General features: G+C 35.4%; 2 protein-coding genes, 1 long non-coding RNA gene and 1 other non-coding gene across 4 annotated transcripts; 2 read left to right on the forward strand and 2 right to left on the reverse strand.

The window, feature by feature from the left end:
- The first annotated feature begins 16,678 nt into the window (after nt 1-16,678).
- On the forward strand, nt 16,679-18,587 carry LOC133824198 (tyrosine decarboxylase-like). Its single transcript, XM_062257069.1, has one exon. It carries the CDS (start codon nt 16,840-16,842, stop codon nt 18,457-18,459), a length of 1,620 nt encoding a protein of 539 aa, XP_062113053.1. The 5' UTR covers nt 16,679-16,839; the 3' UTR covers nt 18,460-18,587.
- A 9,285-nt stretch (nt 18,588-27,872) lies between these two features.
- LOC133824199 (tyrosine decarboxylase-like) lies at nt 27,873-29,782 on the reverse strand. Its single transcript, XM_062257070.1, has one exon. The coding sequence runs from the start codon at nt 29,618-29,620 to the stop codon at nt 28,001-28,003; it is 1,620 nt and encodes a 539-aa protein (XP_062113054.1). The 5' UTR covers nt 29,621-29,782; the 3' UTR covers nt 27,873-28,000.
- Nucleotides 29,783-34,803: 5,021 nt separating this feature from the next.
- Nucleotides 34,804-34,910, reverse strand: LOC133827871 (small nucleolar RNA R71). Its single transcript, XR_009890519.1, has one exon. It is a non-coding gene; the product is annotated as a small nucleolar RNA R71 (small nucleolar RNA).
- A 16,242-nt stretch (nt 34,911-51,152) lies between these two features.
- LOC133821647 (uncharacterized) lies at nt 51,153-51,542 on the forward strand. Its single transcript, XR_009887725.1, has 3 exons — nt 51,153-51,279; nt 51,378-51,437; nt 51,521-51,542. It is a non-coding gene; the product is annotated as an uncharacterized LOC133821647 (long non-coding RNA).
- Nucleotides 51,543-72,089: the final 20,547 nt, after the last annotated feature.

Genomic DNA, 72,089 nt, shown 5'->3' on the forward strand with positions numbered 1-72,089 from the left:
ACCATCTTTTCATGATGACGTATCGGTGATAACACACACACCTTTGCGATGTTCACTTGAGATCTCTATGTCTCGCTTTGCACCGTTAATGGCCATGTGCACTTTCCATTCAAGGACGTTCTTGAGAATACTCCCAATTCTCATGAGAGGCGGCACCACCCCTAGGTCCATATAGGTAGAATTCTTACAGTATTTTGTTACCAAAAATACTTGTCTTTACAAGACCGAATTCTATTAAAAAAACCTTTCGATTTTAACCCTCCACTTGGTAACACACAAGTACTCAATATCTCAGATGGGACTTGTTTTGAGTACAACTAAGATTCACTTGATTGACTTGTTATTACCTATTGAACCTAACACTAGTTGAATAACTAGTGTTAAGATAGGTTACCATCAATCGTGAATCTCTTTAGGGAGTTTAAGTCCCATCCCTCGAGATGATGCAGCCACTAAATCCCTTGTTAGTGGCTTAGTGAAAGGATCCGCCAGATTTTCACTTGTTCTCACATAGGATATTGAGATGACTCCTCTTGAATCAATTCTCTTACATATCCATGTCTTAGACTAATGTGTCTAGACTTCCCATTATACACTCCGCTGTATGCTCTAGCCAATGTCGCTTGGCTACCATAATGTATCGATATAGTATATACATTATCTTTGATTAGGGGAATCTCTATCAATAGATCCCTGAACCATTCGGCCTCTTTGCCGGTAGCAGCTAGAGCTATGAACTCTACTTCCATAGTGGAATGAGATATACAGGTTTGTTTCTTGGAACCCCAAGAAATTGCACCTCCACCAAGTGTAAATACCCAACCAGTTGTGGACAAGTTGTCCCCAAGATTGGATATCCAACTTGCATCTGTATATCCTTCTAATATCGAAGGAAATTTGGAGTAGTGAAGGCTTAGTCCTTTGGTTTTCTTGAGATAACCTAGGACTCTTCCAATTGCCTTCCAGTGATCCACACTTGAATTACTTGTAAACATACTAAGTTTACTTACCGCAAATGCTATATCAGGTCTAGTACACTGGGCAGCGTACATTAGACTCCCTATAGCACTAGCGTACTCCAATTGAGCCACCGCTCTTCCTTCATTCTTCTCTAGTTTTACACTATGATCGAATGGAGTATTGACATCTTTAACCTTGAGATGGTTAAATTTGTTCAATACTTTCTCAACATAGTGGGCTTGCCCTAACGCAAAACCCCCACTATGTTTCTTTACTTTGATACCGAGTATGGTATCAACTTCTCCAAGATCTTTCATCATGAAGGTTGATGATAGAAACCTCTTCGTTTCTTCTATCCCTTTCATGCTATTACTTAGAATAAGCATGTCATCCACATATAAGAAAACAATGATCACATATCCCTTACAAGTTTTGGAATACAAACACTTGTCTCCATTGTTATGTCTAAACCCATTAGACATGATGGCTTGATCAAATTTCTCATGCCATTGCTTAGGAGCTTGTTTCAATCCATATAAGGATTTTACAAGTCTACACATTTTATGTTCATATTTTTGTAGGACAAACCCTTCGGGTTGTTCCATATAGACCTCCTCATTGAGGTCACCATTAAGGAATGTCGTTTTGACATCCATTTGATGAACATACAAGTTGTGTATAGAAGCTAGAGCGAACAAAATTCTTATAGAAGTTGTTCTTGCAACAGGCGCATAGGTATCGAAATAATCGATACCCTCTTTTTGCCTAAACCCTTTAGCTACTAATCTAGCTTTAAAGGTTTGGGTAGTGCCGTCAGTGTGGTATTTTCTCCTAAATACCCACTTACACCCAATTGGCTTAGATCCCGGTGGGAGGTCTACCAATTCCCAAGTGTTATTGGAAAGAATGGAATCCATCTCATCATTGATAGCTTCTTTCCAAAATGCACTATCTCTCGATTGCATAGCTTCTCTATAAGTCTTACGATCATCCTCAACGAGAAGTACAATAGGAATTTTCCTAATGACTTCCTCTCTATTACCTTCTACCATGTGGAATGAAATTCATTGAGAATCTATCTCATCCACAACTAGACTTTTATGATTTTTAAGCATTTGACTCCTTCTAGGTTCAAAGGGTTGCTTTACATCTTTTTGAGAATTCTCCTCTTGAGAATCAACTTTGGATGTAGAAGCTTGAGAATTGTTCTCATATAACAAATTCTCCTTTAGAGATGTTGAAGCTTGAGAATTGTTGTCACAGAACATATTCTCAAAGAATTCAACTTCTCTAGATTCAATCATAATATTAGACTCTAAGTCTAATAGCCTATAAGCTTTGCTATTGTTGGCATAACCAACAAAAGCACACTTTATGGCTCTTGAACCTAACTTTGTTCTATTAGGTTCGTTTTTCTTGCACTATGCAAGACACCCCCACACTTTGAAGTACCCTATGTTGGGTTTTCTTCCTTTCCATAACTCATATGGAGATATCTCATTTTTCTTCATTGGTATTCGATTAAGAATGTGACAAGCGGTTAAAAGCGCTTCACCCCATAAGTTGAAGTTCAACTTAGAAAACACCAACATAGAATTTATCATCTCTAGATAAGTCCTATTTTTCCTTTCGGCAACACCATTGTGTTGTGGTGTATCAGGTGCAGTGCACTCATGAATCATACTATTTTCTTCACAAAATGTATTGAATTCATTAAATAAGTACTCTCCTCCTCTATCACTTCTTAGCACCTTAATCTTTTTATTTAGTTGATTTTCAACTTCTAATTTATACAATTTAAAAGCATCAAAAGTCTCATCTTTAGGCTTTAAAAGAAACACATAGGTATATCTACTAAAATCATCTATAAAAGTAAGAAAATACCTTTTACCACCTCTAGTTAAAACACCATTTAATTCACAAAGATCACTATGGATTAAATCTAGTAAATTAGATGATCTTTCTACACTAGGAAATGGTTTCTTAATCATTTTCGCCTTAACACATGTTTCACATTTACCATAGTTTTTAATATTGCATGCAATCATACCATATTTTACTACTCTTTTTATGGTAGAAAAACCTATATGCAATAGTCTAAGATGCCACAAAAATAATGAATCATGCTCAACAATATAGGCGGAATTAGCAATTTTATTGATAACATTGTAAGTTACATCATTGGTGCAAAACTTAACCATACCCTCACAAGAGTACCCCTTTCCCAAAAATACATTTGATTTGGTAAGTATAAGTTTACCGGACTCAAAAATGGATTTGCCCTCATTGCCCATTTGTATCTCATGGTTGCCCTTTGACTCTTCAAATATCTTGAACAATGATTTCTCATAGGTGACATGGACGGTGGCACATGTATCATACCACCACCCTTTCACCTTTCCTTGGACCGCATTCACCTCACTAATGGTAGCAACTATGTTTTCCTCTTGAGTTGCGTTTACCTTAGGTCCTTGTTGGTCTTTTCTATGTCTACACTCTCTAGCATAGTGACCCTTTTTCCCACACACGAAGCAAGGACCTTTCTCGCCCTTAAACTTGTTTGGGTTGGTTTTTGGACCCAAAGGTTTCTCATTACCCTTTTTCCCTTTGTTTTTGGGATGATTTGGTTGTGACACTGCATTTGCTTTGGAAGTCTCTCCATTAGACCCCTCCACAAGTTTATCTCTACATATCGATTCCTCTTTGATTCGAATATGTTTTTGGATTTCCTCCAAAGAATAATCCTCATTTTTATGAAGGATTCTTTTCCTATAGCTCTTCCAAGTTGGTGGTAATTTAGCCACAATAACACCAACTTGAAAGGCCTCGGGAAGCTCTATCTTTAACACTTTCAATTTATTAACAATAATTTTCAATTCATGTATTTGAGGAAGAATAGGTTTATCACCAAGAAATTTGAAATCAAAGTATTGAGATATCAAAAACTTTTTGGTACCTTCCTCTTCCGCCTTGAACTTTTTCTCAAGTGCATCCCAAATCTCCTTGGCCGATTTGGTCTCGGTGTAGAGGTCATAGAGCCTATCGGATAAGGCGATGAGGATATGACCCCTGCAAATAAGGTTGTCCTCCTCCCTCTTCCTTCTCTTCTCCACCTCCTTGGGAGTGTCTTTGTTGGATGGCTTGGCTAGAGGATCCAAGGAAGACTCAAGGATGTAGGCGATTTTGAGAGTGGTTAAAAGAAACCTCACCTTGTCTTGCCACCTAGTAAAATTGGATCCATCAAACCTATCAAATCTCACTAGGTCTTGGTTCATGATCTTGATTGTTTCCCCTTCCATTGAAACAAAAAAGGGTTAAGCTTTTGAATGTTAGGAAAATATTGTTTTGCCTCAATGGAAATGATTATAATATTACAACTCTATGCAATAATATTACAAGTAAATATAGATTGATTAAATAAGGTTACAACTCTATAACTGAAAATACAAATAAACTAAAGAAAGAAAGAAGATGATGATGAAGAAGAGAATAGTGAGAATACAACTCTAAGCAAAAGATTACAAGTAAAATAAAGTGTTTAGACCAAAATGAAAAGATTACAACCCTTAAACAAAATATACAAGTAAATAGAACAAGAGAATACGAAGAAAAGCAATAGAATAAAAAGAAGAACAGAAACACAATCAAACTCTCACTTACACAACCTAAGTGAAGAGGATTGGGGATCACCAACTTGAACAAGGTTTAAAACCTTTGTCCAAAAGCTTATTTCCCCCTAACTCAAGCACTAAGGGATCTCTCTCAGATATTGGAAAAGCTTTCTGGAATTATCAAGCCTCAAGGTGTTTCTAGCTAAGTGCTCTAGTGGATAGAAAATGTTGTGTCTTACAAGTGAGCTATAGGCTCCTATTTATAGAGTTTAGAGACACCCTTTGAATTTCAAATTCCACCAACCCCCATGGCTGTTACCAATGTTTAATTGGATTAATATGGAATTAAAAAAGAGATTTGGGAGTTATTTGGGTTTTTTGAGCAATTCAACTAATATTGAAAAAACTAAAAATTGGTCAGTTTTTTGGCCTGTGGCCGTGGCCACTGGTCTCTGTCCCACAGGCCGTGGTCCCTAAATGTTGGTGGCCGTGACCACTGACCAATTTCAGCACAAAAAATTGTGCTATTTTTCCAAACGGTTCCAAACCTTCCCAAATGATTTTGTAACTCCCAAAACACATTATTGTGGTTAAAATCATATCTCTAACAGCCATATCACATATGGCTTTATGAAATTCATCTCAATATTGTGTAACAATAATTTTACACAATAAAGGGTAATATTTGGAAGTTACAAATTTGTAACACCAAATATGTTACATTATTTGGATCTATCTCATATATTTAAATATTGTAACTCTCTATTATATGTTACAATATGTGACACACTTTGTCATATTTATTTAATCTAAAACATTATATTATAATATAATATAATTTTACATTATATTATAAAATAATATAACACTAATTAGTACTGAGATTGCTGGAACATACTTATTAGTATGGTTGATTGTGAATTATTATGTGATACATGCTAAATGCTATAAACATGTATCTGTCTGTATAATTGTATGACTGTGGAATATGATAATTGTCTACTTGTTCTTGGACTGTAAGGCGGCAAGAGGTTTAGTTATTACTACCTGACTGGCCGTATTGATCATTATTTCAGCAAGGTATCAGAAATAGGAATGAATCCTGGGCAGATAGATACTTCAGCTGGCCAGAGTGATCAGGGCCAGAATAATAATAGTAAGGGTCAGAAAAATGACCAGTCACAGATTCCATGACCAGCTTCTGTAAACTGGCAGCAGTTAGTGATTTGCAAGCAACAGTGTTGAGACAGGGAGAAGAGCTTCGTCTCCTGAGACAACAACAAGTGCCTGCAGTGCCCAGTGTATCAGAGGCACCTCTTGTGTCGGTGCCAGCAACAGAGCAGATGCCTGAGGTTGGAAATAATTGGGAGCCTCTTTATGAAAGGTTCAAGAAGCAACAACCTCTAGTATTTGAGGGCAGTGCAGATCCTGCCAAGGCAGAGCAGTGGATGAGTATGATTACCACTATCCTTGATTTCATGAGGATATCTGGTAATGAGAGGGTGGTCTGTGCCACTTATATGTTTCGGGAGGATTCCCGGATTTGGTGGGACGTTATTACTCAGACCAAGAATGTAAATGCCCTGAGTTGTGAGGAGTTTCAAACTCTGTTTAATGAAAAATATTATAATGATGCCATCAGGGTGGCGAAGGCCGAGGAGTTCATTAGGCTACTTCAGGGGAATTTATTAGTCACTGAGTATGCCTTAAAGTTTGATCGTTTGGCAAAGTTTTCCATGGAGCTGGTGCCCACTGATGGGACCAGGAGAGAGATTTTTGTAGGGGCTATAGAATGTCGTCATTCGAATAAGAGGCTTTTGATTTATTTTTGGTTGAGGTAGGTGTTGGAGTATTCCAGCATACTGAGCGGGACACACTGTGTCCTCCAGCCCTAACACGTCCTCGAGGCTCAGGAGTGCCCAACGCCCTCGTCAGCACATCATCAGGGCCATCGGGTGCCCATTTACCCTCAGCTTGGAGTTGCCAGTAATGATCCTGTGAAACAATATTCACAGAATGTTATATATGTATGCTAATAATTTGATATATCAACATTATTAAATATGAGCACTTACAATATTTTTTTGAATCTCAGAGGCCTCTCCAATGAGCTCTCCTTTTGCATTCCGACGACCCATGCTCCATAAGTCTGCCCTATCAAGTTCAGTCAGACTTTTCCCACTTTGTTCCATTAACATCTCTTCAATACGCACATAGCCTCCTCTAGAGAGGTTGTGATTGTATTTATTCAGTGCTCGATAATTTTGCATCTCCTCTCTCTTTCTTTGCCACTCGGGAGTTAATCTTGAGTTCACAAACTTTAACCATTCATCCGGAGTTATGACATTCTCAAATCCAAATGGCAAAGCTGGCGGGAACTCATTTGGGTATTTTTTCAAAGCGTCGTAAATGTGTGCCCTTGTAAGATTAGTCTTCCAATTTCGGAAGTACTTTCCCGCATCCTTCAACATCTGTTGCTTTTGTTTGGGGTCCAAATCATAAGTTTTCTGCAAGTTTGAAAGTAATAAGAAGCATATTATCAAAACAATATATATTTTAAAAACATTAAATGAAATATAATTAATAAAAATATACCTTCATTGTGTCCCATATTTTATTTGTATCCACCACACTAACATCTTTCCAACTGTTAATGTTGATGGACACAGTTGCTCAAACAACTGATCCAAGCTGTGATGAAACATTACTTCTAGATTCACCCACTAGTTGACCATACTCATTGTATTCAACAGGAGTAAGATGTCCTTCACTCCTTTTTTTGGTGTTTCTAGACATCCATGTACGTCCTCTCACAGATTTATTTTCTTGTTCCACTGACTGAGAATGAGGGCGTTGCTCCCCCTCATCAGAACTACCACCAAAAGGATCAGCCTCTATCTGTGAAACATAAATATCATTATTATAACAATTTTGGACACTCATAATCAAAAGATGAAACAAATTGATGAAACCAAAAGATGAAACTAAGAATTTCACATATCATAAACATATGAAACCTATTAAATGGTACCTCAAGACCCATTATCATCAACCCATAATCCTTCACCATTTTCACGGAAACAAATACAATCATCATCAACTTCGTCATTATCTTCTATTGCGGTGAATGTGACAAGTTCTTCTTCGAGAGGTATATCATGTAAATCACCATCTTTAAAGTTCCATTATCTTGTTTGCGTTGGAAGAACAATTGACCATTGGTAATCTGAAGGATTATTCACATAAAATACTTGTTTCGCTTGTGAAGCTAATATAAATCGATCAGATTTGTGCCCAATTCGATTTAGATTAACTAATGTGAAACCAAAATCTTCATATATTATGCCGCTGTCACTTTTCACCCAATCACAAAAGAAAACAGGTACTCGAGTTGTGATATAATCTAACTCCCAAATTTCATTAACTACTCCATAAAAAGTCATATCACATTCAACTGGATTTTTATCTTTTGCACTAGAGACTTGCACAGTTTTAGCAACAAGGCTAACACCACTGTTTTGTGTGTTTCTGTTGTTATCGCGCTCCCTAGTGTTAAATAGAGTACCGTTAATCATGTATGATGAAAACTTGATGACATTAACCGAAGGTCCTCGAGAAATCCACTTAACAATGTCTGAAATCTTATTTGATGTGTTTTGTAATTCTGACACAACCTATCAAATCAACATACCAAAAACAACCAAAAATGTCATCTTGTAATTAAGCACTAATTAATGACAACTTTCAATAACCAACACAATTTACCTTTTGTTCTATCCAACTACTAAAAGTTCGATAATGTTCGTCTTGTAACCATTTTGAGTTCCTTGACTTGGATGGAAATTTGGTCTTTATCCAATTAAAATGTTCCCTTCAATTATAAATATGCTGTTAAACAATTGAATATACAAAATTACACAACTTAAACTTAATGTATTATATGAATATAACTCACTCGATATAAGGTTGAATTTCATTTATATTCTGCAACACAAGACGATGCGCTTCATCTAGAAGATCTCGACTTACTGTGCATACAACGCTACCACGAAGACTCTGAATCTCAACATTTTCAACATCATTTAACCCAATTTTCTGTACACCAGTCATGTATTCAGAACAAAATTCAACTGCCTCTTCTGCAATATAGCATTTGACGATGCATCCTTCCGGCCGACTTCTATTCCTAACATACCCCTTAAGAATCTTCATATATCGCTCAAATGGATACATCCATCTTAAATAAACTGGACCACAATATCTTAGTTCTCTAACCAAGTGAACTGTCAAATGGATCATTATATCAAAAAATGCCGGCGGGAAATATTTCTCCAACTCACACAATACCTCAACAATTTCATCTCTTAACTTAGGTAACTTTAGCGGATCAATCACCTTACAACACAGTGACTTGAAAAACAAGCATAACCTTGTGATTACATCTCGAACTCTCCTAGGAAACATAGATCGAATGGCCACTGGTAGCAAATGTTGCATTAGAATATGACAATCGTGAGATTTCATGCCAGTCAGAATACAACTTTTCATGTTTACCAATGACCTTATATTTGAGGAATATCCGTCTCGAACTTTTATATTAAACAAACATCTGCAAATTTCCATTCTTTCCTCTTTAGTAAGAGTGTAAGCTGCATGAGGTAAATATGTTCGTCTCTTATCTGGTTTTGGAGTTAATTCATCCCTTATACCCATTGCAATCAAGTCTTGTCTAGCCTTAATTCCATCCTTAGTTTTCCCAGGAATATTCAACAAAGTTCCAATCAAACTATCACATACATTTTTCTCTATGTGCATAACATCTAAATTATGACGTATAAGTAAGAAAGGCCAATATTCAAGTTCGAAGAAAACAGATTTCTTTTTATAACACCCATTTGGCTCCTCCACAACCTTGGCCTTGCGACTACGTTTCATCTTTGTAGGTGTACGAACTTTGGGCTTCCCTAACTTGAACACAATTTTAGACATCTTCTCAAGTACTTGGATCCCATTCAATGGCTCAGGAGCCTCCTCAAACTCTTGTTTACCATTGAATGCCTTCTTCCAAGTCCGAAGTTTATGCGTATTAGGCAAGAACTTCCTATGTCCCATATAACATATTTTCCGAGAGTGTTTCAAGTATTCAGAACATGTTTTTTCTTGACAAACGGGGCAAGCTTTATATCCTTTCACACTAAACCCAGATAAATTTCCATAAGCAGAAAAGTCATTAATTGTCCACAATATGACCGCTCTAAGATTAAATTCTTCCTGCCTATACGCATCATAAACCTTAACCCCATCATCCCACAAAGTTTTCAAGTCATCTATAAGAGGAGCTAGATAGACGTCAATATCATTACCAGGTTGTGTTAGGTCCTGATATCAACAAGGTCAAAATCGGAAACTTTCTCTTCATACACAACCATGGGGGTAGATTGTAAATAACAAGCATAACAGGCCAACAACTATACTTACTGCTAAGGGATGCGTGTGGATTAAACCCGTCAGTCGAAAGACCTAAACAAATATTACGAGATTCATTTCCAAAATAAGGCCACTTCAAATCAACTCTCTTCCAAGCAAGGGTGTCAGCTGGATGTCTTAATTTACCATCCTTTATTCTTTCATTAGCATGCCACGACAAACTTTTAGCATGTTCGACATTTCTAAACAATCGGATGAAACGAGGAATTGGCGGAAGGTACCACAAAACTTTGTCAGGTACTCCTTCCTTGACATCGTCACCATTTCTTTTCTTTTGCCATCGTGACTCACCACAGGTAGGACACGATTTTGCGTCTGCAAAACTATTTCGATATAATATGCAATCATTAGAACATGCATGAATTTTTTCGTACTGCATGCCTAATGAGCATAACGTCTTCTTTGCCTCATAAAATGAAATTGGAATTTCATTATCTTCAGGCAATAACTCCTTCAAGAAACCAAATAAATCAGTAATGCTTTTATCACTCCAGCCATGTTTAGCTTTTAGATTGTACAACCTAAGAAGCGCAGGTAATTTTGTAAATCTTGTACAACCAGGGTAAATTGGTTTCTCGGCATCATTAAGGAGTGTCTCAAACTTATTTGGGTCTACTCCTAATCCATAATGTGCATCGTCAATCATTTCATCTAATGGATCCCAGTTCTCCTCCACTATATTCCTCCTCACTCCTTTTGGTCTACTTGGCAGAGTTGGAGCAATCGGAGCTATCTCCCCATGGTAATACCAAATTGTGTAACTCTTGTCGATCCCATTGAAATATAAGTGTTCTTTAATCTTTTTAAGATCCATCTTTTTAACATTTCCACACTTAAGACATGGACAATAAGTAAAATTTGGGTCTTTCACATTTTCCGAACAAAACCTTAAGAACAAATCGACCCCGTTCCTATATTCCGCAGATAACCTATTCGCTGACATCCACTGTTTATCCATATATTCTCCTATGTCTATGGAAAAGAAAAGAAACAACACTAAATAAGCACGTGATAAAGTTGTATGTCTATATAAAACTAATTTTTTTTATTATCCTAGATAAAATCGGGCAGCATTTCCCCTATAATAGTGACCTAACCATCTGCATGTGAATAGCAAAACAAACAATTCAAACAACATACAATAAGTTTCTTCCTTATAAAATGTCTATATAAAACTAATTGTTTATTATCCTAGATAAAATCGGACAGCATTTCCCCTATAATAGTGACCTAACCATCTACATGTGAATAGCAAAACAAACAATTCAAACAGCATACAATAAGTTTCTTCCTTATAGCTCCGCAGCACACAACCAAATTTCTCAGAACCTACTTCACTAAAACACACAAGTTCTCAACCTTCCGTTATTATCGCAGCACACAATTTTAATCTCAGAACCTACTTCACTATGGATGAATATTTAAGATATTCAAACTCCTCTAACATTTGTTTAATAATATTAAAAGTAGAAGTAAGAGAATATATATGTACCTCTTGCAATCAATAATCCAAAAGCTAACAAAATTACTTCACTTAGTAATCAAATTCGCTATTAAATCCACAAACCAATAAAATTAAATTAATCAATAATAAATAAAACATCACTAAATATCTAGCAATATATAACGTATTATTGTAATTTTAGAAACTTACACTACAACAAATTTTATATACAATGACTCCCTACAATGTCTTACACCATTGGTGTAAGACATTAAAACTTATCAGGGGTTTTAAATGTCTAATGGTGTAAGACATTGAAATTTTTTATTAATGACTACAATTGGAAGACATTAAAAATGGTGGAAGACGTTGGAAATAGGATGAGAAGTGGCCAGGGGGACATCCAATGTCTCCCACTGGGAGACGTGGGACACGTGGCACGTCTCCCAGTGGGAGACGTTGGATGTACCCGGACATACATACAACGTCTCCCACTGGGAGACATGCCACGTGTCCCATGTCTCCCAGTGGGAGACGTTGGATGTACCCGGGCATACATCCAACGTCTCCCATTGGGAGACGTGGGACACGTGGCATGTCTCCCAGTGGGAGACGTTGTATGTATGTCTGGGTACATCCAACGTCTCCCACTGGGAGACATGCCACGTGTCCCACGTCTCCCAGTGGGAGACGTTGGATGTCCCCCTGGCCATTTAATGAATTTTGGGTCTTCTTCTTCCTCATAACACCAAACAGAGAGCACAGAGAGCACGAAAGGGGCTGCGATTTTAGGGTTTTCAAGGTTAGTTTTTTGTAATTTTTATGAATTTTAGTTAATTATTTTGATAAAAAAATCATAGGTTTAGCATTAGGATGAGTAATATACATGATTTTGTGTTAGTTTTACATTTTTATGCATTTTTTTCTATACATTGTTAGATTTATTTGTTTTTCCATGGAGGTTTTTTATAGATTTAAGATTTCATAGTTTTTTTTTTAATTTAACCTATCACATTGTATATATTTTATTATAATATATATGTTCATGATTTTTTTTTAATTTTTATCATTATTTATTTCGAAATTTAGATATATTTTTGTATGTATATTTAAATTTTTTTTTTTAAATTCTAACTATTTTGTTATATATATAGTTATTATGTTAAAATAATTTTAAAAATATAAATATATGAAAAAATTTATGTTTTTTTTTATTATTGAGATTTTAGGTTATGAAATTTTTTATTGATTTTTTGTTTAGGTTATAATTAGTGGCTCATTGGAGTTTTTTTTTTATTTGTTTACCCATCATTTACTTATTAGGAATTTAGTGATATTTGTTTAGTAATGTTTAACATATTAATTAATTTAATTTCGTAGGTTGTGATTTTGGTGGTGAGATTTTAGAGAGTACTTTGCATCAAAACTTCTATATCTATCAATCACACATTTGAGGTAATTAAGTTTGTAAAATTACAATAATAAGTTATATATTGCTAGATATTTAGTGATATTTTATTTATTATTTATTAATTTATTTATATTGGTTTGTGGATTTAATAGCGAATTCGATTACTACTTGAAGTAATTTTGCTAGCTTTTGGATTATTAATGGCAAGAGGTAAATATATATTCTCTTACTTCTACTTTTAATATTATTAAACAAATGTTAGAGGAGTTTGAATATCTTAAATATTCATCCATAGTGACGTAGGTTCTGAGATTAAAATTGTGTGCTGCGGTGATAACGGAAGGTTGAGAACTTGTGTGTATTAGTGAAGTAGGTTCTGAGAAATTTGACTATGTGCTGCGGAGCTATAAGGAAGAAACTTATTGTATGTTGTTTGAATTGTTTGTTTTGCTATTCACATGTAGATGGTTAGGTCACTATTATAGGGGAAATGCTGTCCGATTTTATCTAGGATAATAAACAATTAGTTTTATATAGACATTTTATAAGGAAGAAACTTATTGTATGTTGTTTGAATTGTTTGTTTTGCTATTCACATGCAGATGGTTAGGTCACTATTATAGGGGAAATGCTGCCCGATTTTATTTAGGATAATAAACGATTAGTTTTATATAGACATCCAACTTTATCACATGCTTATTTAGTGTCGTTTCTTTTCTTTTTGATAGACATAGGAGAATATATGGATAAACAGTGGATGTCAGCGAATAGGTTATCTGCGGAATATAGGAACGGTGTCGATTTGTTCTTAAGGTTTTGTTCGGAAAATGTGAAAGACCCAAATTTTACTTATTGTCCATGTCTTAAGTGTGGAAATGTTAAAAAGATGGAGCTTAAAAAGATTAAAGAACACTTATATTTCAATGGGATCAACAAGAGTTACACAATTTGGTATTACCATGGGGAGATAGCTAACAAATATTGTATTTCTGGTATATGTCTAACAAATATATTTTTTTCTTTCAATTTAATTGATTATTAAATCAATTTAAATTTAGATTAAAATCATTTCAATTTAAATTAAAATAATTTCAATTTAAATTAATATTATTTCAATTTAATTAATTATTAAATCAAATTAAAATAATATTAATTATAAATTTATTTAATTTACTTTTTTTAAATGTGGGAGACTTTTAATGTCTCCCACTGGGAGAGGTGGGAGACTTCCCACGTCTCCCATTGGGAGAGGTTGAAAGTCAAACATTGACTTTCCACCTCTCCTATTGGGAGACGTGGGAAGTGACTCACCTCTCCCAATGGGAGACGTTGGATGTCTCCTAGGGACTTCTCACGTCTCCCATTGGGAGAGGTGAGTCACTTCCCACGTCTCCCAATGAGAGAGGTGGAAAGTCAACGTTTGACTTTCAACCTCTCCCAATGGGAGACGTGGGAAGTGAGGCACGTCTCCCAATGAGAGACATGAGATATATACCTACAATGACCCTAGCAGCAACGTCTCCCCAATTGGGAGACATTGTAGACTTCCAATGTCTCCCAAATAAAGTCATAAAACCTCTATTTTGTTGTAGTGTTAATTACCTCAAATGTGTGATTGATATAGGAATTTTGATGCAAAATACTCTCTAAAATCTCACCACAAAAATCACAACCTATGAAATTAAATTAATTAATATGTTAAGCATTACTAAACAAATATCACTAAATATCTAATAATAGTAAATGATATTGGTAAACAAATAAAAAAAATCCCAATGTGCCACTAATTATAACCTCAACAAAAAATCAATATAAAATTTCATAACCTAAAAACTTAATAATCAACAAAAACATAAAATTTTTCATATATTTATATTTTATAAATTATTTAATAAATTTATTTTAACATAACTATACATATAACAAAATAGTTACAATTTTAAAAAAAATTCAAATATACAAAAATATATCTAAATTTCGAAATAAAAAATGATAAAAATTTAAAAAAATCATGAACATATATACTCTAATGAAATCTATACAATGTGATAGGTTAAATTAAAAAAAAAAACTAAAAAATCATAAATCCCTAAAAAAACTTCCATGAAAAAACCACAAAATCCTACAATGTATATAAAAAAAATGCATAAAAATGTAAAACTAACACAAAATCATGTATATTACTCATCCTAATGCAAAACCGATGATTTATTTGCAAAATAATTAACTAAAAATCAAGAAAATTAAAAAAAAAAAAAACTTACCTTAGAACACTAAAAACGCAGCCCCAATTCGCCCAATTCTCCTCTCTGGTTTGCTCTCCTCGGGTTCGTGTATATGTGAGGAAGAAGGCTGAATGTAGAGGTTTATAAGAGGGAGACATCCAACGTCTCCCACTGGGAGACGTTGGATGTACCCATGAACACTTCCCCAGCCTATTTCCAACGTCTTCCACCATTTTTAATGTCTTCCAATTGTAACCATTGATATAAACTTTCAATGTCTTACACCATTAGACATTTAAAACCCCTGATAAGTTTTAATGTCTTATACCATTGGTGTAAGACATTGTATGAAGTCATTGTATATCAAATTTGTTATAGTGAAGTGTTCAGATTCTCATTCCCATCTCCAGATTCCTGCATACCAAACGACTCCTTAATGATCCTCCAAGATGATGATGATAACCATCATGAGTACGATAATATGTTTAAAGAGATGTCAAGTGAGCTATACCCTGGTTGTAGAAAATATTCGGCATTGAACTTCGTGGTAAAAATGATGCATTTGCAAGTTATTAATAAGTGTAACAACCATTATTTTGATAATGATTAGTTGATGCAATGTCTGAAGGAACCATCTTACCTAAGTCTGACTACGAGGCTAAAACCAAGTTGCGCAATCTTTAATTAGGATAAAAAAATGAGGATTAAGGAATTGGCTACATTTAAAAAAAAAAAAAAAGTAGCATATCTTTTTATTGACTAGCTCGAAAGTAGTATAACAAATCCTACATGAAAATAGTAAACAAGTGTTGTTAAGTTAACGTATTTGTTTTCTAAAAAAGAAAAACAAAATTCCTTAGACAGTTTAGCCGCCGTTGAAGATGGACTCATAACCTAGCCAGATGAATTACTACCATAGAACACATGTTTTAAATAAAACAGTGCTAATATTAATACGAGATTTTTAGTGGGTAGGTATACGTCCAGCACTAGACTTCTTTCTCTCTCTTCTCCATTTATAAAAGAAAAAGAAAAATCTACGCGTGCTTTTTGACTATGAGGTAGCTATATATGATTGGCTCTTTTAAGTCATATTTTAAGTACCAACAAGCCACCAAATACTAATTAATATGATTGTCTTCCACAGTAAGATACCCAACACGCTAGCTACATCTTATAATTAGTTAATACACTTAATAATTATTAAATTCAAATCTGTGACACCAATATTAATTTATACAAATAACAATATCACACTTTTTATTGTGGTATTGGGAACTACTGTTCCCCTTAACAATTATCTGTATAACTGGGGAAAAAAATTTAAATACATCAGTTTGTAGTCGGCTTTTGGACTATATATAAATATATATATATATGACTAAATCTTTTTCAACACTCACCCAACTTGGTCAAATGTCCACTAGTACATAGTTCACCAACTCTAACCCGAGAAGAGAAGAGAAGTGACCGAAACTTCCTACCATATGCCTTCCTAGCCTGCATATATAAATATACTCAGATCACAATCCATTTCTTGCATCGAAAGAGAGTAGAACACAACTAGTAAATCCAATATTGTTCTCTCTCTCACACCTACATATATACATAACTCATCACTTCGATCACTCTAGCCAACTCCAAAGCAAAACAAAGTTACTGACCTATATATAGTGTATATATATATATACATTCATCGAAATGGGCAGCCTCGGCGACTTTGAGTTCCCCCTAAACAACGCTCTGTCAAACATGGCCGGCGAAGCAAGCACAAATCCGTTGGACCCCGAGGAGTTCCGGCGCCAAGGGCACATGGTAATCGATTTCATAGCCGATTACTACAAAAACATCGAGAAGCACCCAGTTTTGAGCCAAGTCGAACCGGGATATCTCAAAAAGCGGCTCCCCACATCAGCGCCCTACTATCCAGAATCCATTGAGACGATTCTAAGCGACGTCCAGGACCACATCGTTCCGGGCATTACCCACTGGCAGAGCCCCAACTACTTCGCATACTTCCCTTCCAGCGGCAGCATTGCGGGCTTCCTCGGAGAAATGCTCGCCACCGGCTTCAATGTCGTTGGATTCAATTGGATGTCGTCTCCGGCTGCCACGGAGCTTGAGAGCATAGTCATGGACTGGCTGGGCGAGATGTTAAGGCTCCCCAAGTCCTTTCTCTTCTCCGGAAACGGAGGCGGTGTCCTACAAGGAACCACCTGCGAGGCCATCTTGTGTACACTCGTAGCTGCCCGAGACCGAACCCTCAAAATCATTGGAAGCGACAATATTGGAAAGCTCGTCGTTTATTGTTCCGACCAAACACATTGCGCCTTCAAGAAAGCTGCCCAGATTGCCGGCATCCACCCCAACAATTTTCGAGTCATCCCCACCACGTTATCGTCTTCGTTTTCCATGTCCCCTGAGGCCTTAAGAAACACCATAACTGCCGATGTTGAGGCCGGACTCGTCCCCACGTTTTTACTCGCAACTGTCGGGACAACATCCACAACCGCTGTTGACCCACTCGGACCTTTATGTGACGTGGCAAAGGATTACGGAATGTGGGTCCACGTCGACGCCGCTTACGCCGGGAGCATCTGTATTTGCCCAGAATTCCGGCACTTCATCGACGGAGTCGAAGGAGCCAACTCTTTCAGCTTCAACGCCCATAAATGGTTCTTCACCACCTTGGATTGCTGCTGCCTTTGGGTCAAAGACCCCGCAGCATTAACGCAATCACTGTCCACTGATCCGGAGTATCTCAAGAACAAGGCCACTGAGTCTAAGCAAGTAGTCGACTATAAAGACTGGCAGCTCGCTCTCAGCCGACGATTCCGCTCCCTCAAACTATGGCTCGTACTCCGAAGCTATGGAGTCGAGAAACTACGTGGCTTTCTCCGAAAACATGTCAAGATGGCAAAGCTTTTCCAAGGATCTGTACTGGCTGACGACAGGTTTGAGGTTGTCGTTCCCAGGAATTTTGCCACTGTTTGTTTCAGAATATCGCCATCAGCAATAACTAGTGCTACTAAATCTAAAGCCGTGTTGTCCGAGATAACTAATAATTGTCCCCGAAGGAGTAGTATTATTAGTACTCCCAAAAAAATGATATCTGTGAATGAGCTCAACAACAAGCTCATGGACTCTATTAACCGCTCCGGTCGAATCTACATGACCCATTCGGTCGTCGGCGGTATCTTTCTGTTGCGTTTCGCAGTTGGTGCGAGTCTCACAGAGGAATCTCATGTTGTTGAGGCTTGGAAGGTGGTCAAGCAACATGCAGACGCCATTCTCAGTTCACACCAGCTCCATCACCAATAGTCTTTTCAATTAATATCTTCAATTCATTTTGAGAGGGTCAACAATGATGGTTGCCTTGTTTCTCTGTACTATTCTTTCCTATAAATATACATGCTATTCTTTTAAGTACAAATTAATTTAATTGTCTATACGAACGCTTCATTCTTTCATTTAGTTTTCTATATTTTATCATATATACATAGGCTACAACTCAGCCAAAAAAATATATCACTTCCTAGCTTAATTATAGAATTCTAAAGTGTTTCTTTTCCACAATTTAATCTTAAATAATCAATTTAATATTTTAATAATTAAAGATTCCTTCAAAGTCCGTAATTATAAAGTTTTATTTAGCTCAAATTTTTTTGTAATAGTAGGCATTGCTCGATATGTCATCAAAGACTAAGATAATAGAATTACTTGTGTTAATGTAATAGTTAATTAAAAGAGAAATTTGAGTATTTACTAAGAGCACTCCCAATGGATGAGCTAAAATGTCTAATTCTTTATAATATAGAGAAAAAAATAGTTAAATAGTCTTCCAATAGGTGATGTAAACTTATATTTTTTTTACCTAAATGAATAGTATTTCTTTTAGTATATTTTGCTATTGTTTTAATGGTATATTTTCTGTATTGTACTACTAGTTTTTTTGGTGTATTTTGTGACAGATTTTTGGTGTATTTTGTTAACTAAGTTGAATGAATTAATATGGTAGATTTATGGTAAATTTTGTTGCTGATTTTGGTGTAGTTTGCTACTGTTTTGAAATACTTCTATGTACTGGATGAATAACATTTTATGAAATAGTACTATCTAACAATAAATTGTTTGCTCCTTGATTATATGAATACCTATTCTGATAGTTTTATTCTCGCATCTATTATATATATAATTGTTGTGTGTGTCTACTTATATTAAGTTTGAATTATTATATATTTATAATTAAAGAACTTTTTTATAATGTGCATGTCTATATTGAGATGCATTTCTTTGGCGCAATACTAGACAACATTGGCAGTTGAAGTTTTTAGAATAAAAAATATATTTCGCTAACATTGTATACATTTCTTGTTTAATATTTGGTGATGATAGAATTTGATTGTAGTATAAACTATCATGTAATATGATTTTGTAAGCCAAGTAGACTAAACATTGAAATTATATTTTTTAGTAACTAATAAAAAATTATTTTGTTGTATTTTCTTTTGAAATTTTAGAAATATAACATATATAATACATTTTGGACACTCAAATGGATATATTTTTTCTAAATCAAAATGAAAAATGTAGCTGCATTTTATATAAAAAAAAATACTTTTAAGGGCATGCAAAGCGAGTTCTAAAAAATTACTTAAAGGCACTCAACCAGATTTTTTAGGACTCGCGTTCTTTTAGGACTCACACAAGTCCTAAAAAACCTCAGTTTTTAAGGCTCTCAGGACTCGCGCCTCGCGAGTCATAAAAACTTTTTTAGGACTCGCAATGCTAGTTCTAAAATACATTTTTTGTAGTAGTGTATGAAACCAAACCACTTTTCACCCACCATTAGAGATCATTGAACAATACTTTAATAGTAACAAACAACTAACAACTGACCAATTATCTTTCTCTAGCAAACATTAAGCACACAAATTGGTAAAAATTGAGGTTTATGCATGTCCTTATAATAACCAATTTTAAAGAAAGAATTGATAAAAATAACAAAATAAACAAGCATTGCATATGTTTGAGCTTTAAGTAAAAAAAATCTTACCCTGGTTTTGATGGCGTGGAAGCCTCATAGCTATCATGAATGATGCTAGTAGTAGTAGTCGTCCAGACGGAACAAATGATGCTAGAGAATTTAGTGATCCACTTTCTTCTTCGACATATTATAGTAAATTCAAAGCTCAGATGTAGAGAAGACATTGAGGATAATAGTCACTATATATCTATGGGTGGCACATCGGGCGGGGAGATTCATTTAGGAAAGTTTTTCAGAGACAAGGAACATTTAAAGAAGATTGCTGGCTTGTTTGCAATGAAGAAGGGATTCGACTTTATAGTTAAGAAGTCTGGTACTGATGTTTGGTACATTACATGCAAGGATCCTGATTGTGGGTGGAGGTTAAGAGGGAAGAAGAAGCAACTTTCTAACATGTTCGAGGTGACAGCATTTGAAAATGTACACACATGTTCCCTCGATGTTCGAAAAAAATAAATAACCGTCAAGCATCACCTTTGGTAGTTGCCGAACTGATCAAGGATAAATTCTCAATTAACGGTTCAGATTATTTAGCCTCCAAAATAAGAGAAGATATGAAGAATTCTTTCGGGATCGAAATGAGTTATGAGAAGGCTTGGAGATGCAGAGAGAAGGCTTGAAGCTTCATATTCGAAGTTGCCTGGGTACTTGCACATGCTGTAGTTGAACAATCCTGATTCCATTACTGATTTCAAGGTAGACGAGGGTCGCTTTAAGTATTGCTTTTTTTCTCTGGGTGCTTGTAGGCGGGGATTCAAGTTTTTTCGACCTGTTATATGTATTGATGGGTCCTTCTTGAAAACTAGGTATGGTGGCCAAATGTTGTGTGTCGTGGCATTGGATTTAGACAGCCACATATTTCCGATTGCTTTCGCAATAGTTGACAGTGAGAACCACGACTCTTGGACCTATTTCATGAGGAAGTTGAAACAAGCGATTGGTGATGTTGAGAACTTAGCATTCGTATCGGATAGGCATCAAAGCATTGTTCATGCTTTGGAACTTGTCTTCCCTGATGCACCCCACGACGCATGCTACCACCACATTATTATGAACGTGGCTAGCAAGTTCAAGACTGATTGCTTCGCGGATCATATTTACAGTTGTGCATACTCGTATAAGAAGACAGATTTTGAAAGAGAATTTGAGAAGATAAAAGCAATGGATGTTCGAGTTGCACTATATCTTGAGGGCATTGGATTTGAAACATGGGTTCGTGCGTACTTTCCAGGGGATCGTTACAATGTAATGACAAGTAATTGGGCTGAAAGTTTCAACAGCAAAACTAAGGACGCAAGAGCCTTCCCGATCACTGCTTTTGTTGAATTTATCAGGTTTACTATTCAAACATGGTTTGCTACTTGAAAGGAAAACGCTGAAAAGTGTAGCACGACTCTATCACCAGTTATGGAGGGGGACTTGTCATGTCAATTTGAGAAATCTCGGTTCTTAAGCGTTGACAGAGCTGGACCTTATACATTTAATGTCCACCCAGGAGGAACAGTTCAGAGCGGTGGTATAGTTGATTTGGAGGCACGAACATGCAGTTACGGACTATTCCAAATCATGAAGATTCCTTGTCCACATGCATGTGCTACTGCTCAAGAACGAAATATTAGCATGTACGCATTGTGCTCTCAATATTACACAAGAGAGTGTTGGAAGAGCACATATGAGGGGACAATTATGCCAGTTGGTGATGAGGATGATTGGGAATTTCCTGAAGACATTAAGAACATCCAAGTTGGAGTACCGATTGAGAAGAAACCTGTAGGCCGACCAAAGAAGCAAAAGGTCGGACGAATTAGGAAAAATCGATATCCTTCTAATGGAGACAAGGTTGTGATACAACGATGTTGTAGCAAGTGTGGTGGTAAAGGGCACAACAAAGCGTCTTGCAAGTACCGAGGTTAAATTGTTTTGTTTGTATTCTAGTTGACCTATTATGTTTTATTTTTGCTTGAACTAGTAATATTTGTTATGTGTTGGATTTTGCAGGTTTTTTTCTGTTTTTTTCTCCATTATGAAACTCTTAAATATGTAATAATCCAGTGTTGGTCCGATAGTGCATGATGCCGGTACGACAATGCACGATATCGTTTGTTGTATGATTATTTAAATGTATCTTACAATATGGTACGACGTTGCTCGATGTAGTACGATAGTTAATGAACGACATTAGGGTACGATAATGTACGATATTGGTCCGATAGTGGTACGATGGTATGATTTCAGTACAGTTTCGTGAAATTTGTGAGACATGTGAGGGTACGATAGAGTACGATAGTGATTGATGATAGTACGATTGCAAAGATTAAACACATTAAAATGTAGTAATTACAAAAAGAGCAATCAAAAAAATTATACAATTCAAAAAAATTAAGACCGTTCAACATAAGTTTTGGTAGAATAAGTCTACACACCACCTTTGCCTAAAAAATTTCATATTATTGTCAGTTACATTATCAAATGGTAGTTGTAAAAGCTTATGTTCAATATGCTCAATCGCCACTGCATTAGAAAATAAACAATAATTTAATAAAGTTTTGTAATTAAGAAATAATAATTAATATGTGATATTTAATAAAGTTCACCTGGATTTTGTTTGCGATGCAAATTCACGTGGAGTGAGTTTCCAATCGAAGGGTCTGACCTGGCTCTCTGATGCTGTCAACTGAGGCGCGAGTATAACATCATGGTTCTTAAATAAACCGGACTGTTGCAAGACCGACGGGAAAATTGTACACCAGTCAACCATCAAACTGATCAAATCGTTTTCGAAAATTGATCCAATACTGGAGTCAAAGATGTTGAACATCCACCCATTCAGGTCTGCCTCTATAGCTACCCAATGCAATTGGTCTTTCAAGAAAGAGGGAAAAATAAATGAACTCCTTGTTCTTCCAACTCGGTAAGAACTGGACTGCATCACCCCTAACCAGGTCCAATATACTGTCATCCCAACTAAAGCTAGAGTAGTCAGAACCTGGAAAAGCGTCTCACCGAGCCTTCAATGATTCGGGAAAAATTGTAGGCATAATAACACAGTTCTGAGGGTACACGTTAGGATAAAATTGTAGACGTCTCCCCATGAGATGGAATGCTGCATCTAAATGCTACATTAAAGGAAAATTAAGTCAGTAACCACATTATCGTACCAAAATAAATAAATAAAAAACTATCAGACATGAATATAGTAACTATCGTACCCCAATCGTACCATAATCGTACCCCAATCGTACATGAATATAGTAACTAAATAACAACAATAAAACCTTCTATCGTACCCATATCGTGCTAATGTCGTACCATCATCGTACCTTTATGGCAAAAACTACAGTATTATACACCATCGTACCCACTAGCGTCCCACTGTCGTACCATCATCGTACCATTGACAAAGTAAGTTAACAATTTGAAACTAACTATTATTGTACTACCATCGTACCTATATCGTCCCACTACAAATTCTAAAATTACGATGTTAATAGTAACTACTTAACAAATTATATCGTACCCCTATCGTGCTAATGTTGTACCACCATCATACCATTGACAATATAAACATTTTATAATTTGACACTTATAATTATAGTACTACCATCGTACAACAATCGTACCTATATCGTACCACTACATATAGAAACATTTAAATAAATTTTCAACATTCTTTAATTATGAAGTTATAGAAAACTTACAGAGTCAGAAAGTCATGTTCTCGAAGTATGCAGTTTCAGGAACCAAGCAGCATCGCGTGTCCCTGAGAAGCATTCCCTCGGATATTTATTCCCAATGGTGCCAAGCAACCACTTGTGAAAGGTCATAAGTAATTTACCATCAACAACCCTCAATGGATCCACATTCACTGCTGTCTTCGATTTCTTATTCCTTTTCTTCATTGCAGTGTACTCATCGAACCACCTAGGCCTCTTTCTTTCTCTCCTCTTCTTCGGTGCTGGTGGAGCTATGTCTAAGAATTGTACTTCAGAATCTTCAATATCTCCGATTACAGTAATTTTCCTATCCTCTGGTGTGCGAAAAATGTGATCATCTACATCATCAGGTCTGTAATCATTAGGCAGAATGTCTTCATCTATAGGAGACTGAGGGCCTTCTTCAGTGGACTGAGGGTGTGGATCTAGAGCTGGCCTACTAAGATCTTCCATCATTGTCATCAGCTTCTGCAATTGATCCAAGATCTCAGACTGACCTTTAATAAGGGCACTTTGTTGCCCTTCAACCTTTTCCAACCTGGCCAAAATCATAGAGTAGCCTGGTTGCTCAGCTTGGGAGGAGGTGCTGGCATGAGGTGCTGATGGGGGAACCTCAGGTGCCTCAGGTGCTGGAGGTGGTGAAACCTCCTTAAAAATATTTGCTGCTTCTGCTTGCTCAGCTAACTTTTCAGCAAGCTTTTCAGCCTGGCTCTGTAAGGCTTCCTGTGTAGGCTGTCCATCGGCACCCACCTCTAGTTCCTCTAACCCCATGTCCACATACAATGGGGCTTCATTGTCTGTAAGGGTCCTCACATACTGTTCTTCACCAGGTTGGGCACACAGGTAGGGGTATACTGTCAATTGCCACAAAAAACAATGAATATTTAGATTGGAAAGTAAAACAATATAAAAAATTAAGTAATTGTCATCGGTGAACAATGGTAACCTATCGTACCCCAATCGTACCACAATCGTACCATATCGTACCCATATCATGCAATTATCGTACCTCAATTGTACCATATTGTACCCATATCATGCAATTATCGTACCCATATCGTACCCATAACATAACAATATCGTACCCGTATGTGAGAATTACTTGCTAACTATCGTACCATCATCGTACAACATCATACCAATATCGTACCTCTATAACTACATTAATAAAGAATACATATCGTACCCCAATCGGACCATCATCGTACCAAATCGTACCCCTTAGCCAGTTTTCAAACAGTTGACAAAAAACCACAAAATAACCCCACAATCGTACTCAAATCGTACCCTATCGTCTTCCTATCGTGCATAACCCATAGAATTTCATATCTAGAAAAAAATATAGAACATTCAAAATATTTAAAAAGTAAAGTAAAAGCTCACCTTTTTGGCAAACAATTTAATAAGTTGCTCTTTGTTTATCTCTACTTTCTCCTTGCTCTGCCAGTTGATCATTCTTGGAATGCCTTGGCCCAATCTCACAGCATAATCCTGACCTAACTCAATGATGGACTCAAAAGCCCAATACTGCAATGCTGCAGCATACCCATAAATAGAGTACTTGGCCTCCTTCTGAGTCTTTCCTTTCTCAATCTTCTTCTGTAAATGCTTCTTCATTTCTACAAAGTCTTTTTGACAAGTTTGTAACAACTTCTGGTATGATATCTTCCCCCACGGGTACTGGAAAAAGAAGTCAATGTCATCTACCATCTTCAGCATGTCAGTCCAAACCATCAACTTCTCCTCACGACCTTTCAAAACACCCTCTACTAATAAACACAAACCCATCTTGTACACATCATCAACTATTTGACAACTCTCAAAAGTTCTGCACAGTTGCCCTATGCTCACTGGGGAATGACCATTGAAGTACTCAAGAATCAACTGATCCGAAGTGGTCTTCTCTTTAATCTCAGCTTCAGACGGTCCGGCCTCAAAATTTAAACCAGTAACTAAAGCGAACTCCAATTGGCTAAATCTACATCGTTTTTTCCCAATATAAAGCTGGACTTCGTCAGTCTTCTCCCCTCTGAATTTGTGCAACAACAGCTGATGGACTAAGGCACCAGAAAAATTTAATGGTTCCGCCATGAAGAACTGTTTGAAAGGGGATTCCTTTACCCTATCCAATAAACCACACTATATAAATTTTGCTTTAATTTTTGGAAAGTACCAACTGCCGCGCCAAGTGATACGTCCTATAAAATGTTCTTCTACTGGAACTATCAGTTGTGGAGGTCTTAAATTCTGCATAAAACAAATAAATACCCAATTAAATAGAATAACACAAAAAAACATCAAATTTTATATTCTGCAATCTACTATCGAGCAACTATCGGACACTATCGCACCATATCGGACACCACTGAAAAAAAAAACAGAAACTATAACATTATCGTGCACCATCGTACCTCACATCGTACACCATCAGAATATAACAACACAACAATTTGTTCCCAATATCGGGCACACATCGTATCCAATATCGTACCCTATCGTACCTTCATCTTCAACCTCAAGTTATCAGAAAACACAAACTATCGTACCAACGTCGAACCCCTATCGTACAGTCATCTTCAACCTGAAGTTATGAGAAAACACAAACACTATCGTACCCCTATCGACCCACTATCGTACCCTATTGTACCTCTCAAAAAACCCAAAAAAAAATTCAAAATTTTACGGTTTATCAGATTTCACACAGTCAAATTCAACAATACATACTATAACATTTTGCAATGGAAAAGAAATTGAAAAAAACACATACCCTAGACATTTTTGCGTAATGGGGTGTTGGTTTTCCTTTGGGGTCTGAGTTTTTCTTCGTCTCCGGTGGTGGTTGGGGTTTGGGTGAGGCTTGGTCTCCGGTGGTCTGGGTTTTCCTTCGTCGAGTGGTGGGGGTTTTCTGACCGTCGGGTGAGGGAGAGAGATGCGTCGGGTGAGGGTGGGTGAGGGAGAGAGATGCGTCGGGTGAGGGTAGTTATGGGTTGCTCGATGGTTTTGTGGGAGTGAAGTAGAGAGAGGGAACGGGAAATGGAAGGGGAAAAGTTACGGTTTTTATTTATGTTTTTTATCACTATCGTGTACCATCGTACTATCGGGCAAGTATCGGGTACCATCGTACTATTAGGTCTGCAGTAACTTAATAACAACAATCGGGCATATATCGGACTATTATCGATCCATTATCGTACTTAAAGGGTGTATAGATTCAAAATAATAATCGAGCAACAATCGGGTAGCCATCGAACCTTTATGACCATCGGGTAACCAAAACTATCGGGCAACCATCGGGTTGCCATCGGACCTTCATCCCTAACCTTGAAACTCAACAACTATCGTGCCCAAATTAGGCCTCTATCGGGCATTTAGAAAAAAACTAAAGGAACAAAAAAAAAACGCAGATTTTCACAGAACACGATTTTCACCCAAAAAACAGCAAAAAATACCAACAAACTACAGATCCAATAACTAAACAGCATTCTAAATCATAAAAACAACCAACAACAACAAGAATCAAAGAAAATCACTTACCCATGTGTATCTTTCTTGCAAGATTTTAGAGATGAAAGGTATGAGATTTTGTTATGAGAGGTGTATTTTTGGTATTAAATGAAAGATGAGCATTTGTATCATATGGTGGTTATATTTGGTTCAAATTTTAATTATTAAGCTAATGTAAGCATGATTTATCAAATTTCCCTTCTATTATCTTAGTCTTTGACGACATATCGAGCAATGCCTACTATTACAAAAAAAATTTGAGCTAAAAAAAACTTTATAATTAGGGACTTTGAAGGAGTCTTTAATTATAAAAAAAAATATTAAATAGATTATTTAAGATTAAATTGTGGAAAGAAACTCTTTAGAATTCTATAATTAAGCTAGGCAGTGATATTTTTTTTTGGCTGAGTTGTAGCCTATGTATATATGATAAAATATAGAAAACTAAATGAAAGAATGAAGCGTTCGTATAGACAATTAAATTAATTTGTACTTAAAAGAATAGCATGTATATTTATAGGAAAGAATAGTACAGAGAAACAAGGCAACCATCATTGTTGACCCTCTCAAAATGAATTGAAGATATTAATTGAAAAGACTATTGGTGATGGAGCTGGTGTGAACTGAGAATGGCGTCTGCATGTTGCTTGACCACCTTCCAAGCCTCAACAACATGAGATTCCTCTGTGAGACTCGCACCAACTGCGAAACGCAACAGAAAGATACCGCCGACGACCGAATGGGTCATGTAGATTCGACCGGAGCGGTTAATAGAGTCCATGAGCTTGTTGTTGAGCTCATTCACAGATATCATTTTTTTGGGAGTACTAATAATACTACTCCTTCGGGGACAATTATTAGTTATCTCGGACAACACGGCTTTAGATTTAGTAGCACTAGTTATTGCTGATGGCGATATTCTGAAACAAACAGTGGCAAAATTCCTGGGAACGACAACCTCAAACCTGTCGTCAGCCAGTACAGATCCTTGGAAAAGCTTTGCCATCTTGACATGTTTTCGGAGAAAGCCACGTAGTTTCTCGACTCCATAGCTTCGGAGTACGAGCCATAGTTTGAGGGAGCGGAATCGTCGGCTGAGAGCGAGCTGCCAGTCTTTATAGTCGACTACTTGCTTAGACTCAGTGGCCTTGTTCTTGAGATACTCCGGATCAGTGGACAGTGATTGCGTTAATGCTGCGGGGTCTTTGACCCAAAGGCAGCAGCAATCCAAGGTGGTGAAGAACCATTTATGGGCGTTGAAGCTGAAAGAGTTGGCTCCTTCGACTCCGTCGATGAAGTGCCGGAATTCTGGGCAAATACAGATGCTCCCGGCGTAAGCGGCGTCGACGTGGACCCACATTCCGTAATCCTTTGCCACGTCACATAAAGGTCCGAGTGGGTCAACAGCGGTTGTGGATGTTGTCCCGACAGTTGCGAGTAAAAACGTGGGGACGAGTCCGGCCTCAACATCGGCAGTTATGGTGTTTCTTAAGGCCTCAGGGGACATGGAAAACGAAGACGATAACGTGGTGGGGATGACTCGAAAATTGTTGGGGTGGATGCCGGCAATCTGGGCAGCTTTCTTGAAGGCGCAATGTGTTTGGTCGGAACAATAAACGACGAGCTTTCCAATATTGTCGCTTCCAATGATTTTGAGGGTTCGGTCTCGGGCAGCTACGAGTGTACACAAGATGGCCTCGCAGGTGGTTCCTTGTAGGACACCGCCTCCGTTTCCGGAGAAGAGAAAGGACTTGGGGAGCCTTAACATCTCGCCCAGCCAGTCCATGACTATGCTCTCAAGCTCCGTGGCAGCCGGAGACGACATCCAATTGAATCCAACGACATTGAAGCCGGTGGCGAGCATTTCTCCGAGGAAGCCCGCAATGCTGCCGCTGGAAGGGAAGTATGCGAAGTAGTTGGGGCTCTGCCAGTGGGTAATGCCCGGAACGATGTGGTCCTGGACGTCGCTTAGAATCGTCTCAATGGATTCTGGATAGTAGGGCGCTGATGTGGGGAGCCGCTTTTTGAGATATCCCGGTTCGACTTGGCTCAAAACTGGGTGCTTCTCGATGTTTTTGTAGTAATCGGCTATGAAATCGATTACCATGTGCCCTTGGCGCCGGAACTCCTCGGGGTCCAACGGATTTGTGCTTGCTTCGCCGGCCATGTTTGACAGAGCGTTGTTTAGGGGGAACTCAAAGTCGCCGAGGCTGCCCATTTCGATGAATGTATATATATATATATACACTATATATAGGTCAGTAACTTTGTTTTGCTTTGGAGTTGGCTAGAGTGATCGAAGTGATGAGTTATGTATATATGTAGGTGTGAGAGAGAGAACAATATTGGATTTACTAGTTGTGTTCTACTCTCTTTCGATGCAAGAAATGGATTGTGATCTGAGTATATTTATATATGCAGGCTAGGAAGGCATATGGTAGGAAGTTTCGGTCACTTCTCTTCTCTTCTCGGGTTAGAGTTGGTGAACTATGTACTAGTGGACATTTGACCAAGTTGGGTGAGTGGAAATTTTCACTCGTGCTAATACGAAGAACGTTCGCCCGCTTATGTATTGCATGACTATATAAGGTTGTTCTCCTTTTACAAATATTGACTTTATAAAGCGTGAGTCGTAGTTGTAATGCCAATATGTTTTTTAAGATTAAATATTACAAATGAGTAAATTACTTTATATTTATTAAAAGCCAAAGCCAATAAAATAGTAGTGGTGGAGTTAAAAAAAACAAAGTAGAAAGACTATGATGGAGTTACATTAATATTAGCACTATTCCATTTAATACAATTTGCTCCGTGGAAGTAAGCAACTGACTGGAATTCCCTGACACTTTCTAATCATTGAGGTAAAGTATATTAAAATATAAATAAAAACTTTTTCTACTCTCCCACGTGTGAAAAGTAGAAACTACAAAGGCAATCAAGAAGACAATTATAAATGGATGTTATGTTTTGCAAAAGTTACCGATCAGATTATGTAATTTGTTAAATGATAATTCAGATCTTGCGTTTTACAAAATTGAACAAATTAATACCCAGAGCCTTATTTTGGTTAAACTATTTTTTAATATGACTAAAATACCATTATATTTTATTAATTAGTTAATTTAATAATATATAAAGTAAATAAAACAAACTTTAAAAATAATATTTTAATTATTAAATACATTTAAATGTATTAAAATATAAATATAATTTTAATGAATTAAAATCAAAACATTTCTAACATAATCAAATTAAAAACAAACATAATCAGATTTAATTTTCTTTTTTAAATTCAAATCAGCTCTTCTTCTTCTTCTTCTTCTTCTTCTTCTTCTTCTTCTTCTTCTTCTTCTCTAGAAGTTGCATGTTTCCTTCAACCTAGATCTGGTGAAATGCACATAACCCAGCCCATACCCAAGCTTCATATCATCTCCACAACCTCGTCGATAGTCACGAACCTGGCCAACCCCGACCTCAGCATGATTGAAGCTTCAGATTTGACCGCGCCTAGCCCAGCCAAGGAGATCGAAGCTTCAAATCTTCTCAGCCTAGCCTCACATCGAATCTTCCAGCACCTAGCCCATCCCCACCCCAGACCCATTCCTTCACTGTCATCGCACACAACACATTTCCTTTTCCAGCTGAAAGAGGCTGACGACCATGAAAGAGGCTGATGGGCTAGGAACGAGATTTTGAAAAAAAAAGAAGAAAAAGATGGAAGCTTTCAAGGTTCCTCCATGAATCTATTTTGTTAAATTAGAGTCAGATTTAAGGAGATGATTTTTCTAGTTTAGGGATTGTTATAGTGCTTGAATGGGTATTGGATTGGGGTTCTTAGTTGTCTTTTGGTAATCTCACGATGTCGAATTTAAGGGAACTGCATTTTTTAGATTTGATTTGTGCATATGAAATCAGAGTTTTTTGTTGATAGATTGTGTGGTTTATATTTTGATTTTGATGTTTTTATTGTGAAATATGAGTTTGAAATTTAGGTTTATTTTTATTTTTATTTTTTTACTCAATTTATTTTAAGGTTGTAATTAATTTTAATATGTTGCAATAATAATTTTTATTTTAAAATTAATTTAATTTATTTTAAAATCTATATTAAATATATAATTAATTCTTAACTTAATAAAACTAGGGGTATTTTGGTCATATTGAAAAATATTTGACCAAAATCAAGCTCAGGGTATTAAGTTGTTCCATTTTGTAAAACACAGGGTCCGAATTATCATTTAACAAAACACAAGGTCTGATCAGTAACTTTTGCAAAACACATGGTTCAAAATGGTATTTACCCTTACAGTTAGCATTTGAAAAGAAAAAAATGTTTACTGATATTTGGGTACTTTGAAATTCGGCTGGTCTTTATTCAAGATCTTTGCTCCTCTCTTAACTTATCTAAGGCCAAAAGAATTAAACAAAGCTTTGATATTACATTTTTGGTGGAGATGTAAAACAGTAATAATGCCTTTTATTTTTCTAAATAAATTTTTACATATTGTCCCCAGGCCCTATAGACTATGGAAGATATGTAATATACATAACTTGGGTTGTCAAATATCAAAATTTGATCTTTGTTGGAAAATAACCCTTATAAATAATACTTTAGTTTATACCATATAATATCATAATTATAAGTCCAAAAATAATATAATAGCTCCTATAATTATTAATAAAAATATTAGTGATAAAATAACGATCAAATATCATTATACCTAGAACAATAATATTCTCACGGTTATGTATTCACCAAATAGTTAAACTTAATGAGTCATAAAATACCAAAATAATATTTAGCATCCATCATTCCTCATTCCTAATGATTACATAGCTAATTAACAGATATAGACCATAAGGTTCCAAATTAAATATATAAATAGTCTCTAGAAACCTTTTGTATTGATCTGGAATTAAAGGTAAAAATGAAGAAGTAATCTATGTCTATATCAGACTAAGATACAGAGGGTATCCATCCATTAAAAGATGGCAAACTAACCCAACTAACTTAAGTTACAACAGTAACTAATTAACAAAATTACCAACACTCATCTTGGAAATAAGTTCATTGAAATATGTTGGAAATAAGGCTTTGGTTAGGACATTAGCGAAGTTATTCTTTGAGCTGGCATGAATGAGCTTTAGAGAGCCATTGTGGACTTTTTCTCTAAATAAGTGGCAGTCAATCTCCACATACTTCATGCGCTCATGGAAAACTAGATTTTTGGGGATGTGAATGGTAGTGTTGTTGTCACAAAATAAGAGAACTGGTTGTGTATGAGTGATACCAAAATCCTTGAGTAGAGCAAGTAACCAAGTTACCTCAAATGTAGCATTAGTCATATCGCAATATTCAGCTTCTTGTTGAGTCTAGTTTTTGTCATGTTTAGGTGGTGTTTTAGGTAGTCTTTTATATCATTTGTCTTTCATTTAGTGCGAGTTTATGCTTTTGTTTTTTTGTTTTGTAGTTTTTTGTGAATAATAGGAAGATTTGAGTACTTGGAGGGAAAATGTCCAAAAAGAGAAGAAATATCCAAGTTTTGATAATATTTTTGACAAAGGATGGATCTCAACATGATTTGGATGCGTTGGTGATTTTTCGGGCTTAAAAAGGCATGAGTTGAAAAATTGCTTAAGAGCCGCGGCTAGCCCTTGAAACAGAACCATTGTTTTGGAGGAGAGACTTGAGCCGTGGCATGGCTAAGGAGGGTCGCGGCATAGAAGGGCCAAACCCCAAAAATCAGAGACACGGGTCGCGGCATGGCTTTGGGAGAGCTGCGACCCAGCATTTTAGGTCCGTGTGAATTTAGGACACGGGCCGCGGCATGGTACATGTAGATCCGCAGCCCGCCTCTTCAAAAACTGAAAAGATTAGGTTTTATGGAAAAGAGAAAACGATAAAAAGATATAGACGTATTTGGAGAGTCTTGGAGGCTAAGAAGGCTGGGAGAATTAAAAAACTGCATGTTTTTCATCTATTTTCTTATGTTGTTTTTAAATTTCTTTGTGATTAGAATTACAATTGTGAACTAATTTACTGTTTAGGATTTTTAATTGAATCACTTGTATTCCTATTATGAATTAATGCAATTTCAATTTTCTTCTTCAATCTCTTTTCAATTCCTTATAGCATGTTCTTATTGATTGATTATTGACTGGCCATCTATAGTCATTATCTACATGTTTTTTAATCAAAATCTGAGAAGTGCGATTTGAATTTTCTTTGGTTATATTGGACATAATTCTAATTTGGAACAAGAGTATCCATATTAATTGTGTAACTATTTATTTAGTTGTTAAGATTAATGCTATCTTTGTGATTCAATTTACCATAGAAATATAGGAAATTGTCACTTAGGTTGAGTTTATAATTCATAATATGATTATAAGCTGCTTTTGTCAACTCGTTAATTGAAATAGGCAGAAAGAAGAAGAATTTAGTATTTTGTATTAGGGACTGATAGGGAGGATAGTTGATGAGATTAAATATCCTAATTACTCTTTAAATCCAAGGTTTCGCTATTATTCGTTGTTTTATTTAATCTTTAATTATTGTTTTTGCATTTTATATTTTCTTTTGCTTTGTCTACAAGAATCGAAAATTCTAATTGACCAAATAGAAAAAAGATTAATTGACTGGTAATTGAGGATTCAGTCCTTGAGGACGATACTTGGTTTTACCAAGATTATTACTAAATTGCGATACGTGCAATTGCGTAGCATATAAAATCCCCAACAAGTTTTTGGCGTCGTTGTCGGGGACTGAAAACTATCAATATCAGTCTAATTAATTTTATTTCTAATTTGGTTATTTTTGTCTTGTTTCTAATTTGTTTCAGCTACGTTCCTTTGTAAATTTCAAGTGGTTGTGTTATATGCGTAGTAGAAGAGGGGCGGGTAGTCTTGTTCCTGTAAATCCTGAAATTGAGAAGACGTGCAAACAAAACAGAAGAAACAAGAGGTTGGCTCATCATACGGTAGAGATGGCACAAAATGAGAGGAATAATGAGGTTCCTGAAGTTCTACAACATTTGGTTCAGAATCCTGCTACCAAGAGTCTGAGAGACTATGTACTGCCCACTATAATGGGGGTACAAAACTGTATAAGACCACCGGCGGTGGAGGCCAATAATTTTGCAAATGGTGCAGTCCACTGTTCAATTTGGTGGTTTGCCTTCTGAAGACCCCCATATGCATTTGGCAAATTTCTTGGAGTTTTGCGACTCTTTCAAGTACAATGGGGTCAGCGATGATGCTATAAGGTTGAGACTCTTCCCATTTTCTCTGTGGGAAAGAGCTAAGAGCTGGCTTAATTCACTTCAGGAAAATTCTATCAATACTTGGCAAGACCTTGCTCATAAATTTTTGGCTAAGTTTTGCCCTCCCTTGAAGGCTACTAAATTGAGGGGAGAAATTAATAACTTCTATCAGATGGATGGAGAGTCATTATATGATGCGTGGGAGTGTTTCAAGGAGTTATTGAGGAAATTCCCCCACCATGGTATAGAGAAGTGGATGTTGGTTCACAATTTTTATAACGGGCTGTGTGGTGCAACAAGAACGATTATCGATGCTGCAGCTGGTGGGGCATTCATGAGTAAGAGTGTCAATGAAGCATATGAGCTGCTAGAGGACATGGCCACAAATAATCATCAGTGGTCTGAGGAGAGGTCATCTGGGGTCATAAAGGTAGTTGGGGTGAATGAACTTGATGCAATCACTGCTCTAACAGCGCAAGTGGCCTCCTTGACAAAACAATTACAGCAGAGCACTGTATCTGCTAATGCGGTTCAGATGACAACTAGGTGTGGAATTTGTGGTGGTCCTCACTCTATTGATCAGTGTCATGCTAGCGGTAGTAATAACATTCCTATGGACCAAGCTCAGGTTCAAGTTGTGGGAAATTTTCAGAGGCCATTCAATAATCCATTCTCCAATACTTACAATCCTGGGTGGAGAAATCATCCAAAATTTTCTTGGACGAGCAATCAAGGCCAGCAACCTCAGTTTCAGGGCTAGTTTCAGCAGAATATGCCTCAGTAACCAATGCATCAAGCCTGTTCATCACAACAGCCTAGGCCTCAACAATTAATGAATCAAGCTCCACCAGATATGCCCAATGAATTGCAAGATGCATTATTGACCCTCACCAACAGTCAAACTCAGTTCATGACAGAGACTAGATCTTCTATTAGAAATCTGGAAACACAAGTGGGGCAGTTGGCTAATATGCTTAATAATAGACCACAGGGTAATTTTCCTAGTAATACTGAAGTCAATCCTAAGGAGCAAGTTCAGGCAATTACTCTGAGGAGTGGTAAACAAATTGAGCAGCCTAGGGTACAACAGTCAGTGGTTCAAAATGAAGAGATGGGTGAACAGTCTAATACAACAGAACAAAGGGTTATTGAAGACCACCAGAGTTCAGAAAAGTGTCCTCCAGTTATTAATGACCAGCTAGTTCAAGTTCCATATCCTCAGAGGCTTAGAAAAACTACTCTTGATAAACATTTTTCTAAGTTTTTAGAGGTGTTTAAAAAGCTGCATATCAATATTCATTTTGCTGAGGCCTTGGAGCAGATGCCCAGCTATGTGAAATTCATGAAGGAAATTCTTTCCAAGAAGAGGATGATGGAGGATTACGAGACGGTGGCGCTCACTAAAGAGTGCAGTGCAATATTGCAGAGGAAGTTGCCCCAAAAGTTGAGAGATCCGGGGAGCTTTATTATACCTTTCATAATTGGAAAATTTGAATGTTAGCATGTCTTATGTGATCTGGAGGCGAGTATTAATCTAATGCCCTTATCTGTATTCAGAAGGCTTGGTTTGGGTGAGGCAAAACCAACAACAGTCACTCTACAACTAGCAGATCGATCGGTGAAGCATCCACGGGGTATCATTGAAGATGTTCTTGTGAAGGTGGATAAGTTTATTTTTCCTGCTGACTTTATCGTTCTTGACCTGGAGGAGGATATGGATGTACCTATTATTCTTGGTAGACCATTTCTAGCTACAGGCCAAGCTCTCATAGATGTTCAAAAGGGAGAGCTTAAACTCAGAGTTCAAAGAGATGAGGTGGTATTTAATGTCTTCAAGGCCATGAAGTATCCGGTGGCTAGTGATAGTTGCTATAGTATGGATGTGATAGAGAAGGTAGTCTCTAAAAGAAGGGTGAGTAGTGATGCTTTAGAGGTAGTGTTAACAGATGATGAGGTAGATGATTATGATGCTAAGATGAGAGAATATGTAAACTGGATCAATTCTTACCAACCATACAGGAAGAAGTTTGAAGAATTAGCAGAAGAGCCTGAAAGACCACTAACATCCATTCAACAGCCACCATAGTTGGAATTAAAGGCTCTTCCAGATCATTTGCTTTATGCATACTTAGGAGAGAATGAGACTTTACCAGTAATAGTTTCAGCTGACCTCTCCAAAACAGAGTTGGAAAAATTGTTGAGGGTTTTACGGGATCATAAATTGGCCATTGGGTGGACATTGGCGGATATTAGAGGAATAAGTCCCTCAACAGTAATGCATAAAATTTTATTGGAGAATAGCAAGCCATCTATAGAGGCTTAGAGAAGACTCAATCTAGCCATGAAGGAAGTTGTACTTGAGCAGATTCTTAAATGGTTGGACGTCGGAGTGATCTACCCAATTTCTGATAGCGCATGGGTGAGCCTAGTACAAGTGGCACCTAAGAAGGGTGGTATGACCGTGGTAAAAAATGAAAACAATGAACTCATTCCAACGAGAACTGTGACAGGGTGGCGGATTTGTATTGATTGCCGCAAGCTCAACAAGGCAACAAGGAAGGATCATTTTCCTTTGCCTTTCCTTGATCAAATGCTTGACAGATTAGCAGGCCACAACTACTACTGTTTCTTGGATGGGTATTCAGGGTACCATTAGATTGCTATTGCACCAGAGGATCAAGAGAAAACAACATTCACATGTCCCTATGGCACATTTGCTTTCAGGAGAATGCCATTTGGATTATGTAATGCTCTAGCAACATTTCAACGGTTCATGATGGCTATCTTTTTAGATATGGTGCAAAGGTGTATTGAGATTTTCATGGATGATTTCTTTGTTTTTGGCTCGTCGTTTAACCTCTGTTTGGGTAACTTGGAAAACGTGTTGAATCGTTGTGAAAAGGAAAATCTGGTGTTGAATTGGGAGAAATACCATTTTATGGTAAAAGAGAGAATTGTTCTGGGACACAAAATTTCTAGAGATGGTATTGAGGTGGATAAAGCAAAAATTGCAACAATTGATAAATTACCACCTCCGGTGTCAGTAAAAGGTGTGAGAAGTTTCCTTGGCCATGCAGGATTTTATTGACGATTCATCAAAGATTTTTCCAAAGTGTTTAAGCCTCTCTCTTCACTATTAATGAATGGTGTGGTTTTTTATTTCAATGAATAGTGCATTCATGCCTTTAAGGTACTAAAGGAGAAACGCATACCTGCGCCTATAATTGTGGCTATAAACTGGGACTTACCATTTGAATTGATGTGTGATGCTAGTGACTATGCTGTGGGTGCAGCGTATTGATAAGATATTTCACTCAATTTATTATGCTAGTAGAACTCGCAATGATGCACAGTTGAGTTACGCCACAACAGAAAAAGAGTTGCTAGCCATAGTCTTTGCTTGTTACAAGTTCAGACCCTATCTGATTGGTAATAAGATGATTGTGTATACTGATCACTCTTCTATCAAGTACTTGATGACTAAGAAGGACGCAAAGCCTCGCTTAATTAGATGGGTTTTATTGCTACAAGATTTTGATATGGAGATTCACGATTAAAAGGGTATTGAAAACCTTGTAGCAGATCACTTGTCTAGACTAGAAATAGATGAGAGTCAGAATGAGAAAGCTGTGCAGATCAATGACTCCTTTCCAGATGAACAGTTGTTTGGAGTAAGTAAAAATTATGTTGTGCCTTGGTTTGCGGATTTTGTGAATTTCCTTGTTGCAAAGGTTGTGCCTCCTGAGATGATAAGGCAGCAGTTGAAGAAATTTTACTTTGAGGTGAAGCATTACTACTGGGAGGAACCTATTCTCTATAAGCATTGTGCTGATCAAATTATTCGCCGTTGTGTACCTGAGGATGAAATGCATTCTATTCTTGCCCACTGCCACAACTTTCAATGTGGTGGACATTTTGGAGCCACAAGAACAACAACTAAGGTATTGCAGAGTGGTTTTTATTGGCCAACTTTATTCAAAGATGCTAACATTTTTGTGAAGGCTTGTGATCGGTGTCAGCGCACGAGCAATATCTCTAGGAGAAATGAGATGCCTCTCAATGTGATTTTGGAAGTCGAGCTGTTTTATGTTTGGGGCATTGACTTCATAGGCCCGTTTCCACCGTCGTACAATAATGAGTACATTATGTTAGCTGTTGACTATGCATCCAAATGGGTGGAAGCTACTGCAACAAAGACCAATGACAGTAAAATTGTGTTAAAGTTTCTCCATAAACACATTTTCACTCGTTTTGGTACACCCCAAGTTCTCATTAGTGATGAAGGGAGTCATTTTGTTAACAAACAACTTGATACACTTTTAGCTCGCTACGACATATAACACCGCACTGCATTGCCATATCATCCCTAGTCAAATGGTCAAGTTGAAATTTCAAATAGGGAGGTGAAAAGTATCCTTGAAAAGACTGTGGATAGTTCAAGAAAAACTGGTCAAAGAAGTTGGATGACACACTATGGGCCTACAGAACAGCATTTAAAACACCGATAGGTATGTCCCCAATATTGCTTAGTTTTTGGGAAAGCTTGCCATCTTCCAGTGGAGCTAGAGCACAGGGCATACTGGGCAATGAAAAAGTTAAACTTGGATTGGATTGCTGCTAGTGAAAATAGAATTTTACAATTGAATGAACTTGATGAATTTCGTAATGAGGCATACGAAAATGCAAAAATCTATAAGGAGCATACGAAAGCCTGGCATGACAAGAACCTAGTCAGAAGAGAATTTCAACCTGGACAGCAAGTACTTCTTTTTAATTCACGGTTGAGGCTATTTCCTAGCAAATTAAAATCCAGATGGTCGGGCCCTTTTACTGTTGTGAAGGTGTTTCCATATGGATCGGTGGAGGTGCAAGGAAAAAATGGAGATCCTTTCAAGGTGAATGGTTAGCAGTTGAAGCCATATTTGGGCAGTATGTTTGATAAGGTGAAGTCAATTCTTCTTTTGAAGCCTCTTTGAAGAGGGGTTCAGCGTCCGGCTAAATGACGTTAACGACAGCGCTTGTGGGAGGCACCCTACTTATTTGTATTATTTTTATTACTTTCACACTTGTAAGTTATGGATATTTGCTTTATTTTTGGACTTTGAGAATCGTGAAAAGCGTGAAAAATGAAAAAAAAATGAAAAAACAGAAATCCTTAAGGGCCGCGGCATAGTCATATTGAGCCGTAGCATAGCTTGTTCCAGAGGCTCAGGATTTTAGAATGAATGGAGCGGGCCGCGGCATGGAGATGTAGAGCCGCGGCATTTAGATTCGGCTTTCTCAGAATTTTGAGGCGGGGCGCGGCATGGATAGACTAATGTTGTGACATTCTTCCCCAGATTTTTTATAATTTTTTAGGCGAGCCGCGACATTGAATGGCTAGAGCTGCGGCTCGTGTGCGCAGCCAGGGGTAAAAACCCTACTTTTTGTCCCTTTCCTCATTTTTTTTCACACTTCTCACTTTCACCATCACCCAAACTGTAACGCCCTGGTTACCCCAGAATAGTTATAGTGAACCGGAAATTTGACTCGCTACCGAGTCCTTTGGTTAAAAACGTGCTCTCAGTGTTATTAACAGGCTAAGGTGGAAAAACAATAAAAAGGGGAAGGATATATTTTATTAAATACATAAAACTGTTCATGGGCCCATAAAATCTTTTACAAGTTATTTACAACACAAAATGGTCATTACTGTTTCAAATTTACAAACCCGTCGACCTAAGCGGCAAAAATAGGGTAAACCCATAGTTCCTCTGAGAACTCCTTGGCCGTGGTGGTCAATCGGTCGCATATGTACACAACACCACCTAAGCTCTCCACTCAAGGCTGGGTGAGCTTTTCTTTCCCTTTACCTACACCACATAGCACCCATGAGCCAAAGCTCAGCAAGAAAACATAATATAACATGATATAATATCAACAATGATCATAATAATCATTCAGGACTTCCAGTCCAAAACAAGTAAGTGACAGTCGCAAAAGTCACCAAGATGGGTACAACCCCCTTTAGCCATGTGACGATGGGGTCACCGGGGCTTAACATATAATTGAACCTTTCACTAACTTAAACAGGATAGGTGCATGGTGACTAGTCACCAACATAACCTTCCTCATGACCATAGAGTCATAACCCTGGAACATCGTTCCCTAGCCATGTGACAAACGGTCACCTAGGCCTTAGGCCCTGGCTCTAAGTAACTAGCTTAGACTAGTCAAGCACTTATAAGTTTCGTCGACCTTAGGTTCGGTCCAGCATTAATTCCTTAGAGTCATTCAATGTTGATATCGATTAGATCTAATCTTCATTTGGCCCTGCGTTTAGGACGCTTATGCCGTTTCTGACTCTTAGGTCAATGATACGCGACCAGTGCCATCCCTGACTAATCAATGTCATACACAAGTAAACAACATCCACTAGCATTTAATAAGCAATCAATGTCCACATTTATCAACCAACATGCCTTAACAATAATCATGCATGCCATATACACAGGGTGCAGTTTTCTTACCTCAGGTTTGAGCGAGAAATATAATAAGAACGACTCCTGAGAACGATCAACCTTTTGGTTCCTTAGTGGTTACCTAATCACAACCAATCATAACCTCCATTAATGAAAATCAACATGAAAGGGTCTTAACCTAAACCCCACTCTCGGGACCTCGAAACATGCCCACACGGTGAGTATATTCGATCCCGGGCCTTAAGGATTGAAACCCCGAGCCAAAAACCCTTAAAAACACTCAAAACGAGATTCTGAAGGAACAGAGTAGCGCTACAGCACTGCTCCCTAGTGCCCCAGCGCTATTCTCAGAACCCCCAAAAAGCCCAAAAGAATCATGTGTAGCGCTACCCCCAGACTGAAACTCCCCTGAACTTTCTTCTTCGACTCCTTCAATTCCAACCTGTTTCCAATGCTTCTAAATCCCATTTTTAGTGCCAAATGAACCCAAAAACCATCCTAACATACCCCAAACATCACAACCATAAGAACCCTAGCCAAATCTCCCAACAAAACCAAGTATTCAACCTAGAAATCACAACAGAAAACTAGAACCAAAACAGGGCAAACCAGAGAATTCAATGGCTAGATTCTTACCCAAAGCTCAGATTATGATGCTCTTCAATGGAGGAACACTCTCCCAAACTCCCAAGGCTTACTTCCCAAGCTTGAATCCTCAAGAATGGCTCAAAAATCTCAAAGGAAACTGAAGGAGAAAAAGATACAGGAAGGCTCTTGAAGATGCTCTGTTTTTCTACCTCTTTCATAGCCTAAAATGGTTTATATCAATCCTAGGGGTGAAAAGACCATTATACCCCTAGGTCAATTAAAGGTTTCTAAAGGCTCCCAAGGGCAAAATTGGTATTCCACACCTATCTCGTTAATCATAATTAACGCTCTCCAATTCCTGCTATTCTCAATATTCTCAAACACCAATAATTCATGTCACGTTACCCTTTAATTCCCGGCAACGCTCTAATCATTAAAATCACCCCGAGACTCATCCCGAGCCCCGAACTTAAACTTGTTATGACTAGACCGCTAACTAATATTCCATGATCGTCTCATGCCGAATAGCTCGAACAAACCCACATTATAATGTGGTCTCAACAATATATCACTGACATGCATACAAATATACAATTATACCCTCAACGGGGCAAATTACCAAAATATCATAAGAATCAAATGTGGACCCACATGCATGCATATAACATCATATTATAATACAATTCACATAACACATGCATATTATCATTTAAAGGCATAATTAAACAGTTATGGCCCTCCCGGCCTACTAATCCAGCCATTAAACCACATTAGGGATTTCGGGGCATTAGCATGCATATTATCATTTAATGGCATAATTAAACAGTTATGGCCCTCCTGACCTACTAATCCAGCCATTAAACCACATTAGGGATTTCGGGGCATTACACAAACCTCCTTTCTCTCTCAACTTTCACAACCCATTTCCCCATTGTGAGTATTTCATTTGCCAAGGAGAGAAAAAGAAGAAGGATTTTCACATGCAAGTAAGTGTCTCATATCATTTCTAGTGATTTCTCATTGGAAGCCATTGGAAGCTTGGACATATTCTGTCATTTTGGACTATTTAGTGACTTCTCTTTGAGAAATTTAGGGGTTTTTTCTGGTGTAAGTGATTGGGTTACTTGTTTATTGTAATTTGGTAATTTTTGGAGAGTGGAAAAACAAGGGGAGGTTCTGCTCAATTTTTCTTAGAACATTTGGGGATTTTAGTGTGTTGTTGTATTGGAGAAATAGGTCCTAAAAGAAATCCTGCTAGAGGTGCCTCTTCAAAGAAAGCATCTTCATCCCGAGCTCAACAAACACCACCTCCTCCTGCTGATTATGATACTAACTTATTTGTCAATAAGCAGGTGGCTGATATGTTTAAAAAAATTCATGAGAAATCTGTGGTTAGGGAGAGGGGGTTTGAGTTTCAAGATGAACCGTTTGAAATTAATCCCGCCTATGATCTCATTCGGGCTGAGATAGTGAGACGAAATTGGGGTGTTTTCTGCAACTCTACCCGTGTTGGCATGGCCAATTACTCCCAAATGTTTGAGTTCTATGCCAATTTCTCGTACCTTGATGTAGAAATCACAACTTTATTCGGGGTAAAAGGGTGCCTACTGAAATTTATTCATTTAATTCATTGCTGCACCTCCCTATATTGTCTGTGCTTGACGATGAGCATTGGCAGTTGGCTCACTTTAGCGAGCCAGATTATGATGCAGTGGCTGAAGTTTTGAGAATGAAGAGGGCTCGTTTTAATTATCAGCACGACAAGCCCAAAGACATGAACCGGTGGCAACTTAATCCGCTTGCTAAGGCTTGGGTTTATTTTGTTAGTTCTCGCCTATTGCTGACCTCTCACTTATCTATTATTGATAGAGAGCGTTGTTTATTGGTATATGCTATCATGACAAAGATGACAATTGATGTGGGCCGAGTCATTCGTTACAGCATCTGTAATATCAGTAGGTTTAATACTATTGCTGGTGTTGCTCATGGTACTTTTATCTCGACCCTGTGTGCTACTTATGATGTACTGGTCTTTGCCAGTGATTTGGTTCGGAAGCCCATGGGGCCGATTAATCAGACTCTGTTTGCTGCTTTTCCTTCGGCCTCTCTTATCCCGCCGTCACCTAGGCAACATTATAAGCGTCGACGGGCTGATGAATTAGCTGACACTGACCATGTGGAGGAGGAGGGAGCTGATGAGGCGGGTCCTAGTAACCCACCTTCAAATTTGGCACTTGGTGGGCCTATTGATGAGCACACTCAGCGTACGCATGATTGACTGGATTATATCATCCGCTAGAATCAACAGAATGAATACGAGCGTGTTAATATAGAAGAATTGAATGCTTTAGTCACTAGGTGGACTATAAGTTCTGTTGATGAAAACTACTTCACCCCTCCACCACAGTTTACTCCATACAACCCATGTAATGACCCAACTACTCTAGACTCTTGGACCATTAACGAAACTATACATACAAATTCTTACTAAAACTTACATTTTGCGAAAATACCATAATTTTATTAGAAAACTTATAGAAATAAGAGTTACTTACATAAATACCAAAAGGATATGGGATCCCATTGTTTGAAAAACAAAACATAACATGATTTATAAAATAAAGGGATTACATAGTAAGTGCGGAAAATACATATAAAGACCATAAATAAATGACTACATCCTCGAAAATCGAACTCTCGACTCCTTGAATCCATTCACCGCCGATACACAATCCCAAGCACCCACGAACCTTACCGCCACTAAAGCTATTTTCCTGCACATAAAACAAAAAGGAATGAGCCTAATGCCCAGCAAGGAAAATCTAACACATACATCATGTACATAAATTTCATAATAATCATAAAGACATAACATAACACTTAATACATACACATACTATAATGGCCATTATTACTTGGGGTCCCATAGACTAAACAAGTCATATGCCCATGAGATTAGTGGGGTCCTACTAGCTAAGTAGGTCATATGCCCATAATCTATTTGGGGTCTTGTTAGTCATATGGGTCATATGCCCAAGCCTACAAACATACATATCATAACACATATCATAACATAAGAAACATAAGATAACATATAAGACATATAACATATGCATTTCTATCCTATTTTCCTTACCAAAGTTACCGGGATATGTGGACAGCGTTGGGACTTTGGAACACTCCTAATAACCATTATGAAAAAGAGTGAGTCTAATGAAGAAAAAAAGATGAAAAGGAATGGGAAGACTAAACCATTGAGAAACATACTTACCGAAACTTATGTGCTCAAGAACTTAGATTTCCTAACCAAAATAAGAATGAGGTTAGAAGACTGAGTAGAAGGCTATGAGAAAGAAAATAACATAAAACCAATGAACTAGAGTTTTGGGTTACCTTAAAGACTTGTAAGACCAATCTATACCACAAACCGAAATACTATAGAACCTTACTTCCCAAAGTGTTTGATAAGCTTATGAGGATCAAGCTTATGATTTTCCCCAAACCAGGTGTTTACACTCTCACACTCACTTAGCACTTGCAGCCTCTGAACTTAGAGCAAAAGATGAATAATGGCTGGGTACTAGGTCCTATTTATAGAGTTTAGGAATGAAAGGATCTTGATTTTACTTGAATAAAAATAATAGCTTTTTAGGTGAAAATAATTTGAATAATCGTTCAGCAGAGGCTGAAGACTCGTTCAAAAAGATGCTGGACTTATCAAGAGGTTGAATGGCTGAATGGAAAAAGAATTCAAAAACTTTCAAAACATACTGAAGGAGGCGATATATCTCCCCCTGTAGGCGATTTATCGCCTGGGCCAGTATGCTCGAGGCAGTCGTGCATCGTCTCGTGTTTTCCGTATCTACGTGCTGCGATATATCGCCCCTATAGCTGCGATATATCGGCACACGCTGATTAATTAAACACGAAATTACACATTTTTAGCTAAGTTTGAATGGAGTAAACAGCCTTGACTAAGCCCTCAACGTATTCAAAGCTGCTGACTGACCCTATAGCATTCAAACTTTACTCCTTATTAAATTTAATCCTCAAAATACTTAATCCTTAATCACCCATTCATAACATGTGCTTAAAATCCTATTGGTCCTTATCTAAACCTTATAGTATAATAAATATTATTCTTAATATCAGTCATATAATCAAACCTTAGGTTAACATTAATATTCTTAAACTATATGTTAAACTTAGAAAATCTATAAGTACTACTATGAGTGTCCAAATAACTCCCGGTCTGAACCAAAAATCCACAGTTACAAAGATAATACTATACATACTATAATACTACTAAATAATTAGCTAAGTAAAGTTCTTGGACTCTACCACCCACCACCACCACCTCCGCCATACTGATGTGGCGTGTCTTTCTAAGGTAAGTCTTCTCTCCTTGGTCTTCATGTTACATTGGGGACAATGTGAAATTTAAGTTTGGGGGAGGGGCTTATCATTTTCACTTTGTTTTTATTTTTATTTTTGTTCTTTTAGTTTACTGTGTGTTATTTTAGTTTTGTCTTTATTGTTGAATAGTTAAGCCAATAAAATTTCGTTATTAATATCGTTTGTCATCATTTGTGAAATAGTAATTGTGTGAATAACCGTGTGCTTGGTTGATTACTCTTTGGATTAATTTTAATGCTTTTTGGAAATTTGAATATGTTGTGTAAATGTGGATAATTAGCATATGTTATACATGTTTTACTTGGGTATGAGGAATGAATTGTGGAATATGATAGAACTTGCATTGCTTGTCTTTTGAGACGAAATCCTTGATAACATGTGTATTGGAAAATGATCTAGGCAATTTTGTTGGAACGTTTAAGCCTTTCAAGCCTACCAATATTATTTTTATCCTTAGTTTGCCCCTTTGTGCTTTAGCCTGTTTGATAAATTGTTTAACCACATTATTAAGCAAAAGATCACTACACCAAAAGCTACTTTCCACAACACATAATTATAAGTCTTTTGAAAATGTATTATTATATATACTATCTAAAAAGTGGTAAAGTAATAGAAATAAAATATAAAAAAAAACCAGTAGCCCCCGATACCTTTTTTCCCATTCTCCTTCTCGTCACTTTCTCTTCCCTTCGCCCTAGCCGCCACTCCCGTAACCACCATCATCCTCAGCTCCGACCACTTAACCACCACCCTCAAAACCCTTTTTCTTCGAGCCAAGCTCCAAATCTCAGGCACCCGTGAACCCAACCCCCCAACCAAGTGACCCCAGGTGCAAGCCCACCTCTGCGTGCCTTCGACCCAGTTCGACTTCCATTCGCAGGCCACCACCAAGCACGATTCTGCACCCGTTCTGCTGTAGAGCCTCGAGTGTGCACCAAGCAAGGGCCTAGATTCCACAAGCCCAGGCATGAAGAGTGAGAAAGCCATAAGAATGACGAAATTAGAGAGCTTTAAAGGACTTCCAATTCCATCTCTACTAGGGATTCCAAATGGACAACATAAACGCAACAATTTATGGGGTTTCATTTTCTTCCCTAATAAATTCCTTTTCAATCAAAATCGACAGAGGAAATTAATGGGTTTTAATCGGTAGAGATCATTTGTTTGATTTTGGCCTCCTTGAGTCTTGAAATGGTACTCTACTCTCACTCACAATTGACTTCATTCTAAATTTTTATAATTTAGCAAAATGTGTTATTAAAATTTGTTGAATTTAGCATCTCATGTGGTAACAGTTCAAGCTTCTATATCTTCATACATTATAATTAGCTATATTATTATTATTTATGTTGATGGACGTTGAGAGCCAAAGGAGAGACTTTCGAGGAGATGAGGCTTTGCAATTTTGGCACCACAAGCTGCAGCTAATTATTGTTGCTGAATGGTGCCGATGAGGCTGTGATTAGTGCTTTTCTGGTGTTACTGAGAGCCCAAGAAGAGACTTTCGAGGAAGTAAGGTTCCTTTATTCATATCAATGTGAATTTATTTACACTAGATAACTTAGTTTGTCCAGCCAGGATTTTAGACTGTTGAAAGTCTTATTACCATGTTGTTTGGATAGAAAGAACTGTTATCAATGCAATTGATTATTTTCTAAGAAATTTTGATAGGCTGTAGGTTCTCTACTGAAGAATTTTTGGGAGTATGTTTCAAGGAAATAAGTAAAGAAATGACTTATGGATTTTAGTGGTTTAACAGATTGTGGGGCTTGCGAGGGCGATGATCAATCATAGTTTAGAAGTAGAGGGCTTACTTAATGCAGTGGACATTGTTGGAACAGGTGGTGATGGAGCAAACACAGTTAACATTTCGACTGGAGCTTCAATACTTGCTGCAGCTTGTGGTGCCAAAATTGCAAAGGTGGCATCAATTTTATTGAATACTTGACATGAATGTGATCCCATATTGTAAATTGTTAGAGCTAAACTTGAATTGTTGAAAGTAAAAACTGTTTTGTTGAATTGTGGTCTACATATGATGTTCATGGTGACTAGCAAATATGACTAGCATATCTAAGGCTTTTACATAAATGATGATTGAACCATTTGTAAAACAAAAAAAGATAAAGTAATTCACATTAAACAACATAAATGATGATGCATGTAATTCACATTAAACAACTCTTTGACAAGCATAATCTTTTAATACCTTGTGTTCATGTTTTTGTGGTTCATTGAATAGGTTTTGAATATGGCTAAAGCATTGCAGCAATTTGGCATGAAACGGGCATTAGTTTTTCACTCAGAGGGCTTGGATGAGATGAGCCCCCTTGGTAATGCGTCTAGTAGTTGATTTTAGTGTGTGTGTGTGTGTGTGTTGTGTCTATGTGTGTCTTTCTCATAAGATAGTGTTAACAAAAAGAGGTCCAAAATAATACATATAAGTATTTATTGATTTCTTTATTGATAAAAAAGCTTTAATGACTCTGTTTTTGAATTGTAATGTTGATTTAATTACGCTAATATTTTAAATGAAAGGTTTGTTTTGAGTTAAGTGTTAAATGTTTACTATATTTTGGCTCTTATATCACTGGTGCAGCTTATTCTAGCTAACTTTGTTTTATATGCTTTATATACATATATATTTATATATATCTTGACCATTATAATAGTAAGTTTTTCTTCAATAAATAATTTCAAGAATTTACCCAATTTTTTTGTCGGAGCAAAGAAAAAAAACAAAAAGAATTCAATATATATATATATTAGCATATAAACTATATGTGGATATAGCTGATAATCATGAGTGAACATTGCATTTTCTATTTTGTATGACTATATTTCAATTCAAGAAACTTAGTTAAATAGTACACTTAAATTTATCCTTACTCTATCATGGTTGGTTTCATTTGATGCTACCACAATAGATTATTCCAATGTTGAAATGGACAAGAGGATGTTCATTCAAAGAAAGTGATGGATGGAAAGGTTGCATGTCATTGTTTCATTGATTAATTTAATCAATTGAAATATATATATATATATATATATGCATTTGAGCAAATACATGTGTAGATCTCACTTTTGTCAATGTTGGAATCATCTTTTAAGCCTTTTAATGTGAGATAGTTTGATAGTGACCACACAATCTTTATTATCACAGTCCTAACTCACGAAACTAGTCATATTTTTTAGTATTTGACTACTTTGTTTGCTTGTATCTCATTTAGAGATTGGCTCTTTTTTGGGATTGCTAAGTTATTTTTTGGAGTCTAATGTCAAAACTGGATATTTATGCAGCATTGTTCCTTTGTAAATTTCCATTTAATTAGCATTTGAAACATTAGTGGAAATTGAAAATTGGATCTGAGTTATACTAATTCTTACTATTACAGGGGTGTCGAAATATTTCAAGGTGAGAAATATATAAAAAAAAAAAAAGAAACTTGCAAGAAGTAACTCTATATGTTATATGTTGTGCGTGTTTATTTTTGTATGACTTGTGGGCATTCTAAGTTTAATGTTTAATGTCTATAAGTTTATATGTTTTATTTGTTTGATGGTTTAATTTTGATTTTTCTCTTATAAATATTTTTCTCTTCCTTAAAGAGATTAATGAGCTGAATGTGGTTTGTGACTTTTTATATATTTTTTTCCACCTTGTTATTAGGTTCATATGGGGCGCAATTGAAGCAGAGAGAGGAAATCTATGTCATGACTCATGATTGTCCAATACATAATTTAGGGCAAAGTGAAATATATACAAATATATAATGGTATGTAATCTTCATTCTTGTATTTTCTTTGATTAGATTGTGATTTTATTTATTTATTTATGGACTTGGTCACCTCTATTTTTCTTTTTGAAGTTCTTTCTGAATTTATTTACTATAATCATTTCTTTTTTGGTATAGGCTGCTTTTAGAATCTTAATCATGCAGTTTGCTAACTGCAATTCTATGAGAAACGTATATGTTTTAGGTTTTACCTCGTGTCTTAGGATATCAATACCTCAAAATTTTATCATTTTTCCAATAGAAAATAAATTTGGCAGGTAGCTTTTGACTTTTAGTATCATTTGTTTCCCTGTAATAAATTTTGATGTATACATATGTACAAATCCTAATTTTTTTTAGGTATTGGACAATCATAATTCTTTTTATAATCTGCTTTGTGGGTCAGTCATAATTATTTTTCAGAAAATTTTGGTGAGAGTTTACGAATTCGTTCCATTCTGTGTTAGTTTGGGTGTTAGATTCACTGGTTGTTTACTTAGTTAAGAGATAGTTTTGGAAGCAATAAAATATGTGTATTTCAGATTCTAGAATGCCAAAATAATGGTTGGTTGTCTGGATTGTTGTTATAAAGCTGCAATTTTACACATTATTACAATTTTAATATGTGATTTTGATCAATTGCTTAATGTTGTAATGAGAAAATTAATATTTGGTTTTACCACATACACTGTTATTGATACAGTTGATGCGATTGCAATTCCAAGGCATAAATAAAAAGGCTGAGTTTGTGAGAAGAATTGCAGAAAAAGCTGAAAGTAAGTTCAATTCAATTTCATTTTCTGGTTTTAGATATGCAACACACATTTTATAGATTCTTCCTCTTTTTTATTTCTATTTAATGGGATAAACATTTCCAAGTCTATACTTACTTTACAATTATTCAATAAGACCAAATAAGAAAAGAATACTGTTCTTAAAGATTATAAAAATCTAAAATCATCAATTGCTGAAGTCTACAGATTTAATATTTATTGCACTCTTTGTTTCAAGGATGGAATCATGAAACTATACATATAATGAATTATGTTTGTGTAAAAATATTTATTTAAATATACAATTAATTTCAGTCACATTTTTTTACAAGTGGTTTGAATCATATTCAGATTGAAAAGAGAGAATAAAAAAGATAAGTGAAGGGACTAAACTATAAGTTGCAATAAACATGAATTAGAAATTAGAAATGCCACAAAGAATAAGACAATAAAATTTTTACATTATGAAAAGAAAAATATCCGCGTATAGTCTAGCCAAAAGAGCAAAAATTTCTTCATAAATGGCTTATTTAGTCCTATTATAATCGTGCCACTGGTTTCTGTTGTGGGTCTTGGGCTCTTTCCAAGGGGATTCCCACTTGTAATGTCCAGAAAGCTTTGTTACTTTTATGTCTTCATAACATAACATTATTAAAAAGCCCTTAATAACACTTTCTTTTTTCCTTGTTCTGTATGCAGCTTGCTAGCTGTGTAGAAATTGGCCTGCCTATGCTAATATTCCTGGTTATCTCCCAACAGGTTGTACAAAATTACTTAACTTGCCACTTTCAGTTCTCAAAACTTTTGCTCAGCATAAAATAATTGTACATGTTCTATTGCAGTATTTGAAGCGCATCCATTCCATATATTTCATAAGTTAATTAAAGTATGTGATGATTCTCAATGAATCACTGATAAGTGAATTGGCTATATGGCAGTTTAGTTAGTTATATAAACTAGTTCATATACTGTAAACTTTAGGATAGAAAATTTCAAAAATTTCTTTACTCTGTCATGATTTTGTGCTTGACTAGTACAAGAGAAGGTGAGGCTTAACTATCCAGAAGCTGTAATAATAACTATTGTCCTTTCTCATTAAACAAACTGAAAAAGGTTGAATAAAACAAAAAAAACATTTATACTCTACTGTCACAAAAGTGTACAAGACTATTTTTGGATGATCAAATAGAATTAACAGAATTAAGTAAATGGCTAACTCATTAGAAGAGCAAACATGTAACGCCCTGGCTACCCCAGAACAGTTACGGTGAACAGTGGACCAGAAATTTGACTCGCTACCCGAGTCCTTTGGTCAAAAACGTGCTCTAAGTGTAATTATCAGGTTAAGGCATTAAACCAATAAAAAGGAAATGGAGATTTTCATTACAAACTGCTCTGCAGAGCTAAACAAAACGTTTACAAGTTGTTCTCGGTACAAAAAGGTCACTACTGTTTCAAATTTACAATCCCACCGACCTAAGCGGCAAAAATAGGGCAAACCCCCTAGTTCCTCTGAGAACTCCTTGGCCGTGGTGGTCAAGCGACCGCATATGTACACATCACCGCATCAGCTCTCCACTCAAGGCTAGGCGAGCTTTTCTTTCCCTTTACCTGCACCACATAGCACCCATGAGCCAAGGGCCAGCAAGAAAACATAATACCTTTCATAAACATTATCAAATGATTATCATTATAATCACACTGAACACAAAGCTTTCAAACAGGCGAGTGAACATCACATGATTCTAGCGGGGGAGAGTGGCTGCTAGCTAAGCCACTAGCCTCCAAGCGCTTATTTCATTCATCGACCCTCGGGGTCGGTCTGGCATTAATGCTCTTTGAGTCATTCAGTGCTAATAGTCGATTAGATCTAATCTTTGTTGGCTTGCGTGATCCACGCCAAGGCCATTCTGACTAATGAGTCAGCGCTACGTGACCAGTGTCCAGTATCACTGCCGAACCTGACTAATAAGTCACAGCTTCACATTTAACACTAACACCTTTGCCAATTCTGACTGATGAGTCAGTGCAACGTGACCAGTGCCCAGTACCACTGCCGAACCTGACTAATGAGTCACAGCTTCACAGTTGATACTAGCACCTTTGCCAAACCTGACTAAAGTACCATGCACAAATGAGCAATATATGCTAAGCATTCTATATTCAATCCATGTCCATATTATGCAATCAACATGCCTCACGAATATCCATGCATGTCACACTTGGGGTGCAGTTTTCTTACCTCTGGTTCGAGCAAGAATGAATAAAAGAATAACCCTGAGAACTATCGACCTATTGGTCCTTTAGCGGTTACCTGGTCATAACCAATTATGGGATTCCATCAATAAAATGAATAATAAAAGGTTCTCAAACCAAAACCTAACCTTCGGGACATCAAACACTACTCAACCAAGTAGTAGGTTCAGCCCCGAGGCCTTAGGCTTGCATCCCCGAGCCAAAAAGCCATTTCTGGCCAAAAAGCCACTAAGGGCCGCGGCCCTCCTTGGCCATGCCGCGGCCCGTCCCTCAAACAGAGGCACCCAAACTCAGCTTTCCCCAAGGGCCGCGGCTCACCCTGGCCATGTCGCGACGCAACCCCCAGTTCAGCGAAAACCCCTGTTTTTCTTCCCTTGTGTTTCCTCTTGAAACCACCCTTCAAACCCAGTTTAAACACCACCCAAACCTCCAATAAAATCCCTAAACTTGTTCTATATCACACCCTTAGCAAAACCCAAGACAAACCCCAATTAAAACTTCCATCAACTCCAACAATCCTCCATAAAAACACAAGCTGAAATCTAACACCAAAACATGGATAAACCAGAAAGTTAATGGACAAAGCTTACCTCAAACCTGGGATTGAACCCTCTCCAATGGCTGAACTAAGTCTAAAACCTCAGCCCCTTAATCTCCTAGCTTGATTCCACCCTTTGAGCTCAAAACTCCAAAGAAGAAAATGAGAGAGGTGAACGTACGGGAAGGATGAAGAAAACTCTGTTTTTGGTTCTGTTTTTACAGCCATCTAAAACCATATATATCGAAATCCCAAATGACCAATATACCCCTAGGTCTTTTAAAGCTTCTAAAACCACTTCAAGGGTAATTTTGGCACTTTCCACCTATACCGTTAATCATAATTAACGCTTCCCAATTCCCGCTAATCTCAATATCTTGAAACACCAATAATTCACTTCCCGTTACCCTTTAATGCCCGGTAACACTCTAATCACTAAAACACCCCGAGACTCACCCCGAGCCCCGAGCTTAAGCCTGTTATGACCAAACCGATAATTAACATTCCCTTGATCGTCTCATGCCAAATGGCTCGAACAAACCCACATCATAATGTGGTCTCAAAATATATCACCAACATGCGTTCAAATAATCAATTTACCCTCAACGGGCCAAATTACCATCACATCCCTGTAATAAGAAATATGGACTCACATGCATGCATTTCACATCATATCATAATATAATCAACATATACATGCATTTTATCAATTAATAACATAATTAAGCAAGTATGGCCCTCCCGACCTACTATTCATGTCGTTAAACACATCGGAGAATTCGGGGCATTACAAAACATTTCTTTCTACTAGCTGGACATGAATCTTAGGTTTGAGACTGAAGCTTTGAAACTCCTTTAGCCAATTAAATTCTAACTTCTAAGTAAAGTTGCTAGCTTTGAAAAGCATGGTGGATTAAAACAAAAAAAACCTTCACAAAAAACTATATCTAACTATAAATATAATCTCATGGTCAAATACATAAAATACATAAAGTCAAAGTCATAAACAAACATGTGTCTAATATTCTACACGTAATTTTTGAGTTAGGCAAGTCAACCCTGTAAACGACCCATTTATTATACAAGTTAGAAACCTCAACTTAAAACTAATTCAACCCCCTTATAATTAAAATCCAAACTGGCAAACTTAATTCAAGTTTCAAGTCGTATTATCATGTTTGACCTATTTTGCCACCTTCAATCTTGACCAAAAAGTGGTCAGAAATCAACTATATCTCAGATAAAGTGTTTTTCCTCTGCCTGTGATATTCTTCTATCTTTCCCTACAATCTCTATTCTGTAACAAAGGAAAACACTTGATACCTATGGGAACCAAGATATAGAAACATTTTAAAGTTAGATACTTATAGTCTAAAGAAGAAGAAACTAAAGAAAGCATTAATATTCATGTATAGAGTCATTCGTTACAGTTATACTTGAAAGATATCTTTGTGATATTACAACTATACTTATACTAGAGAAAGTAGATTCATATTGTTTTATGCATAATTTTATGAAATATATGAATATTGCATCTGGTCTGGGATTTCTTTTTCTTCTGTTGTTATAGATTATGCCTAGTCTGGGATTTAGATGTGTATATATATTTAAGAAATATGAATATTGTACATGCTCTTGTATTGCTGGTATGTTTTATTCATTAGATTTTTGTTTTATGAAGTATTCATGGTTCCATACTGTTAGTTAATATTGTTAGTCATGGGTTTATGTTAATTAGTTACTGCTATTATTTTGTTAGTTGTTCACTTCATGAAGACCTTAAAATAATAATATAAACAGATAAGTATTTATCTTATTTTTCCATTTTCTTCTTTTGAAGTTTTCAATGTATCATTTAAGAAAAGACTGTAAGTTTGTTGTTGTGGTGGCAAGAACTTTTACTCTGTTCTGGGATAGTGTGTTTTTCTTCAACTATAATAATATTAATAATTTAGTTATTATTATTATTAACAATTGAAATTGCTGACAACCTGGCTAGGTTTGAATATGCAGGGATTTGACTATAATGTAAAGAAATATTGATGAATCTCACAACCAAGTAAAGAAATTTGTATGGATTCTCAGTTTTCATATCCACCACAACATCATTTTCTTTGCTCTTTTAACTGTTAATTGAAATATATTCAATAGGACCCTATTAATAATCACTATTCTCTGCTATGATTATTTGTGTGTGTGGTGCACAATGTTTTAGTACTGTTGTATAAGCAGCCACGAACAGATGACACTGCATCTGTTTTTGTTTCGTTTTGGCAAAGTTTGCTTAATCACTCTAAATGCATAATGAGTTTCTTAATGTTTAACAATTCAGCCCTTAAAAAAAGCTATCAAATCCTTAAGTTCTATAAATAGTAGCAATTAGTTCCTTATTATTTATTTTTTCACAAATTTCATAATTTATTAAGAAAAGAATGATTTAATCCTAAACTTTAGAGATCATAGAAGACAAGGTTGATGGCTGCATATATAAGAATATATAATCATCTTTGTTATATTAGTTAATTAAGTCTCCTTGAAATGTTATTGGAATGAAAATAAGAAAATTCACTTGTACCATTTTCAATTACTTTGCAAAATTGTCTGATAATAGATTCATTCAATTATGTTATGATGATCCAGATAAATATTGAAAAATGAGATTTGCCAAACTCCGTGGCTTATCTCTTAGCCTCAAACGGGACCCAATTGAATCCCAAGAAACACCTACTTCTTCTAAGCTAGTAAGCTTGTCTTCCGTTGTAGAGTCCAAGAACTTTACTTAGCTAAGTTAGATAGTTGTATAATAGTAATAATAGTATTATCTTTATGACTGTGGATTTTTGGTTCAGACCGGGATTTATTTGGACATTCATAGTAGTACTTGTAGATTTTCTAAGTTTAACCTATAGTGTAGGAATATTAATTTTAACCTAAGGTTTGATTAATATGACTGATATTGAGGATAATATTTATTATACTATAAGGTTTAGATAAGAACCAATTAGATAATAGCACATGTTATGTATGGGTTTATTAATGATTAAGTATTTTGAGGATTAAATTTATTAAGGTTAAAATTTGAATACTCTAAGGTTAGTCAGCAGCTTTGAAAATGTTAGAGGGCTTAGTCAAGGCTATTTACTCAATTCAAAATAAGCTAAAAATGTGTAATTTCATGTTTAAATATTCAGCGTATGCCGATATATCGCTGCTATAGGGGGCGATATATCGCAGTACGAAGATACGGAAAACACGAAACGTTGCACGATTGCCTCGAGCATAATGGCCCAGGCAATATATCGCCTATAGGGGGCAATATATCGCCTATAGGGGGCAATATATCGCCCCTCTCAGCATATTTTGAAAGTTGTCAAAAACGTTCTCCATTCAAACCTTCAACCTCTTGATAAGTCCAGCATCTTTTTGAACGAGTCTTCAGCCTCTGCTGAACGATAATTCAAATGTTTTTCACTTAAAAAGCCATTATTTTTATTCAAGTTAAATGAGATCTTTTCATTCCTAAACTCTATAAATAGGACCTAGTACCCAACCATTTATTCATCTATTACTCTAAGTTCAGAGGCTGCAAGTTACTAGGTGAGTGTGAGAGTGTAAACACTTGGGTTGGGAATTATAAGCTTGATCATTATAAGCTTATCAAACACTTTGGGAAGTAAGGTTTATTCACATTTCGGTTCAAGGTTTAGATTGATCATATAAGTCTTCGAGGAATTTCCAAACTCTAGTCCATTTCTGTATTATGTTCTTTAAAAATTCTCATAGTCTTCTACTCATTCTAACCTTATTCTTAATCTTGGTTAGGAAATCCAAGTTCTTAAGCACAAGGTTTTTGGTAACTATATTTTGATAGCATAGTCCCTTTTTCACTTTCATCCCTTTTCTTCAATATACTCACCATATTATAAATGGTTTTTAGGAGTGTTCCAAGGTCCCAAATCAGTACCCATATCCCGGTTATTTTGGTAAGGAAAATAGGATAGGATTTATATGTTATATGCTTTTATATGTTATCTTATGATTTTATGTTATGAAATATGTTATGTTAAGTATGTTTGTAGACTTGGGCATATGACCCGTACAACTAACAAGCCCCAAATAGATTATGGGCATATGACTTGCTTAGCTAGCAAGACCCCACTAATCTAATGGGCATATGACTTGCTTAGTTTATGGGACCCCAAGTAATAATGGCCATTATAGTATGTATGTGACATAAGTGTTATAGTATGTTTTTATGTTGCATTATGAATTTTTATGTATATGGCTATATGTTAGATTTTCCTTGCTGGGCATTAGGCTCACTCCTTTATGTTTATATGTGCAGGAAAATAGTTTTAGTGGCGAGTAAGGTTCTTGGCAGCTTGGGGAATGTGTATTGAGGCGGAATGGATTCAAAGAGCCGAGAGTTTCGATTCGAGGATGTAGTTTTTGTTCTTATGGTTTTATATGTATTTTTCCGCATTTTATTATGTAATCTCTTTTTAATTATCATTATGTCATGTTTTTGGTTTTAAAACAATGGGATCCCATATCCTAACTTAAACTTTATGTAAGTTTGACCTTTGTTTTTTTTAAAGTTTTAATAAAGTTATGATCTTATCACTTGTAAGTGTTATTAAGAATTAGTGTTTATGTATAGTTTTCGTTAATGGTCCAAAAGTCTAGAGTAGTTGGGTCATTACATCCGTCTTCTTCACCAGATGATATCTTAATATAATATAACACATAAAGGAATATATAGATTGCAATGTTCTGTTTATCCAATTTATTAGAATTGTTTTGCTCTTTCCTCCTTTCAAGACAATTTTCAATAAGTTAATGGCCTTTATTATAATTATTTAGTTAATATATTTATATATTTTATATATGTTGATCTATATTCATGTGGATAAGAAAACCATGCTTGTTTGTGTCTCTCTTTGTTTGTTCAATAATGGCTTGTTTGTGAATTTTCTGTAGTATTTGTGAGTAGTTTATAATTGCTTGTTTTTCTTTACTAAATTTTACAAATTACAATAGAATTGTCCAACAAATGGAAGAGATAGGAGAAAAGCTTTTGGGTATCTAAAGCATGAATATAATGTGTTTTGATACATATGATCTAATGTTCTAACCTTATTTTGATTAATAATATTGCTATGAATTTGTCAAAGTTGATAAGCTAGATTAACTACCATTAATATTATGATATTATCTTATAAGTTATATCTTACCTTCATGTGATTCTATGTGCAGCAACCGTTGCAACTTTGACAAACCTTGGCTTCCTATGGTTTAGAGAATTTTATTTGGAATCATCTCGTGTTATTCAGGTATAAACAACTTTATAGCATTAGAATTGGAGTCTTCTTAAACTTTAAGTAGTATATGTAGCTGAAACATGCATACAGAGGGATGTTGGTGTACTCAATCGATTTGTTATTTTGAAATTGTGAAATGTGTAACAATTTAGTACTGGTTGTGGTTGGAAACTTGGGAGTGATGACTGAAAATGGATGATAGCAATTTTCTTTTGGCTTTACATGTGCATAGGCCTTTAGCCACATTGTCTCTATTCGTGAATATCACATGCTCCCACAATAATTAAAGGGAACTTGAAAATGACTACTCTTTTTTGTCCACTTAATATATATATATACAAGAGCTTTCTTAGAATTTCAAAGAGAACAAATTTCACTACGGGGTGTTAAAAATGTTACTATGGAATTAGAGTCTTCACACCAAGAATTATAAATAATTACACATAAATATAATTTGGAGGAGTCATAACACTAGTGAAAAGCATCAAGAATAATTAGATCTTTTGATATGTGAATCTTAAATATAATTTGGATGAGTCATAACTTAAATTCTCCACTTCCTAAATTGATATGCGAATCTTGCATTTATTTTTATAGTTCATTTAAAATATTGAAGTGTCTTCCAATTGTAGATATTTTATACAAGGCAAATATGAATACTGGAAGTGTCCTTGAAGTGTGCTTGAGCTTTTCGATTTTTCACATCAAGTCCTCAATATCGTAGAAGTAGAGACTCTGTCATCTACACAATCACCCAGGAATCCTCACTTTTCCCAGGTATGCAAGATTGCCTTCTATTTCTTTTAAAAAAACCATCCATCTATTTTAAGCTTATACTCTTAAGATTTCAAAATCAATAATCAGGATCATTCATGTATGTTAGTATTATATGCATTATTTGCATTTAAATTGTTAAACTGATTTTTATATTGAATGAGCTTTCAATATAATTGATTTCTTACTATTAATTAATCAAACTTTGTGTGCATACAGTAGAGAAAAATAGTACTTGTGAAACAATTATATCATCAATGTTGCTTAGTTTATTCTTTATAAAAGGGATTTGATTTCTGTGTTCAATTAAATTGGGTCCTTGACTTCTTTTAGTTTGGAAATACATTATAAAGTTTGATAGAAATTTTTCTTTTTCTGGAAAAGAGAAATCAGAGGGAATTTCCATTGCTTTTGTATTCGCATTTTTTATTGTCCTTGGCTTTGCATTTGTGATTGTCTTTTGAATGTGGTGTCTCTCTTGGAAATAATTTCCATAGCATTTTTCTTGAAGTAATTTGTGATGCTAGATAATAACAATAAAATATTTCTTTGTTTATTTTGCAGATGTGACAAGCGAAATAGAAAAGGATACTTAATTTTGAAGGCTTTGTGTTGGGCAGCTGTAGAATATTTTGTGCTAAAAGTAGTAACTTTTCAATATGTTGAATATTTAAGACTACTTGTGTAATGACCCACTACTCTAGACTTTTGGACCATTAACGAAACTATACATACAAATCCTTAATAAAACTTACATTTGCGAAAATACCATAACTTTATTGGAAACTTGTAGAAATAAGAGTTACTTTCATAAAATAAGTAGGATATGGGATCCCATTGTCTTTAAAAACAAAACATGATTTAAAATGAAAGGAATTACATAAGAAGTGCGGAAAATACATGTAAAGACCATAAAAACAAGACTACATCCTCGAAAATCAAACTCTCGACTCCTTGAATCCATTCACCACCAATACACATTCCCCAAGCATCCCCGAATCTTACCGCCACTATAGCTATTTTCCTGCACATATAAACAAAAAGGAATGAGCCTAATGCCCAGCAAGGAAAAATCTAACGCATAGTTCATATACATAAATTTCATAAGAAACATAAAAAAACATAACATATATATATATATCATACACATACTATAATGGCCATTATTACTTGGGGTCCCATAGACCAAACAAGTCATATGCCCATTAGATTAGTGGGGTCCTACTAGCTAAGTAGGTCATATGCCCATAATCTATTTGGGGTCTTGTTAGTCAAATGGGTCATATGCCCAAGCCTACAAACATATCATAACACTTATCATAACATAAGAAACATAAGATAACATATAAAACATATAACATATGCATTTCTACCCTATTTTCCTTACCAAAGTTACCGGGATAAGAGGACAGCGTTGGGACTTTTGGAACACTCCTAAAACCATATATAACAGGGTGAGTAGATTTGAAGAAAAAGAAATGAAAGGAATGGAAGGACTAAACCATTCAGAAACATACTTACCAAAACCTTTTTGCTCAAGAGCTTAGATTTCCTAACCAAAATAAAAATTAAGGTTAGAGGCTGAGTAGAAGACTATGAGAACTTAAAAGAACAAGTACATAAATGAACTAGAGTTTTGGGTTACCTTGAAGACTTGTAAGACCAATCTACACCTCAAACCGAAATACTATAAAACCTTACTTCCCAAAGTGTTTGATAAGCTTATGATGATCAAGCTTATGATTCCCCAACCCAGGTGTTTACACTTTCACACTCACTTAGCACTTGCAGCCTCTGAACTTAGAGCAAAAGATGAATAATGGCTGGGTACTAGGTCCTATTTATAGAGTTTAGGAATGAAAGGATCTTAATTTTACTTGAATAAAAATAATAGCTTTTTAGGTGAGAATAATTTGAATTGCTGTTCAGCAGAGGCTGAAGACTCGTTCAAAAAGATGTTGGACTTATCAAGAGGTTGAATGGCTGAATGGAAAATGATTTCAAAATGTTTCAAAATATACTGAAGGAGGCGATATATCGCCTGGGCCAGTATGCCCGAGGCTGTCGTGCATCGTCTCGTGTTTTCCGTATCTACGTGCTGCGATATATCGCCACCTATAGCTGCGATATATCGGCACATGCTGATTATTTAAACACGAAATTACACATTTTTAGCTAAGTTTGAATGGAGTAAACAACCTTGACTAAGCGCTCAACGTATTCAAAGCTGCCGACTGACCTTATAGCATTCAAACTTTACCCCTTATTAAATTAAATCCTCAAAATACTTAATCCTTAATCACCCATTCATAAAATGTGCTTAAAATCCTATTGGTTCTTATCTAAACCTTATAGTATAATAAATATTATCCTTAATATCAGCCATACTAATCCAATCTTAGGTTAACATTAATATTCTTAAACTATAGGTTAAACTTAGAAAATCTACAAGTACTACTATGAGTGTCCAAATAATTCCCGGTCTGAACCAAAAATCCACAGTCATAAAGATAATACTATAATTACTATAATACTACTATCTAACTAGCTAAGTAAAGTTCTTGGACTCTACAACTTGAATACTTAAAGTACATTTTGTTGTTGATGACAGTGTTGAATGTTTGAAACTAATTTGTGGATTGTTAATACAATGTTGAATGTTTTTACTTTTTGTTATTTGAAAATCAAGTTCATTTGATGATGCTAGTATATATTAGAAAGCTAATTTTAATTATATAAATAAAAAAATAAAAATATAATAGAATAAATTAGTGTTATATAAATGAATATATAATGAGAATTTAAACTTATCTAAACATTAAAATAATACGAAATTGTGTTATAATATCTATTACAATAACACTTTTTATGTAAAGAATTTTGTTATGCAAACTTCATTATATAACACATATAATGTGTTATACTAAAGTGTAGTATAATACAAATTTATAAGTATCGACTATAAATAATATAATTAAACACTTATCTATTTATTCAAATAACATAGAAAGTGTGTTATCGTTGACATTATAATAACACATCTGTATAACAATGATAAAGTGTTTTGTAAAGTACCCTGACCTACGATAACATAGTCGGTCTTAACACATCAAAAAGTGTTATGGTATATTTTGATAACACATTTTTTGTGTTATTAAAAGCATTTTTTTCTTGTAGTGGATGTACCCATTCCTATGTTCCTTTGTCCTTTAGTTATGCCACAAGCTTAGAAATAAGTTAGGGGGAAATGAAATGTATTGGGTAAGATTGTTGAAATGTGGATAAATGATGTACCTTAATTGAGATAATTGTAAAAGCTCTTGCAACATCACTTTTTATAAAAAAAAGAAAAAGAAAATAAGAAAGAAAAGAAAAAAAAACTTAAAGAGTGAAAAATAAGTAAATAAAGTGATGTTGGAGCAGTGTTGGTGATTTTCTCAATTGCTGGAAAAGTGGTGGATTGGGAGATGAAAATGAAAGGAAAACAAAATGTTGATTTGATGGGTTTTTGATGTGCTTATGGTATAATGAAACCTAAATGTCTTTTCAACTACCGTTACCTAAGCCACAATGTTATGAACCTTAAAAGTCCTGTTGATTCCAAAACATGTGTTGTTGACATTAGTGGAGAAAGGCAAGTACGTAAGCATATTGAATATTGGTTAGCGGATTGTTGAATGAGTAAGACATGTATGATGTATTTTAATTGCTCATTTTGTTATTTGCAAATCATATTCTAATTTCCAATTGAGGCATTTGGGTTAATTGTTAGAGTGATTGGACTGAAATTCTAGTTGTAAAAATGCAGTTGATATTTTGCGAATGATTACAATGTGTTGTGGAGGCTTAACTATTTGTGTGTCGTGTTATGTTTTAAGTTTGAAGTCAATCTTTACTCGAGGGCGAGTAAAGGTTAAGTTTGGGGGAGTTTGTTGAGTCTAGTTTTTGTCATGTTTAGGTGGTGTTTTAGGTAGTCTTTTATATCATTTGTTTTTTGATTTAGTGCGGGTTTATGCTTTTGTTTGTTTGTTTTGTAGTTTTTGTGAATAGCAGGAAGATTTTAGTACTTGGAGGAAAAATGTCCAAAAATAGAAGAAATATCCAAGTTTTGATAATATTTTTGACAAAGGATGGATCTCAACATGATTTGGATGCGTTGGTGATTTTTCGAGCTTAAAAAGGCATGAGTTGAAAAATTGCTTAAGAGCCGCGGCTAGCCCTTGAAACAGAACCATTGTTTTGGAGGAGAGACTTGAGCCGCGGCATGGCTAAGGAGGGCCGCGGCATAGAAGGGCCAAACCCCATAAATCAGAGACACGGGGCGCGGCATGGCTTTGGGAAAGTCGTGGCCCCGCATTTCAGATTCGTGTGAATTTAGGACACGGGCCGCGGCATGGTACATGTAGAGCCACAGCCCGCCTCTTCAAAAACTGAAAAGATTAGGTTTTATGAAAAAGAGAAAACGAGAAAAAGATATAGACAGATTTTGGAGAGTCCTAGAGGCTAAGAAGGATGGGAGAATTAAAAAAACTGCATGTTTTTCATCTATTTTCTTATGTTATTTTTAAATTTCTTTGTGATTAGAATTACAATTATGAACAAATTTGTTGTTTAGGATTTTTAATTGAATCACTTGAATTCCTATTATGAATTAATGCAATTTCAATTTTCTTCTTCAATCTCTTTTCAATTCCTTATAGCATGTTCTTATTGATTGATTATTGACTGACCATCTATAGTCATTATTTACATGTTTTTGAACTAAAATCTGAGAAGTGCGATTTGAATTTGCTTTGGTTATATTGGACATAATTCTAATTTGGAACGAGAGTATCCAGATTAATTGTGTAACTATTTATTTAGTTGTTAAGATTAATGTTATCTTTGTGATTCAATTTACCATAGAAATATAGGAAATTGTCACTTAGGTTGAGTTTATAATTCATAATATGATTATAAGCTGCTTTTGTCAACTCGTTAATTGAAATAGGCAGAAAGAAGAAGAATTTAGAATTTTGTATTAGGGACTGATAGGGAGGATAGTTGATGAGATTAAATATCCTAATTACTCTTTCATTGTTTAAATCCAAGGTTTTGCTATTATTCGTTGTTTTATTTAATCTTTAATTATTGTTTCTACATTTTATATTTTATTTTGCTTTGTCTACAAGAATCAAAATTCTAATTGACAAAATAGAAAAAAGATTAATTGACTCGTAATTGAGGATTCAGTCATTGAGGACGATACTTGGTTTTACCAAGATTATTACTAAATTGCGATACGTGCACTTGCGTAGCATATAAAATCTGCAAGACCTCTGTAGAGAATTTTGAAACAGTTGGTAGATTTTTTTATTCCCATAAAATGAGGTTGTCACCGAGAAAAACACAGTAACCAGAATTTGATCTCCTAGAATCAATGCAACTCTTCCAGTCGGCATCAGAAAATAGCTTGAGGGAAAGAGCAGTTGCATGTATGTCAGTTCCAGCATAAACACACAACTGATGTGTTGATTTTGAAGGGAAAAAAATGCCTTGGCCTAGTGTCTTCTTTAGATATTGTAGAATGCATTGAGAAGCATGTAAAAATGAGGAAGCCTCGATTTAGTAAGATATTGGCTGAGACAATTCATAGCATAACAGATGTCTGGCCGAGTTATGGTGAGATATATTAGCTTTCCAATGAGGCTGTGATAGGAAGTAGGATTGGTCAGCAAATCTCCTTGGTTTTTAATAAGCTTTAGATAAGGCTCCATAGGAGTGGATGAAGTTTTAGCTCAAATATAGCATGTATCATAAAGTAATTGTAATGTAAAAAATTCATTGAGATAAATAAATGCCTTAAGATGAGCGACCTATTTCTAAGCCAAGGAAAAAATGAAGATGGCCTAAGTCTTTGAGTTTAAATCTATTATCAAGATTTTTTTTTTAATTGAGTTATGGCAGCATCATTAATTCTAGCAACTACTATATGATCAACATATAATAAAATGGCTAAGAATCACTCCTAGAAATATAGGCTTTTACTTCATTTTTTACACATAGAATATAAAAAAACTGAAGTAAAAGCCTTTCAATGGGTTTTTACTCCGCTTTTGGGAATGGTAGTACATAAAAATAGGCTATTACTTCGGTTTCTTAAAAAAACGAAGTTAAAATGGAAAATAGACAAGGGCCATATTTGGTTTGCACACTATATTGGGGCTTTTCACTTCGGTTTTTATGAAAAAACCGAAGTGAAAAGTGGAGCAAACCAAACGCAGCCCTGAAGGCTTTTACTTCGGTTCTTATATAAAAGCCCCTTTCTACTTCGGTTTTTGTATAAGAACCGAAGTAAAAGAGCTTTAATACCCTTAATATATAGCTCTCATGCCTCATTCGTCTCTCTGAAGAAAAAATCCCAAACGTCAAACCCAGAAAACCTTCATTGTTGTTGTACTCCCACGAGGGTTTCACTAAATATACCATTTTTTATGTTTTTTTTACCATTTGAAACCATTTTTCTTACTTAAAAACAGAAATATTAGTTCCATTTTTATTTTTGAGGGAGAAAACAAAGACTTTGGGTGTGGGTATTTTTAGGGTTCGAAAATGGGTATTGTTATTGGACTTTGACTGGTTTTCTTACATTAAAATGTGTTCTTGAGCTTCAAAAAATGTATAAATCACTAAATCTTTGTTTGTATGTTTTTTTTTATTTTCTATATTATTTTCAGATTTTTTTTTCTTATAGACATAATGTGTTTATTATATATAGGTTTTAGAGTTGCTAATATTGATTTTGAGGTTATTTTGAGCATCAAAGAAGGTTTGTTACCTTAAAGCTTTGTTTGTGTTAATTTTTTTTTATATTATTTCAAATTTAATACTTATTTTTTAGTATATTTTTTTATTTATTTTTGTTATTTTATATAATGTTATTAATTATATATATATTAGTAAAATTTTAAAAAAATTGTGACTTGCTATTTAAATTTCTAAACATAGCGTCAATAGGTAATGTTGTTGCCAATGTTAGAACTTGAAATGTTTGGATTATTAGTGACATTTGTTTTTTATTTTCTATAACTAGCTAGCTTGATATGTTGTTTGATGATTATGTAACTAGTTTAATTAATTATGTAATTGATTTTTATTTGTTTTTGTTTAAGCTTTTTAGTAGGGTTGTTGATTTAATTGCCAATTTCGTATTGATTTTGGGTGACTTCAAGAGTAATATTGGAGGTGAGTAATCTTTAAATTTTATTTATTACTGTTACAATATTTATTTATAAAATTAGAGTTAAATCATGCATATTTTACTTTAGTGAAGTAGATTCTGGGAAATTTGTTGTTGGCGGTGATATAAGGATGGAATTATGTGTGTTGATTTTGTGTTTGTTTGTGTTGAATTTATATATAATTATAAAGTTGGGATATGCTACAAAAACAAAAGAAACTCAGCCAGTTTTTTTATAGATTTTAGTAATTGTTTTCCTTTTTCAATTCGCACACTATGTCGAGATATTTTGTGTGTTATTTAAAGGTTTTAAAATTTTTAGAGATGTTAAAATGCAGTTGTTATGTTACCGAAATTTTGTTAGACTTAGGGAAATTTAATAATTAAATTTCAATTATGTTGGATGTCCTAGAAAAAAGAACTAGGAGTGAAAGATGTAGAGGGATATGAAATTTGGATAAGAGCACAAGAAACGAAGAAGACTCTTGTCGAAGATAATTTGGATAAAAAAAATTGAAAAAAGAGTTGTAAGTGTTTTAAAGCAAAGTAGGAAATTTTTTTAAGTGTTGTTACAAGTTACTAATTTAATCTATCATTGGTTTGTTTCGTAGAATGAACTAAATGACAAAGTTATTAGTAGCCAAATTGTCACCAAGGGTCAGGAAGACATCTTGTTAATCAAACAAGAATAGTTAAGCTGATTGATGACTTAAATTTATTAGTAAGGCTATTTTGTTTATACATACCTTTAGTTTTATGTGAATGTATATATACATGTTTAGGCTATTTCACTTAATTATAATTATGTGAATGTATATATGAATGATTAGGTTATTCTACTTAACAATTATGTGAATATATAAATATTTAATTTTATAAGAATTTTAATTCTAAGTGTATAAATTTTGTGATTTTTATTTCTTCTATAAATTGAATGAAAATAAACCAATTCCAATTGTAAAAATATATAACTATAAATTCATATAATTAGACTATTTAAAAAGAATTAGGGCAAAATATATATATATATAAAATAGAATTAGGCCATTTAAAAATAATTAGAAATAATTATTTTAAAAATAGGGGGGGGGGGGGGGGGCTTTCTACTTCGGTTATTATGTAAAAACCGAAGTAGAAAGTGGGGATTCTACTTCGATTTGTACATAATAACCGAAGTAGAAAGTGGGGATTCTACTTTGGTTATTATGTAAAAACCGAAGTAGAATCCCCACTTTCTACTTCGGTTTTTACATTATAACTGAAGTAGAAAGCCTATTTTTCACTTCGATTTTTAACTACTTTTTACTTTGCTCCAAACTACCGCGGTTGCGAATTTTAGCAAAAACCAAAGTAAATCCAGCTTAAAACCCAAAGTAAAAGCCCTTTTTTCTTGTTGTGAATATACCTGGTGTACGGATGATGACTAAATGAATCTATCAACAATAAGGGTAGGTTTCAATTTTGTGAACCATTGTTTGGAAGCTTTCTTTAAGCCATATAGGCTTTATTGGAGTTTGCAAATGACATTTGGACGAAGCTCCCCTTGTGGTGTATATCCCTTTGGTAGCGTCATGCAAACATCCTCATGAAGGTCTCCATGAAGGAAAACAATGTTGATATCCATTCGGCGAACACTCTAATTATTAACTGTATTAAGAGCAAACATTAGTTTGGAGTAGTAAATTTAGCAACATGACTAAAAGTATCAGAATAACCAATGACATGATGTTGAGTGTAGCCTTTGGCAACAAGTATTGCTTTATATCTGTCAATGTCTCCATTGGGTTTATATTTTATTTTATAAACTCATTTGTTGCCTACAGTGTGGAAACCAGGTGGTAGGGAAACAATGCGCCATGTCTTGTTGTTTTCAAGAGCTTAAAGCTCATTGTGCATGGCTTCTTCCTAGTGGGTCTTTGCAAGCTTTGGAATATGATGTAGGTTCAACAATAGTGTTGGCCGCAAGTATTACAGCCCTGAATTTTTTTGGCAGTATGGAATAAGACATGGTTGATGAAAGAGGATGTGCAGTGGGGGTACTTGCACAAACATAATCTTGTAAATGAGCTAGCAGATGAATTGCACGCCCTGTTCTAGTGATATGCATGCATTAGGAATAAAAATATCTTCTGTAGAATAAGAATTAGTAATATGATTCGCAGGGAGGTAACAAGGCAAACATTTATTAGAGAAAAAAGAATCTATATGATCTATAAGATTATCATTTTTGTAGGGATAAATTTTTTCATGGAAATAAGTGCTCCTAGAGCAAAAAGACCTGATTTGTTTGAATATCTAACATGCAGTACGCTTTCATTCCCTAAAGATAGCCAATAAAGACGTCTCTAGAGTGGGATGAAAATTTGTGTCCATCTTTATATAAAGTAGAAGCATAAGTAAGACATCCAAAATTCCTTAAATGATCATAAGATGGTAGTTTATTGTTTAAAATTTGAAAAGGAGTTGATTGTTTAAAACAACAGATGGATTTCTATTTATCAAATATACTGCGGTTTTGACAATGTAACTCCAGTAGCATAAAGGAAGAGCAGAGTAAAAAACAAGTGCCCTAACAACATTGAGATTTGAGAATGTGTTGGTGTTTCTTTCGACTACAGAATTCTGCTGAGGTCGATCAACACATGAGTCATAATAAATGATACCTTTACTAGCAAACAAAGAGGACAAATTTAGTTATATAGCATTGTCGCTTCTTATAGCTTTAATGTTAATAGCATATTGTGTAGAGATAAGAGTAAAAAATGTCTGAATAACAACAGGTGTATCAAAACTATGCAAGGTGAATGTTTCGTCACTGTGATCACACCCAAACAATAGCATGGTCTCGCCCAAACAATAGTGCGGTCGCGCCTGACATTGGCACAGAACAAAAAAACTCAGTTTTTTTTAAGGGTAATTTGGTAGTTTCATCACTCAAAGGTTGGGGCACTATATATACATCTTATTATAATGTTTTGGAAAGTTTTAGGAGCCCTAATCAAAGAAGAACATATTGTAGGCTATTGGAGGGAATAATTGGATTCATTTTACAGTTTTTCTTTCTTTCTTCTTTATGCACTCTTATTTTAATTCAATGGCTTTTTTATTGCTATTATGAACTAAACATCTTTTCTAGGGTTTTTAATGTAGTCACTTGAACCTCTAGTATTAGTTATGATAATTTTATGATTTCTTATATCGAACATACACTTTCTACATGGAGACAAAAATATATTAAATTAGAAATAAACATTTTTGCTAAATTATTGCATGCATAAAAGCAACTGAAAGGCAAACAAGAAGACAATTATAGTTAACATTTGAGAAAAGATGTGCTAATATTTGAGTACTTTAAAAATTTGTTCGGTATTATAGAAGATCTTTGCTTCTCGATCTCACTACAACAAAAAAGGCCATTTGCGTCAATTTCTAACTGCCACAATTGAGTTTTTGCATCAGTTTTAAATGTAGCGCAAAATCCTGTGATGCAAAATTCTATGACGCAAACCATGCTGGCATTTGCGTCAGTGGGGAACTGTCACAAATGCTAGCCTGGTTTGCGTCAGTTGGGAACTGCCACAAATGTTAAAAACGAGTTTTTTTTTTTTTTGCATCAGTTGGGAACTGTCACATAAAGTATTAACCAGGGAAATTGAAAATGTTTATGCCAATTTTCCTATCCTATTTTGATAAAAAAAAACAGCAGCAAAAATAGAAAACACGACAGCATAAACAGAAAAACAACACTATAATTTTTTTAAACATTTATCTAAAGTTAACATTTGTGATCGATTCTATAAAAGTAATTCTGATTTCAAAGTTAATTTATATATATAGGTATTCTTGTGTTCTAAATTTCTAAGTATTAAACATACTTAAACTAAAATTTCCTCACCAACTTTCTCATTTGCTAACTAAGATACGACATAATTGATTCAGTCCACTCATCTTGTATCTCGTTGATTTTGTGAGTCAAATATGGTACTATATTCGTAAAATAATTAGAAAATATTTAAAATAATATGTTAGAAATTATCCAAATAAAATCATGAGTGATAGTTTAAATTAAAATTAAAAGGTCAAACAATACCTCATTTTTCAAGTAGGTATTTGGTCTAGGGTGTGAAAACAACTCTCAAGCAAACTTCATAATGTAAAAGCCACACTAGGTTGGCCTAATTTGGTTTCGACACTATTACAACATAGTTATCCAAATTTAAGTATTATATTTAGCAAGTTATTATAATAAAAATATGTCAAACACTTTAATATGATATGTAATATAATTTACTTACCTTAGGAACACAAACTTTTATATTGATGGACTCTTTTTGTCTTTGGTGTATCATATTGATTCAATGTCCTACACAAAAGATTAATACTTACCCAAATATGAGTTTGAAATGAAATCATAAATTAATTAAGTAATATGTATAACTTGCATGATAATTATCTCCTTGATTTCCAGACGAAAATGTGAGTTTACAGGATCCAAAAAAGCTACCGAATGATTGTGTGGTTGAATTAATACTAACATCCAATGATAGCTACAACAAAAACAAACTTGTGTAAGATATTTATCAATAATCAAAACATATGAATATAAAATTAAGTTGACTTATTGTTCCAAGGACAAATTAGAAACTGTGTCTCTAGCTCCATCTGTAGAAATCGATCAAAGGGATTTTTAGCACGTGATTCATTGGAACCTGCATTAGTGGACACTAAAGCAGGATGCATGAAAGTGTACATGTAGTTCGACCCCTTCATTTGCACTAAATCATCGAGCAAGCTACACATAATTAAAAAATTCAATAAACTATTAAATTTCAAGTTACACTAAATAAACTAAAAGATTATAAACACCAATATACCTCATATATAATGTTAGCTCAGTCTGTCTGATCATCTCATAGTTGCAAAAGTGGAGAAAATCATCTTTCCCTTACTAAGCGATATTTTGGAATTCAAATACCCTTTCTACAATAGGAATTTCTACCACGCGATCAGCTTTCCATTTATCAATAAACTTCACTAAACACTTCAACATTCTTGCCATAGGCACTTCTGTAGGTTCATGTGTCAATGCCTTTATTCTTTGCTTTGATTTCCTTGGTTGTTGAGTAGAGGGAAAGTGACTTTTTCATTTGTTGATTAGTAAAGACCCAATGTCGTGGACATCCAACATTGTACCCGACTGCTTGTCCTACCAATGTATAACCTTCCATTGTAAGCGGCTGTAGTAAACTAGCATTCTCTTGAATGGCTACCTCAACTCTCACACAATAATTTCCAGGAGCCAG

This window comes from Humulus lupulus, chromosome 3 (assembly GCF_963169125.1).
Source record: "Humulus lupulus chromosome 3, drHumLupu1.1, whole genome shotgun sequence".
In the NCBI taxonomy this organism is placed as follows: Eukaryota; Viridiplantae; Streptophyta; class Magnoliopsida; order Rosales; family Cannabaceae; genus Humulus; species Humulus lupulus.

Bases quoted from the DNA above. Each gene is read 5' to 3' on its own strand.
- LOC133824198 (XM_062257069.1), top strand. From the start codon at position 16,840: ATGGGCAGCCTCGGCGACTTTGAGTTCCCCCTAAACAACGCTCTGTCA.
- LOC133824199 (XM_062257070.1), bottom strand. From the start codon at position 29,620: ATGGGCAGCCTCGGCGACTTTGAGTTCCCCCTAAACAACGCTCTGTCA.